Source organism: Oncorhynchus gorbuscha, unplaced genomic scaffold (genome assembly GCF_021184085.1).
Source record: "Oncorhynchus gorbuscha isolate QuinsamMale2020 ecotype Even-year unplaced genomic scaffold, OgorEven_v1.0 Un_scaffold_1292, whole genome shotgun sequence".
In the NCBI taxonomy this organism is placed as follows: Eukaryota; Metazoa; Chordata; class Actinopteri; order Salmoniformes; family Salmonidae; genus Oncorhynchus; species Oncorhynchus gorbuscha.
The window spans coordinates 15534-87622 of NW_025746112.1; the positions used below are offsets into that span (position 1 = coordinate 15534).

General features: G+C 45.0%; 1 protein-coding gene across 2 annotated transcripts; it reads right to left on the minus strand.

The window, feature by feature from the left end:
• Nucleotides 1–26564: 26564 nt before the first annotated feature.
• On the minus strand, nucleotides 26565–51934 carry LOC124022103 (NUAK family SNF1-like kinase 1). 2 transcript variants are annotated; one of them, XM_046337146.1, is made up of 8 exons: nucleotides 51157–51934; nucleotides 42405–42506; nucleotides 42311–42329; nucleotides 38036–38187; nucleotides 35806–35871; nucleotides 35527–35646; nucleotides 30579–30711; nucleotides 26565–29107 (listed from the first exon to the last, which is right to left on the minus strand). In XM_046337146.1, the coding sequence occupies exons 1-8, from the start codon at nucleotides 51463–51465 to the stop codon at nucleotides 27984–27986; spliced, it is 2025 nt and encodes a 674-aa protein (XP_046193102.1). In that variant the 5' UTR covers nucleotides 51466–51934; the 3' UTR covers nucleotides 26565–27983. The 2 variants fall into 2 exon arrangements, with proteins under 2 accessions (XP_046193102.1, XP_046193103.1); XM_046337147.1 differs by lacking the exons at nucleotides 42311–42329; nucleotides 42405–42506; nucleotides 51157–51934 and adding an exon at nucleotides 40903–40954.
• Nucleotides 51935–72089: the final 20155 nt, after the last annotated feature.

Consider the following 72089-nt stretch of genomic DNA (forward strand, 5'->3'; position numbering starts at 1 on the left):
AGAACATCAAGTCTATGATGACGCGGCTCACCACACCACCTTCACTGGATTCCTGATCTCCGCTTAGGAAGCAGAGTAACAGTTGTTAGCAAAAACTAGCATTGGGTTAAATTTCAGCTTTTTTATTCAGTAAAATTGTTAATGAATAGATGTTAACAGTTCCAGAGGTTTTGACAATGTGAAAATAATTTACAAAGTTTTTGATTTGCTACTGAAATACATTGACTGTGGTGTTTTATGCGATGCTTAAGACATTGAGTTGTATGTTTGATTTAAAATAAAATAAGATGCACATTGAAGTTTCTAAGTTTGTAAAAAATATTGAGAGATGTACAGTATGCATGAATATTCTCCAACCGCCCCTCCTTCCAAAAATGTAAGAAATGTTTTTAAATGTAAATTCGATCTGTTTCTGTGTTCATTTTTAAATACATTTTTAAATATTTATTTACACATTTTTGCCAATCTGGGATAGGAGGCTGTCTTTGACAATTGTTTCCTGAAATTCATCATTGTATACAATCAAATCATTTCCTAGCATGATTGATAAGGTGCTATGGAAAATATGACTGCCATAACAATTAGTGTGTTTTGGATGCAGGAAATCAGTGAATGAATTGTTTGACTTTCCATTTCATTTGGTGCCACAGCACCCTGTAAGTTATTTAAAGACAATCTGGACATGCTCTAGTAGGAGTCTACACGATGTCAGGCACACAATACCATTCTGGACAACATATATTAATCAATATCGGACCGTCATTCTGGACAACATATATTAATCAATATCGGACCGTCATTCTGGACAACATATATTAATCAATATCAGACAGTCATTCTGGACAACATATATTAATCAGTATCGGACAGTCATTCTGCACAACATATATTAATCAATATCGGACCGTCATTCTGGACAACATATATTAATCAATATCAGACCGTCATTCTGGACAACATATATTAATCAATATCAGACCGTCATTCTGGACAACATATATTAATCAATATCAGACCGTCATTCTGGACAACATATATTAATCAATATCGGACCGTCATTCTGGACAACATATATTAATCAATATCAGACAGTCATTCTGGACAACATATATTAATCAGTATCGGACAGTCATTCTGCACAACATATATTAATCAATATCGGACCGTCATTCTGGACAACATATATTAATCAGTATCGGACAGTCATTCTGGACAACATATATTAATCAATATCAGACAGTCATTCTGGACAACATATATTAATCAATATCGGACCGTCATTCTGCACAACATATATTAATCAATATCGGACCGTCATTCTGGACAACAGGAATTGAATACATCAACATCCCTCCTTCTGAAACTTTTTTGGTCATGCATACTGAAAATACATGCATATTTAGGTTCTCCAAAATATGTTGTCGCGGCTCACAGACAGATGGTTTGCATCACTGATACAGTATGAGTGTGAATGGACAAGAGGAGTGCTGTATGTGGAATGACAGCAGCCTTGCACTGAGTACTGTTTGACCCTGGTTGAGTTGTTGCCTATTTTTTACATTCTGTAATTTCCTCAACTCTCACGTGGTTCAGTGGTTGACATCATGCATGTATCAACACACACACCATACATGGCTTTATATGGAACACACTGAGGTGAAAGTCATTGGATGTCAGGGAGAGATGGAGGAGGGAAGTAGAGATGGATGGAGAGTTGGAGGGAGGTGGAGAAGGATGGAGAGTCGGAGGGAAGTAGAGAAGGATGGAGAGTCGGAGGGAAGTAGAGATGGATGGAGAGTTGGAGGGAGGTGGAGAAGGATGGAGAGTTGGAGGGAGGTGGAGAAGGATGGAGAGTTGGAGGGAGGTGGAGAAGGATGGAGAGTTGGAGGGAAGTAGAGAAGGATGGAGAGTTGGAGGGAGGTGGAGAAGGATGGAGAGTTGAAGGGAGGTGAAGAATGGAGAGTTGGAGGGAGGTGGAGAAGGATGGAGAGTTTAAGGGAGGTGTAGGATAGAGAGTTGGAGGGAGGTGGAGAAGGATGGAGAGTTGGAGGGAGGTGGAGAAGGATGGAGAGTTGGAGGGAAGTAGAGAAGGATGGAGAGTGGGAGGGAGGTGGAGAAGGATGGAGAGAGAGAGAGAGACACAAACACACAGAGGGACCGAAATGCCATGTTACAAGGTCGTGAGAGCAGACCATTACCAAGTCCCCACATCTTTCCTCTAGTAGATACCAACCCAATTAGATTTCATAACAATCAATCAGAAATATAAGATGTGCTCTGGGCACAACCAGATGTGTGTGTAACATAATATCATCGCTAAACTGGAACATCTTTTAAAGAATACCTCTAAGGTGATATCATTTATTCAGAAGACGCTTCAGTTAAACAATAGCAGATGTGGAAATAGAATTGAGTACACATTGTCAGCATAGCTCACGTAAACATGCACAGCTCCCCTCTCAAATGGCACCCTATTCCCTGCATAGTGCACTAGAACATATGAGGCTCTGGTCAAAAGTAGTGCACTATGTACGGAATAGGGTGCCGTTTGGGAGGTTATGTAAGATAAGATCACAATGTTCTTTTTAGAATACCAAACCTCCTTCACCATGGTGAAATCGGAAAGAACATTTGCCCTAAGAAATGTGGGTTTTATGAAAACAGGATGTCCCTTACATAAACAATAACAGAAACAACAACTGATTCTATTCCAAACAGGTGAAGATAATTATGTTATTTAATCTGGTGCCTTTATGGGTGAATGCTGACACCCACATGTCTGTGCCAGGCCAATAAAACTAGATCCTGTCTGCTAGTACCTGCGTCTGATCAAACCAAATCTTATTTGTCACATGCGCCGAATGCAACAGGTGTAGTAGACCTTACTGTGAAATGCTTACTTACAAGCCCTTAACCAACAATGCAGTTCAAGAAATAGAGTTAAGAAAATATTTACTAAATAAACTAAAGTAAAAAATAGAATAAAGGAACACAATAATACAAGGTCTGGTGATTTTCATCATTATTTTCAATGGGCCTAAACATGCCCTTTTCTACTGTCCTGTAGGTAATATGAAGGTAGTACTGTATTTAGAGGGTCAACAGTTATTAACCTTGGGGCTCCGGAGGGGCACAGCAGTCTAAGGCACTGCATCTCAGTGCTAGAGGCGTCACTACAGTCCCTGGTTCGAATCCAGGCTGTGTCACACGCAGCTGTGATTGGGAGACCCATAGGGCGGCACACAATTGGCCAAGTGTCGTCCGGGTTTGGCCGGGGTAGGCCGTCATTGTAAATTAGAATTTATTCTTAATAGACTTGCCTTTTTAAATATATATATTTTTTTAAATATCTCCAACAACAATAGGAAAGTTATTAACAGTTAAGGTTGCTTCTTTTATCGGAGCATTGGCAACATTACAAGTGATTCATTTCCTGTTGTCTTCCGGCCTGTGTCATTCATTCATTCATTCATTCCTATTTCCGGCCCACATCATCATTCCTCGTCCTGGGGTCCGGTCCCCTAAGTCATAGCACTGAGTGGTCCTGGGGTCCGGTCCCATAAGTCATAACACTGAGTGGTCCTGGGGTCTGGTTCCCTGCAGTCATAGCAGTGAGTGGTCCTGGGGTCTGGTCCCCTACAGTCATAACACTGAGTGGTCCTAGGGTCTGGTTCCCTGCAGTCATAGCACTGAGTGGTCCTGGGGTCTGGTCTGGCCACCTGTAGTCATAGCACTGAGTGGTCCTGGGGTCTGGTTCCCTGCAGTCATAGCACTGAGTGGTCCTGGGGTCTGGTTCCCTGCAGTCATAGCACTGAGTGGTCCTGGGGTCTGGTCTGGCCACCTGTAGTCATAGCACTGAGTGGTCCTGGGGTCTGGTTCCCTGCAGTCATAGCACTGAGTGGTCCTGGGGTCTGGTTCCCTGCAGTCATAGCACTGAGTGGTCCTGGGGTCTGGTCTGGCCACCTGTAGTCATAGCACTGAGTGGTCCTGGGGTCTGGTTCCCTGTAGCCATAGCACTGAGTGGTCCTGGGGTCTGGTCTGGCCACCTGTAGTCATAGCACTGAGTGGTCCTGGGGTCTGGTCTGGCCACCTGTAGTCATAGCACTGAGTGGTCCTGGGGTCTGGTTCCCTGCAGTCATAGCACTGAGTGGTCCTGGGGTCTGGTCTGGCCACCTGTAGTCATAGCACTGAGTGGTCCTGGGGTCTGGTTCCCTGCAGTCATAGCACTGAGTGGTCCTGGGGTCTGGTCTGGCCACCTGTAGTCATAGCACTGAGTGGTCCTGGGGTCTGGTTCCCTGCAGTCATAACAGTGAGTGGTCCCGGTGTCTTGCCACCTGAAGTCATAGCACTGAGTGGTCCTGGGGTCTGGTTCCCTGCAGTCATAGCACTGAGTGGTCCTGGGGTCTGGTCTGGCCACCTGTAGTCATAACATTGAGTGGTCCTGGGGTCCGGTTCCCTGCAGTCATAGCACTGAGTGGTCCTGGGTTCTGGTTCCCTGCAGTCATAACAGTGAGTGGTCCTGGTGTCTTGCCACCTGTAGTTATAACACTGAGTGGTCCTGGGGTCTGGTCTGGCCACCTGCAGTCATAACACTGAGTGGTCCTGGGGTCTGGTCTGGCCACCTGTAGTCATAACATTGAGTGGTCCTGGGGTCTGGTCTGGCCACCTGTAGTCATAACACTGAGTGGTCCTGGGGTCTGGTCTGGCCACCTGTAGTCATAACACTGAGTGGTCCAGGGGTCTGGTCTGGCCACCTGTAGTCATAACACTGAGTGGTCCTGGGGTCTGGTCTGGCCACCTGTAGTCATAACATTGAGTGGTCCTGGGGTCTGGTCTGGCCACCTGCAGTCATAACACTGAGCGGCCCCGGGGTCTGGTCACCTATAGTCAGTCATAACACTGAGTGCATTAGACATCTAAGGGCTCTATTCAATAAATTCCATGCAGCCTTGTTAACCGGTTGGAACACTGGGATGAGAAATGTAATTTACAGTGCCATGCAAAAGTATTCATCCCCCTTGGTGTTTTTCCTATTTTGTTGCATTACAAACTGTAATTTAAATGGATTGTTTGGGGATTTCATGTAATGGACATACACAAAATAGTCCAAATTGATGAAGCGAAATGAAAAAATTACTTGTTTCAAAAAATGATTTTAAAAAATGTATGGAAAAGTCATGCGTGCATAGGTATTCACCCCTTTTGCTATGAAGCCCCTAAATAAGATATGGTGCAACCAATTACCTTCAGAAGTCACATAATTAGTTAAATAAAGTCCACCTCTGTGCAATCTAAGTGTCACATGATCTGTCACATGATCACAGTATATATACACCTGTTCTGAAAGGCCCCAGAGTCTGCAACACAGCTAAGCAAGGGGCACCACCAAGCAAGCAGCACCATGAAGACCAAGGAGCTCTCCAAACAGGTCAGCGACAAAGTTGTGGAGAAGTATTTATCAGGGTTGGGTTATAGGAAAGTATCCGAAACTTTGAACATCCTACAGAGCACCATTAAATTCACTTTTAAAAATGTTTAAGAATATGGCACCACAACAAACCTGCCAGGAGAGGGCCGCGGACCAAAATTCACAGACCAGGCAAGGAGGGCATTAATCAGAGAGGCAACAAAGAGACCAAAGATAACCCTGAAGGAGCTGCAAAGCCCCACAGCGGAGATTGGAGTATTTGTCCATAGGACCACTTTAAGCCGCACACTCCACAGAGCTGGGATTTACTGAAGAGTCGCCAGAAAAAAAGCCATTGCTTAGCCTGTTAAGACTCTAGGGGCAGTATTTCATTTTTGGATAAAAAGACATGCCCGTTTTAAGCGCAATATTTTGTCACGAAAAGATGCTCGACTATGCTTGGAATTGATAGTTTTGGAAAGAAGACACTCTGACGTTTCCAGAACTGTAAAGATTTTCACTGTGAGTGCCATAGAACAGAATCTACAGGCAAAACCAAGATGTTTGAGTGACCAGGAAATCAACAGGATTTCTGGAGGCACGTTTTCCATGATCTCCTTATATGGCTGTGAATGCGACAGGAATGAACGGACACTTCCTATCGTTTCCCCCAGGTGTCTGCAGCATTGTGACGTATTTGTAGGCATATCATTGGAAGATTGACCATAAGAGCCTACAATTACCAAGTGTCCCGCACGGTGTCTGCGTGGAAATTGGTGCGCAAAAGTCAGGTACCAGTATTTTTCCATCCGAATCAGAGAAGAATGCACGCTTCCAGGGAAGGGATTTCAATGAAGAGATATATGACAAAACACCTTGAGGATTGATTCAAACAACGTTTTCCATGTTTCAGTCGATATTATGGAGTTAATTCGGAAAAAAGTTTGACGTTTAGGTGACTGAATTTTCGGTTAGTTTCGGTAGCCAAATGCATAGTAACAAAACGGAACGTTGTGTCCTACACAAGCATCTTTCAGGAAAAACTGGACATCTGCTATGTAACTGAGAGTCTCCTCATTGAAACATCTGAAGTTCTTCAAAGGTAAATTATTTTATTTGATCCCTTTGCTGGTTTTTGTGAATGTTGCGTGCTAAATGCTAACGCTAAATGCTAAGCTAGCTATCACCACTCTTACACAAATTATTGATTTTCTCTGGTTCTAAAGCATATTTTGAAAATCTGAGACGACAGGATTGTTAAGAAAAGGATAAGCTTGAGGATAGGCATATTTATTTCATTTAATTTGCAATTTTCAGAAATCGCTAATTTTGCGTTATGGTAATGAGCTTGAGGTTGTAGTCACGATCCCGGATCCGGGATGGGGCGGACTAAGAGGTTAAAGAAAAAAATAAGCAAATACGTTTGGTGTTCACCAAAAGGCATGTGGGAGACTCACCACATTTACATTTACATTTAAGTCATTTAGCAGACGCTCTTATCCAGAGCGACTTACAAATTGGTGCGTTCACCTTATGACATCCAGTGGAGCAGCCACTTTACAATAGTGCATCTAAATCTTTTAAGGGGGGGGGGGTGAGAAGGATTACTTTATCCTATCCTAGGTATTCCTTAAAGAGGTGGGGTTTCAGGTGTCTCCGGAAGGTGGAGATTGACTCCGCTGTCCTGGCGTCGTGAGGGAGTTTGTCCACCATTGGGGGGGCCAGAGCAGCGAACAGTTTTGACTGGGCTGAGCGGGAACTGTACTTCCTCAGTGGTAGGGAGGCGAGCAGGCCAGAGGTGGATGAACGCAGTGCCCTTGTTTGGGTGTAGGGCCTGATCAGAGCCTGGAGGTACTGAGGTGCCGTTCCCCTCACAGCTCCGTAGGCAAGCACCATGGTCTTGTAGCGGATGCGAGCTTCAACTGGAAGCCAGTGGAGAGAGTGGAGGAGCGGGGTGACGCGAGAGAACTTGGGAAGGTTGAACACCAGACGGGCTGCGGCGTTCTGGATGAGTTGTAGGGGTTTAATGGCACAGGCAGGGAGCCCAGCCAACAGCGAGTTGCAGTAATCCAGACGGGAGATGACAAGTGCCTGGATTAGGACCTGCGCAGCTTCCTGTGTGAGGCAGGGTCGTACTCTGCGGATGTTGTAGAGCATGAACCTACAGGAACGGGCCACCGCCTTGATGTTAGTTGAGAACGACAGGGTGTTGTCCAGGATCACGCCAAGGTTCTTAGCGCTCTGGGAGGAGGACACAATGGAGTTGTCAACCGTGATGGCGAGATCATGGAACGGGCAGTCCTTCCCCGGGAGGAAGAGCAGCTCCGTCTTGCCGAGGTTCAGCTTGAGGTGGTGATCCGTCATCCACACTGATATGTCTGCCAGGCATGCAGAGATGCGATTAGCCACCTGGTCATCAGAAGGGGGAAAGGAGAAGATTAATTGTGTGTCGTCTGCATAGCAATGATAGGAGAGACCATGTGAGGTTATGACAGAGCCAAGTGACTTGGTGTATAGTGAGAATAGGAGAGGGCCTAGAACAGAGCCCTGGGGGACACCAGTGGTGAGAGCGCGTGGTGAGGAGACAGATTCTCGCCACGCCCCCTGGTAGGAGCGACCTGTCAGGTAGGACGCAATCCAAGCGTGGGCCGCGCCGGAGATGCCCAACTCGGAGAGGGTGGAGAGGAGGATCTGATGGTTCACAGTATCGAAGGCAGCCGATAGGTCTAGAAGGATGAGAGCAGAGGAGAGAGAGTTAGCTTTAGCAGTGCGGAGCGCCTCCGTGATACAGAGAAGAGCAGTCTCAGTTGAATGACTAGTCTTGAAACCTGACTGATTTGGATCAAGAAGGTCATTCTGGCAGAGATAGCGGGAGAGCTGGCCAAGGACGGCACGTTCAAGAGTTTTGGAGAGAAAAGAAAGAAGGGATACTGGTCTGTAGTTGTTGACATCGGAGGGATCGAGTGTAGGTTTTTTCAGAAGGGGTGCAACTCTCGCTCTCTTGAAGACGGAAGGGACGTAGCCAGCGGTCAGGGATGAGTTGATGAGCGAGGTGAGGTAAGGGAGAAGGTCTCCGGAAATGGTCTGGAGAAGAGAGGAGGGGATAGGGTCAAGCGGGCAGGTTGTTGGGCGGCCGGCCGTCACAAGACGCGAGAGAGAGGGGAGAAAGAGGTCCGCGCACAGGGTAGGGCAGTGTGAGCAGAACCAGCGGTGTCGTTTGACTTAGCAAACGAGGATCGGATGTCGTCGACCTTCTTTTCAAAATGGTTGACAAAGTCATCTGCAGAGAGGGAGGAGAGGGGGGGAGGGGGAGGAGGATTCAGGAGGGAGGAGAAGGTGGCAAAGAGCTTCCTAGGGTTAGAGGCAGATGCTTGGAATATAGAGTGGTAGAAAGTGGCTTTAGCAGCAGAGACAGAGGAGGAAAATGTAGAGAGGAGGGAGTGGAAGGATGCCAGGTCCGCAGGGAGGCGAGTTTTCCTCTATTTCCGCTCGGCTGCCCAGAGCCCTGTTCTGTGAGCTCGCAATGAGTCGTCGAGCCACGGAGCGGGAGGGGAGGACCGAGCCGGCCTGGAGGATAGGGGACATAGAGAGTCAAAGGATGCAGAAAGGGAGGAGAGGAGGGTTGAGGAGGCAGAATCAGGAGATAGGTTGGAGAAGGTTTGAGCAGAGGGAAGAGATGATAGGATGGAAGAGGAGAGAGTAGCGGGGGAGAGAGAGCGAAGGTTGGGACGGCGCGATACCATCCGAGTAGGGGCAGTGTGGGAAGTGTTGGATGAGAGCGAGAGGGAAAAGGATACAAGGTGGTGGTCGGAGACTTGGAGGGGAGTTGCAATGAGGTTAGTGGAAAAACAGCATCTAGTAAAGATGAGGTCGAGCGTATTGCCTGCCTTGTGAGTAGGGGGGGAAGGTGAGAGGGTGAGGTCAAAAGAGGAGAGGAGTGGAAAGAAGGAGGCAGAGAGGAATGAGTCAAAGGTAGACGTGGGGAGGTTAAAGTCGCCCAGAACTGTGAGAGGTGAGCCGTCCTCAGGAAAGGAGCTTATCAAGGCATCAAGCTCATTGATGAACTCTCCGAGGGAACCTGGAGGGCGATAAATGATAAGGATGTTAAGCTTGAAAGGGCTGGTAACTGTGACAGCATGGAATTCAAAGGAGGCGATAGACAGATGGGTAAGGGGAGAAAGAGAGAATGACCACTTGGGAGAGATGAGGATCCCGGTGCCACCACCCCGCTGACCAGAAGCTCTCGGGGTGTGCGAGAACACGTGGGCGGACGAAGAGAGAGCAGTAGGAGTAGCAGTGTTGTCTGTGGTGATCCATGTTTCCGTCAGTGCCAAGAAGTCGAGGGACTGGAGGGAGGCATAGGCTGAGATGAACTCTGCCTTGTTGGCCGCAGATCGGCAGTTCCAGAGGCTACCGGAGACCTGGAACTCCACGTGGGTCATGCGGGCTGGGACCACCAGATTAGGGTGGCCGCGGCCACGCGGTGTGGAGCGTTTGTATGGTCTGTGCAGAGAGGAGAGAACAGGGATAGACAGACACATAGTTGACAGGCTACAGAAGAGGCTACGCTAATGCAAAAGAGATTGGAATGACAAGTGGACTACACGTCTCGAATGTTCAGAAAGTTAAGCTTACGTAGCAAGAATCTTATTGACTAAAATAATACAGTACTGCTGAAGTAGGCTCGCTGGCAGTGGCTGCGTTGTTGACTTTGTAGGCTAGCTGGCAGTGGCTGCATTGTTGACACTACACTAATCAAGTCGTTCCGTTGAGTGTAATAGTTTCTACAGTGCTGCTATTCGGGGGCTAGCTGGCTAGCTAGCAGTGTTGATTACGTTACGTTGCGTTAAAAGAACGACAATAGCTGGCTAGCTAACCTAGAAAATCGCTCTAGACTACACAATTATCTTTGATACAAAGACGGCTATGTAGCTAGCTATGTAGCTAGCTACGATCAAACAAATCAAACCGTTGTACTGTAATGAAATGAAATGAAAATGTGATACTACCTGTGGAGCGAAGCGGAATGCGACCGGGTTGTTGAGTGCGGAAGTTCTATTCGGTAGACGTTCGCTAGCTGTTGGCTAGCTAGCAGTGTCTCCTACGTTAAGGACGACAAATAACTGGCTAGCTAACCTCTGTAAATTAAGATAATCACTCTAAGACTACACACTCTAAACTACACAATTATCTTGGATACGAAGACAGCAAAGACAGCTATGTAGCTAGCTAACACTACACTAATCAAGTCGTTCAGTTGAGTGTAATAGTTTCTACAGTGCTGCTATTCGGTGGACGTTTGCTAGCTGACTAGCTGCTGGGCAAATAGCAGTGAAGACTACGTTAGAACGACGAAATGCGATAATTATGCAATTATCTTTGATACAAAGACGGCTATGTAGCTAGCTAAGAAGAAATTGCTAAGATTAGACAAATCAAACCGTTGTACTATAATGAAATGTAATGAAATGTGAGCTGGCTAGCTAACATTGCTAGCTGGCTAGCTGCTGGGCAAATAGCAGTGAAGACTACGTTAGGACGACGAAATACGATAATTACGCAATTATCTTTGATACAAAGACGGCTATGTAGCTAGCTAAGAAGAAATTGCTAAGATTAGACAAGTCAAACCGTTGTACTATAATGAAATGTAATGAAAAGTTATACTACCTGCGGAGCGAAGTGCAGATGCGACCGCTCGCTCCACCATATCGAAACTAGGCCAACAAAGGCCTGAACAAAGGCCTGACCAAATGTATGGAAGAAGGTACTCTGGTCAGATGAGACTAAAATGTAGCTTTTTGGCCATCAAGGAAAACGCTATGTTTGGCGCAATCCCAACCCCTCACATCGCCCCGAGAACACCATCCCCACAGTGAAGCATGGTGGAGGCAGCATCATGCTGTGGGGATGTTTTTAACCAGCAGGGACTTTGAAACTAGTCAGACTTGAAATAATGAAGACTGTTTCAGAATTCCAGAGATTTGAGACTGAGATGGAGGTTCACCTTCCAGCAGGTCAATGATCCTAAGCATACTGCTAAAGCAACACAAACGTTTTAATGTCTTGGAATGGCCTAGTCAAAGCCCAGACCTTAATCCAATTGTGAATCTCTGGTATGACTTAAAGTGGTAGGCATTTTGTGTAAATCAAACGATACAACCCCCCCCCCCCCCCCCCATAAAATCAATTTTAATTCCAGGTTGTAAGTCAACAAAATAGTAAAATGCCAAGGGGGGTGAATACTTTTGCAAGCCACTATACACCTCCATTAGGCTGATAGAAATCTTCCTGATTTAGTTTAATGATTAGGCTGATCGTTATTTCTACAAAGCCTACACTTGATTTTCTAATGTGAGTGGGGTGGGTAACAATGACGATAGCAGTTCCACCTCCGACACCACCAAAACATCAGCTATCATCGGTTAAAGCTTGACCTGATTGAATCTAGGCCTCAGACTGGAGGCAGAGGGCTTGGATAGCAGAAACTCCCATCTACCCCTTCAGCCTGCCCTCGACACTATCAGCCCAGTCTGTTGAGTGAAGTAACGAGGATAGGAGCGGAGAGACGTTCTTTTAGAAGATCAAAAGCTCCACACAGGTCAACTCCTTAGAATGCTCAAATAGTCTCTATTGCCGCTGGGAACAGAGTACTGTCAGTGGAGGAATTATCTATTTTCTTCACTTACAGGTTAAAGGTTAATCATCAGTCACTCATCAACCCACCTACCCCTACCTGCATAGATAGATATGTAGATTCTGATGAGTGAAGAGCACTTCTCATCTCTCACAAGTCAATGCCCTAGAATGTGATACCTACCTCTATTCTCATTCACCAGTTTTTTTCTATCTTCATTTTTCAGGTTATATTACATGTATCTAAGATGGTGAAGGACAAAACACACATACCAGTGGTCTGATGCTATGACACTGTTGGACAGGTCAGTTAGTAAATTCCTGTATATCAGCCCGTAGATCTAGATCTACTATTGGATGTTACGTAGCCTTGTTCAAGACAGAATGTGTTAACTCCACTACTGCAGAAATACTGTCGCCTAAAATGTTGTGTATGTTTGCCTTCGCCCTATTGCACCAACTATCTGTGTCATAAATCAAATCACTACAGCTTGAGTCCTGGAATACAACACTGTCTACAATACTACTGTGCAGATCCTTGTAAGAAAAGAAACAAGTGAATACACAATAAAAAATACTGTATAGTACAGCAAGCTCTTTAAAAACATACTGTATAGTACAGCAAGCTCTTTAAAAACATACTGTATAGTACAGCAAGCTCTTTAAAAACATACTGTATAGTACAGCAAGCTCTTTAAAAACATACTGTATAGTACAGCAAGCTCTTTAAAAACATACTGTATAGTACAGCAAGCTCTTTAAAAACATACTGTATAGTTCTTTAAAAACATACTGTATAGTACAGCAAGCTCTTTAAAAACATACTGTATAGTACAGCAAGCTCTTTAAAAACATACTGTATAGTACAGCAAGCTCTTTAAAAACATACTGTATAGAAGCAAGCTCTTTAAAAACATACTGTATAGTACAGCAAGCTCTTTAAAAACATACTGTATAGTACAACAAGCTCTTTTAAAAACATCATGGGCAGACCTGCCATAGCACAGAACATGCATGAGTGATGTGGTAATGATTATTAGTGCCGGCCAGAAGGGGAGATCTGTACTTTACAATCATACGACCGGTGAGGAGGAAGGGAGCCTTACAGATCATGATATTCCTCCGGCACTCCTGTCAAATCGCCAGGTTCCTCCTGAGAAGTGTGAGAGCTTTGCAGAGGGACAGAAGAAACACACCTCCATGGCAGACATCTATAAACTTATTTTACTGATAAGAGTGGTTGGCCAGTGACAGCAGTATGCAGGCATGTCAGAGTGATGGGGAGGAATTAGGACCAGCACTTGGTCAGAATGCAGAGAGAAAAGGGTTGTATGCAATGGTGTAAAGTACTTAAATAAAAATACTTTAAAGTTCAGTAATACTTAAGATTTTTTGGGGTAAAGGTAGTGTCTCTACTATTTATATTTTTGACAACTTTGACTTCACCATCTAAAGAAAATAATGTAGGCTTTTTACTCATACATTTTCACAGACACCCAAAAGTAATGTCACATTTGGAATATTTAGCAGGACAAGAGAACATCCCTGATCATCCCTACTGCCTCTGATCTGGCACTCACTAAACAGAGAAATCCCTGGTCATCCCAGCGTAGATGGAACAAACAGAGAACATCCCTGGTCATCCCTACTGTTCTGCTGGCGGACCTGTAGCCAGGACTCACTAAACAGATGAGCATCCCTGGTCATCCCTACTGGACATGAATAAACAGAGAACATCCCTGGTCACTAACAAAACATCCCAGTCAACTCCTCTGATCTGGCGGACTCACTAAACAGAGAACATCCCTGGTCATCCCGTTACTGCCTCTCCTGTCGGACTCACTAAACAGAGAACATCCCTGGTCATCCCACTGCTGCATGGCGGACTCAGTCTAAACAGAGAACATCCCTGGTCATCCCTACTGCCTCTGATCTGGCGGACTCACTAAACAGAGAACATCCCTGGTCATCCCTTCTGCCTCTCTGGCGGACTCACGGTAAACAGAGAACATCCCTGGTCATCCCTTCTGCCTCTGATCTGGCGGACTCACTAAACAGAGAACATCCCTGGTCATCCCTTCTGCCTCTGATCTGGCGGACTCACTAAACAGAGAACATCCCTGGTCATCCCTTCTGCCTCTGATCTGGCGGACTCAGCAAACAGAGAACATCCCTGGTCATCCCTTATGGACTCTGATTGGCACTATTTCCAAACAGAGAACATCCCTAGGTCATCCCTACTTTTGCCTTAAAACTAACGGTCAAAAATAAAGGAAACATCTCTTTCTTTAAAGTTCTGGATACTTAATTATATAGAGCAAGTTCAGCAAAATCCTTGACAACAAAATCTCAAAAATGATCAATGGAAATCAAATGTATCAACCCATGGAGGTCTGGATTTGGAGTCACACTAAAATGAAAGTGGAAAACCACACTACAGGCTGATCCAACTTTGATGTAATGTCCTTCCGTATAACAAGTCAAAATGAGGCTCAGTAGTGTGTGTGGACGTGCCTGTATGACCTCCCTACAATGCCTGGGCATGCTCCTGATGAGGTGGCGGATGGTCTCCTGAGGATCTCTCCCAGACCTGGACTAAAGCATCTGCCAACTCCTGGACAGTCTGTGGTGCAACGTGGCGTTGGCGGATGGAGCGAGACATGTTGTCCCAGATGTCCAATTGGATTCAGGTCTGGGAAACTGGGCGGGCCAGGCATTGCCTTCCTCTTGCAGGAACTGCTGACACACTCCAGCCACATGAGGTCGAGCATTGCTCTTGGATTCGAGGCAGTTAGCGTCTGAAGGGGCTGGGTCCATTCCTAATGCAGTCAGGTTCCTTCTGTCATGCAGGTGAAAGAGGACCCCACTTAACAGAAACAGAGTTTATTCAAGTCCAAACAGGGAATAACTGAAATCCTCTAGTCACAGAGGAATACCAATGGCAGTCAGGCCACAGACTGCAGGGCTGTGCGCCCCCACAAAGAAATGTCACCCCACACCTGTAACTGACCCAGACGCCAAACCGGCTCATGCAGCATCTTGAAGGCAAAACGTTCTCCACGGCAGGACAGACGATACACAATGTCACATGTGCACGTGTGAACCTAAACAAGGTGAAGAGACAGGGCGGAACACAAAGGAATAAATGCCAATCTTGGCAAATTATCTAGCTAAGTCCCAGGTCATGGTAACAGGTATAAGAGCTAAGTCCCAGGTTGATAACATGGTAACAGGTATAAGAGCTAAGTCCCAGGTCATGGTAACAGGTATAAGAGCTAAGTCCCAGGTCATGGTAACAGGTATAAGAGCTAAGTCCCAGAAATGGTAACAGGTATAACAGCTAAGTCCCAGGTCATGATAACATGGTAACAGGTATGGAGCTAAGTCCCAGGGCATGGTAACAGGTATAAGAAATGAGGTCATGTAACAGGTATAATGGCAGTCCCAGGCTGGTAACAGGTATAGCACATGGAGGGCTGGTAACAGGCCCCCAAAGAAATGTCACCCCACACCATAACTGACCCAGAGCTAAGTCCCAGGTCATGGTAACAGGATGTTGCAGGTCAGTAACAGAACGTTCCCAGGTCATGGTAACAGGTATAACAGCTAAGTCCCAGGTCATGATAACATGGTAACAGGTATAACAGCTAAGTCCCAGGTCATGGTAACAGGTATAAGAGCTAAGTCCCAGGCCATGGTAACTTGGTATAACAGCTAAGTCCCAGGTCATGGTAACAGGTATAAGAGCTAAGTCCCAGGTCATCATAACATGGTAACAGGTATAAGAGCTAAGTCAGGTCATGGTAACAGGTATAAGAGCTAAGTCCCAGGTCATGGTAACAGGTATAACAGCTAAGTCCAGGTCATGATAACATGGTAACAGGTATAACAGCTAAGTCCCAGGTCATGATAACATGTATAACAGCTAAGTCCCAGGTCATGATAAAATGGTAACAGGTATAACAGCTAAGTCCCAGGATCATGGTAACAGGTATAAGAGCTAAGTCCCAGGTCATGATAACATGGTAACAGGTATAAGAGCTAAGTCCCAGGGCATGGTAACAGGTATAAGAGCTAAGTCCCAGGGCATGGTAACAGGTATAAGAGCTAAGTCCCAGGTCATGATAACATGGTATAACAGCTAAGTCCCAGGTCATGATAACATGGTAACAGGTATAACAGCTAAGTCCCAGGTCATGGTAACAGGTATAACAGCTAAGTCCCAGGTCATGGTAACAGGTATAACAGCTAAGTCCCAGGTCATGATAACATGGTAACAGGTATAAGAGCTAAGTCCCAGGTCATGGTAACAGGTATAAGAGCTAAGTCCCAGGTCATGGTAACAGGTATAACAGCTAAGTCCCAGGTCATGGTAACAGGTATAACAGCTAAGTCCCAGGTCATGGTAACAGGTATAACAGCTAAGTCCCAGGTCATGGTAACAGGTATAACAGCTAAGTCCCAGGTCATGATAACATGGTAACAGGTATAACAGCTAAGTCCCAGGTCATGGTAACAAGTATAATAGCTAAGTCCCATGTCATGGTAACAAGTATAACAGCTAAGTCCCAGGTCATGGTAACAGGTATAACAGCTAAGTCCCAGGTCATGGTAACAGGTATAACAGCTAAGTCCCAGGTCATGATAACAGGTATAACAGCTAAGTCCCAGGTCATGGTAACAGGTATAACAGCTAAGTCCCAGGTCATGGTAACAGGTATAGCAGCTAAGTCCCAGGTCATGATAACATGGTAACATGTATAACAGCTAAGTCCCAGGTCATGGTAACAGGTATAACAGCTAAGTCCCAGGTCATGATAACATGGTAACAGGTATAACAGCTAAGTCCCAGGTCATGGTAACAAGTATAATAGCTAAGTCCCATGTCATGGTAACAAGTATAACAGCTAAGTCCCAGGTCATGGTAACAGGTATAACAGCTAAGTCCCAGGTCATGGTAACAGGTATAACAGCTAAGTCCCAGGTCATGGTAACAGGTATAACAGCTAAGTCCCAGGTCATGGTAACAGGTATAGCAGCTAAGTCCCAGGTCATGATAACATGGTAACATGTATAACAGCTAAGTCCCAGGTCATGGTAACAAGTATAACAGCTAAGTCCCAGGTCATGGTAACAAGTATAACAGCTAAGTCCCAGGTCATGGTAACAGGTATAACAGCTAAGTCCCAGGTCATGGTAACAGGTATAACAGCTAAGTCCCAGGTCATGGTAACAGGTATAACAGCTAAGTCCCAGGTCATGGTAACAGGTATAACAGCTAAGTCCCAGGTCATGGTAACAGGTATAACAGCTAAGTCCCAGGTCATGGTAACAGGTATAATAGTTAAGTCCCAGGTCATGGTAACAGGTATAACAGCTAAGTCCCAGGTCATGGTAACAGGTATAACAGCTAAGTCCCAGGTCATGGTAACAGGTATAACAGGGTAGATGTGTGTGTGAGTAATGGGTGAGGATGCTTTAGGTCAAAGGGGAGAAGTATTTTTCTCCTAGACCATTTAATGAAACCATACCTAACAGTGTAGATGGTGTAGGATGACCAGAATGACCTGTTTGGGTTCTCTACGCATGTGATTCCACAGTCACGGGTCACCTCTCCGCGTCAGTGGAGGGTCTTTAAGGGGCCACATTGAAAGAACACCTCTGTTTGTAGGAAAGGAGGATTACCAACTGATACTGAGTAACTATCCTGAGAGCTCAGACAGACGGACAACACCCCACAGACACATAGAATCAGGCATGAACGCAGCCACACGCACGCACGCACGCACGCACACACATACACCTCTCTCTCTCTCTGCCCAACACTCACATGGCCCATGGTCTATATCTTCATTCCTCTACCCCTGTCTTGGTCGCTGATTGGCCAGTTAGAGTGAACAACCAAACAGCCTATTGATTCCTGTTGGAATGTTTGGAATGTTAGATCGCTATCGGAGTTCCTGAACATCTGAGGTCAGTTCTCCCGTAACCTGGGGCAACTTAGGAACTCTTGGAATTTCCATTCCTTAGTGACGAGGCCAGGTCAGGAACCCAATGTCCTCCTTAACCTGGATGTGTCTCAAATGGCACCCTATTCCCTACATAGTGCACTACGTTTTGAGTCCAATGGGCCCTGGTCAAAAATAGTGCACCCTATAGGGAACAGGATGCAGTTTTGGACACCTCTGTTGTTAGTTGGTGACTGCTGAGATTCCATATATGGACAGGTTGAACCTGGATGTAATATGAATAGGGTCAATCTCTAACTCATGTCAGTGACAGAGAATGTGTGTGGTTGTTGACTTTGGCAGGACCTTTGTGGATGTATGCACCAGCTATTTATGTACAGTATCAGCCAAGCTGTGTATGAAGTAGGGCAAAGACTGACAGTCAGACAGCACCAGCATCTCATTACTGATCTGGAGTCAGTTTTGGGTTCAACACCATATTTCACTAATTACTCCCATTCTGAGTGGCATCACCCTCCTCCCTTCAAAAACACTAGGCTAAACAGGATGAACTTCTGGTAACTGTTTTTCTGCCTAATAGGTGAAATGGTCTGTGTGTGTTGCATTGTGTCCTGTCTTGTGAAAATATTCTGCATTTATGGTGAAACAGACAGTTGGTGGGTGTTTTGATGAGGCCCATGTTCTTCCTTTAAATCATGTGATCCTTAGAGCCAGGAAATACATGTTCTGACATTCAGTATAACGTTGTGTGTGTGTGTGTGTGTGTGTGTGTGTGTGTGTGTGTGTGTGTGTGTGTGTGTGTGTGTGTGTGTGTGTGTGTGTGTGTGTGTGTGTGTGTGTGTGTGTGTGTGTGTGTGTGTGTGTGTGTGCTTGTGAAAAAGACATTGAAAGAGGAGATGCAAGGGAACCTCACAACATAATGTTTCAGCCCAATCCTACGCCGATCGGATGAGCGTTCCCTGTGGTGATGGAGAGAGGTTTAGTTGTGCCTATAAAACTGGGTTGGGAGAGAAAGATCTGTCCTATTTGGGCTTTATCTGGGTGGATGAGAACAAACACACTGAAATCACTAAAATATCTCTCTCCCTCATCACAACACCCTAACCTCTCTCCTCACGTCTTTAATAGTGTTGTCATCACTCACTATACATATATAAATATCTCCCTCCCTCATCACAACACCCTAACCTCCCTCCTCACTTCTTTAGACGTTCTTTAATAGTGTGGTCATCACTCACTATATATATATGACCTTTTGCCAGCATTCTCAACCTCCCACCACTCTTCTCTTCTCTCCCCCTCTCTCTCTCTCTGTCTCTCCTCTCCTCTTCTCTCTCCCTCTTTCCCCCTCTCTCACTTTCTCTCTCTCATCCCCTCTCCTCTCTCTCTCTCTCTCTCTCTCTCTCTCTCTCTCTCTCTCTCTCTCTCTCTCTCTCTCTCTCTCCTCTCTCTTCTCCTCTCTCTCTCTCTTCTCTCTCTCTCTCCCTCCTCTCTCTCTCTCTCTCTCTCTCTCTCTCTCTCTCTCTCTCTCTCTCTCTCTCTCTCTCTCTCTCTCTCTCTCTCTCTCTCTCTCTCATCCTCCTCTCTCTCTCTCTCTCTCTCTCTCTCTCTCTCTCTCTCTCTCTCTCTCTCTCTCTCTCTCTCTCTCTCTCTCTCTCTCTCTCTCTCTCTCTCTCTCTCTCTCCTCCTCTCCCTCCCTCCCTCCCCCCTCTCTCTCCTCCCTCCTCTCCTCTCTCTCTCTCATCCTCTCTCTCTCTCTCTCTCTCTCTCTCTCTCTCTCTCTCTCTCTCTCTCTCTCTCTCTCCCTCTCCCTCTCTCTCCTCCCCCCCTCTTTGTAGTGGTTCTTGATCATATGCCAGACATTCCAAATGGTGTAGTAGTCCAGACAACCGGAGACAACCCATTCAGCCAGTCAGAACCAAATACCTCAATTCCCGAACATGGCCATCATAGAAGCAGCCAAAAATAGAAAGATCACCACAGAAACGTGTTTGACGTTCATAGAGAAATGCTTAATGGTGTGGTCACTGGTTCCAGGGTTTTGGGGTTAGCTTGGGTTGGGCTGGGTTGGAGGAGGGGTGATAAATTGAGCTCCAGATTCCGTCCCTGCTACTAGATTGAGAGCTCTACAGTAGCCTGGGCCCACATCTGTTTGTGCTGTGTTGCCAACTCTTATGGTCATTCTGATGTTTGGTGTATATGACAATAGAAGTTGGCTACACAGCACAAACAGACCTGGGACCAGGCTATCTCTACAGCACTCAGTCAGTGGTAGAAAGAGACCAGTCTTCTCAGAGATGTTCGAAGAAGCCAACCCATGCTAGGAGCTTTAAACCGGCCCTTTAAACCGGCCCTCTAAACCGGCCCTTTAAACCGGCCCTTTAAACCGGCCCTTTAAACCGGCCCTTTAAACCGGCCCTTTAAACCGGCCTTTTCAACTGGCTCTTTCAACCGGCCCTTTAAACCGGCCCTCTAAAACAACCATTGTCACACACCTACACACACACTTACACACTCCACTGTACTGTTGCTACTGGCCCTGGGCCTGCTTGGGTTCCTGGTGTGTGTGTGTTCCTGTGTTTACTTTACTTACTCTGTTTTCACCACCAGACCCAGCCCTGCATGTGGAATGTCCTGCTAGCCTACAGTGCCTGTTCCTCCAGACAGGAGCATGTCCTGCTAGCCTACAGTGCCTGTTCCTCCAGACAGGAGCATGTCCTGCTAGCCTACAGTGCCTGTTTCTCTAGACAGGAGCATGTCCTGCTAGCCTACAGTGCCTGTTCCTCCAGACAGGAGCATGTCCTGCTAGCCTACAGTGCCTGTTTCTCTAGACAGGAGCATGTCCTGCTAGCCTACAGTGCCTGTTTCTCTAGACAGGAGCATGTCTTGCTAGCCTACAGTGCCTGTTTCTCTAGACAGGAGCATGTCCTGCTAGTTTACAGTGCATGTTTCTCTAGACAGGAGCATGTCCTGCTAGCCTACAGTGCCTGTTTCTCTAGACAGGAGCATGTCCTGCTAGCAGACAGTGCCTGTTTCTCTAGACAGGAGCATGTCCTGCTAGCCTACAGTGCCTGTTTCTCTAGACAGGAGCATGTCCTGCTAGCCTACAGTGCCTGTTTCTCTAGACAGGAGCATGTCCTGCTAGCAGACAGTGCCTGTTTCTCTAGACAGGAGCATGTCCTGCTAGCAGACAGTGCCTGTTTCTCTAGACAGGAGCATGTCTTGCTAGCCTACAGTGCCTGTTTCTCTAGACAGGAGCATGTCCTGCTAGTTTACAGTGCATGTTTCTCTAGACAGGAGCATGTCCTGCTAGCCTACAGTGCCTGTTTCTCTAGACAGGAGCATGTCTTGCTAGCCTACAGTGCCTGTTTCTCTAGACAGGAGCATGTCCTGCTAGTTTACAGTGCATGTTTCTCTAGACAGGAGCATGTCCTGCTAGCCTACAGTGCCTGTTTCTCTAGACAGGAGCATGTCCTGCTAGCAGACAGTGCCTTTTTCTCTAGACAGGAGCATGTCCTGCTAGCCTACAGTGCCTGTTTCTCTAGACAGGAGCATGTCCTGCTAGCAGACAGTGCCTGTTTCTCTAGACAGGAGCATGTCCTGCTAGCCTACAGTGCCTGTTTCTCTAGACAGGAGCATGTCCTGCTAGCCTACAGTGCCTGTTTCTCAGACAGGAGCAGCAGACAGTGCCTGTTTCTCTAGACAGGAGCATGTCCTGCTAGCCTACAGTGCCTGTTTCTCTAGACAGGAGCATGTCCTGCTAGCCTACAGTGCCTGTTTCTCTAGACAGGAGCATGAGTGACTACCTTCAGACTTGGCCCTTTTCACTCCTCTGTTGGTGTTCAGTCCAAGGGAAAACACGAGTCCACTAGAGTTTATACAAGTTCCCACTCTGTCTTAAAGTGCATCCCAAATGGCACTCTATTCCCTATGTAGTGCACTACAGAGCTCTGGTCAAAACTGGTCCAAAGTAGTGCTTCCAAGTGGCTCCCGAGTGGTGCAGTGGTCTAAGGCACTGCATTTCAGTGCTAGAGGCATCACTACAGACACTCAATTCCAGGCCGTTTCAGAACCGGCCGTGATTGGGAGTCCCATAGGGCAGGCGCTCAATTGGCCCAGCGTCGTCCGGGTTTGGCCGGGGTTGGCCATCATTGTAAATAAGAATTTGTTCTTAAAAACTTGCCTGGTTAAATAAAACAAATTAAAAATATATATAAAGAGAATAGGGTGCCATTTGGGACACTCTTCTGTCTTGGACTGTAGTTCACTAAGTCCTGATAACAGAACATATCCATTCTCTCTCTACTCCTGTTACATACTGTAGTCTACACCTATTCCTCCTGTGTTAAATTACATACTGTAGTCTACACCTATCCCCTCCTGTGTTAAATTACATACTGTAGTCTCCACCTATCCCCTCCTGTGTTAAATTACATACTGTAGTCTCCACCTATTCCTCCTGTGTTAAATTACATACTGTAGTCTACACCTATCCCCTCCTGTGTTAAATTACATACTGTAGTCTACACCTATCCCCTCCTGTGTTAAATTACATACTGTAGTCTACACCTATCCCCTCCTGTGTTAAATTACATACTGTAGTCTACACCCCTCCTGTGTTAAATTACATACTGTAGTCTCCACCTATCCCCTCCTGTGTTAAATTACATACTGTAGTCTCCACCTATCCCCTCCTGTGTTAAATTACATACTGTAGTCTACACCTATTCCTCCTGTGTTAAATTACATACTGTAGTCTACACCTATCCCCTCCTGTGTTAAATTACATACTGTAGTCTACACCTATTCCCTCTGGTGTTAAATTACATACTGTAGTCTCCACCTATCCCCTCCTGTGTTAAATTACATACTGTAGTCTCCACCTATTCCCTCCTGTGTTAAATTACATACTGTAGTCTCCACCTATTCCTCCTGTGTTAAATTACATACTGTAGTCTCCACCTATTCCCTACTGTGTTAAATTACATACTGTAGTCTACACCTATTCCTCCTGTGTTAAATTACATACTGTAGTCTACACCTATTCCCTACTGTGTTAAATTACATACTGTAGTCTACACCTATTCATCCTGTGTTAAATGACATACTGTAGTCTACACCTATTACTCCTGTGTTAAATTACATACTGTAGTCTACACCTAACCCCTCCTGTGTTAAATTACATACTGTAGTCTACACCTATTCCCTCTGGTGTTAAATTACATACTGTAGTCTCCACCTATTCCATACTGTGTTAAATTACATACTGTAGTCTACACCTATTCCTCCTGTGTTAAATTACATACTGTAGTCTACACCTATTCCTCCTGTGTTAAATTACATTCTGTAGTCTACACCTATCCCATCCTGTGTTAAATTACATACTGTAGTCTACACCTATTCCTCCTGTGTTAAATTACATACTGTAGTCTCCACCTATCCCCTACTGTGTTAAATACCCCTCCTTCTCCTTTATCTTCTCAACAACCTCAGTGAGAAATATGGCCTGGTCTGGTCTGTGACATGTCTTCTTCCTGCTGGCTGTCAGAGAAAACAAAGCCTGCAGCTATAATACGGTTGTTTTTGACAACTAGGTAGTGTAAGAGGAACATGGAGAACAAGGGACATGGAGTACTTATTTTCCTTTGCTGAGGGAGACTTTTACTAGAGTCAGCATGGGAAGACTTTAATAGACGCACGCAAGAACACACACCAGAGACGACAAGAGACTGAAATGGAGCTGTTTATTTGAGATGATTCAGAAAGAAGATATTGTGAGAATCTGTGGTTTCCTCACTCTCCTGACTACATACATGATTTACACTGTAATACGTAGTAGAGAACAACGCTATTACACAATCTGAAACAGTGTTTTATAAAAACCAGAACAGCACATCTGATGGTGACAAAGAAAAGCACGATCCAGGTTGAACCATCTATAACCAGATAGTAACTATAGTAACAGTAATAACTTCACTATCAATAGACAGCAGCTTAAATAACATTATAATACTTCATCATAAGATACTATCTAGTTGTCCTATAGTTATATGACATATTGTAACAAACACATGTAGGCTAACATCTGTTTAGTCTAGTTAGGCAGAGGGCAGCTTGGGGGCTCTTAGACCTGTTGAGACTTGATGCCACCCCTTTCTTTTCCATTACATTCTACATAGCTGTGTGCGTGTGCGTGTGTGTGTGTGTGTGTGTGTGTGTGTGTGTGTGTGTGTGTGTGTGTGTGTGTGTGTGTGTGTGTGTGTGTGTGTGTGTGTGTGTGCGCGCGCAGGCACGTGCATATGTGTGTTTTCAGTCTTATGACTCCCAGAGAATCACTTGTGTTTACAACTTGTTCTTTACTGTTGTTGAACTTTAACCTCTTCAGTCCCTTATACACACACATACCGCTAACCCTGTTTTCATAGGAGGCAGGTCCCCTTCCAGTTATTAAGGCAGACCTGGTACACATCCTCTGCCCATAAAATAAAACCATACAATGTTTCTATATTTTGGAAAAATCAAAAACAGAAGCATGATTCAAAACAAATCCTATGAAAATACTAACATAGTATCATTTTTCAGCGCTTTAGAATCCAGTTACAAAATACAATTTCAGTCCATACAATACTTAACAAGACTGTTGGTTGTTATGGTAACACCCTGGGCCCTGAGCCATAAAGACCCCTGACCTTTCAGAATCATTCATTGGCTGATTTTGATTTATTTTGATGAGCTATCCGTTGGCATATGTGACATTTCCACAGTGGGGCTCCATTGATTTCTCAACACTAATATGTTTCAGTCTGTTTGGGTTTTGTCGGACACCGCCCGATTGTTTAAATGTCTGGGTCTGTGTCCCAAATGGCACCCTATTCCCTATGTAGTGCACTCCTTTTCACAAAGGGCCCATAGAACTGGGTTCAAAAGTAACCAATAGGGTGCCATTTGGGGCACAAACCCAGACATTTAAACAATCGTGTGGTGTTTGAGAAACCCAAACACACTGAAACATATAATTGCCTGGGTTATTTCTGTTCTAGAGTGGTACTGAAGGTTATGCCCTCTCACCAAGCCACGCTTCATAGAGCACATATAACTGGTCCAGCAGCACACAGGCTGTAGAGAGAGAAGGCCATCTATATGTAACACTCACAGTGAGCTAACACACTGCTGTTCAACCAAGGATGTATAGTACCAGCTTCAGTGACTGTAATGACTTTCAGCTACAGTGACTGTAATGACTTTCAGCTACAGTGACTGTAATGACTTTCAGCTACAGTGACTGTAATGGCTTTCAGCTACAGTGACTGTAATGACTTTCAGCTACAGTGACTGTAATGACTTTCAGCTACAGTGACTGTAATGGCTTTCAGCTACAGTGACTGTAATGACTTTCAGCTACAGTGACTGTAATGGCTTTCAGCTACAGTGACTGTAATGGCTTTCAGCTACAGTGACTGTAATGATTTTCAGCTACAGTGACTGTAATGACTTTCAGCTACAGTGACTGTAATGGCTTTCAGCTACAGTGACTGTAATGATTTTCAGCTACAGTGACTGTAATGATTTTCAGCTACAGTGACTGTAATGGCTTTCAGCTACAGTGACTGTAATGACTTTTAGCTGAAATGTGTTGAACTGTGTATCTTCCCAACTTAAAGCTGAACTTATTTGGTCAGCTGAAACATAATTCCCTTCACCCTTCCAAACATTCTTTCCATTTTACCTTTTTCACTCAACCTTTCTCTCTCTCTACTCCCCCTTTCTTTTCCCAGCTACACTAAGCTACTATCGCTCTGTCTGTCTATCATCTCCCCCTCTCTCTCTCTCTCTCAGCTCTCTCTCTCTCTCAGCCCTCTCTCTCTCTCTCTCTTTCTCTCTCAGCCCTCTCTCTCTCTCTCTCTCTCTCTCTCTCTCTCTCTCTCTCTCTCTCTCTCAGCTCTCTCTCTCTCTCTCTCTCTCTCTCAGCCCCTCTCTCTCTCTCTCTCTCTCTCTCTCTCTCAGCTCTCTCTCTCTCTCTCTCCCTCTCTCTCTCTCTCTCAGCTCTCTCTCTCTCAGCCCCTCTCTCTCTCAGCCCTCTCTCTCTCTCAGCTCTCTCTCAGCCCTCTCTCTCTCAGCTCTCTCTCTCTCTCTCTCTCTCTCTCAGCCCTCTCTCTCTCTCTCTCAGCCCTCTCTCTCTCTCTCTCTCTCTCAGCCCTCTCTCTCTCTCAGCCCTCTCTCTCTCTCTCAGCCCTCTCTCTCTCTCAGCCTCTCTCTCTCTCTCAGCCCTCTCTCTCTCTCAGCCCTCTCTCTCTCTCTCTCTCTCTCTCTCAGCCCTCTCTCTCTCTCTCTCTCTCTCTCTCAGCCCTCTCTCTCTCTCAGCCTCTCTCTCTCTCAGCCTCTCTCTCTCTCAGCCTCTCTCTCTCTCTCAGCCCTCTCTCTCTCTCTCTCTCTCTCAGCTCTCTCTCTCTCTCTCTCAGCCCTCTCTCTCTCAGCCCTCTCTCTCAGCTCTCTCTCTCTCAGCCTCTCTCTCAGCCCCTCTCTCTCTCTCCCTCTCTCTCTCTCAGCTCTCTCTCTCTCTCAGCCCTCTCTCTCTCTCAGCCCTCTCTCTCTCTCAGCCCTCTCTCTCTCTCTCTCAGCCCTCTCTCTCAACCCCTCTTTTCTCTCTACACTCTGAGTCTTCAGTCTGGGGAGGAAGAGGTGTAACAGCCCTAGCCAGCACCCAACTTCCCTCCACAAACAAGACCTCTACAACCAACCCATTAACCCCTCCCACTGACTCACGTCTATCGACTTGTTTTTTCACTATTTCTCTTTCTAAAACAACGACAGTTCATTTACATATGTCCTACACATGAGCTAGTCCTGTAGACTGGAGGGCTTGTAGCCACAACTCTGTGAATAGACTTAAGTTTTGACTCCACGTCTCTACCCACCCTTCTTCTGTTCTTTCAGTCGTTCTGTCTTTCAGTCCCCTTTCTAAAACAAGGACAGTTCTACTGTGAAACCAAATGGTTACGAACATGAACAAGTCCTAGTTGTTTCGCCTCGGGAGACTGCGTGGTCACAGCTCTGTGAATCGCCTCCCTATAGTTGTGTCTCGTGGTGAGTTTGGTTGGTTATCTATCTGTTCCTCCATAAACCTTCAGGAAATACAGTCCGTGATAACATAGCACTAATAAAGGCACTTCCTGTGGACGGCCCATACAGTAGACTTATATCAATACACACGGTTTGCTCTTCAACCTTCCCACTGTGATACTGAACAATAGATGTCCTGCTGGATTAGGACATTCATGTCAATTCAATCAAGCAATACTATTATACAGTACCATTCCTTGAAGGGTACATACACCTCAGTACGTCTTGTAATGACCCAAACACACAGGCAATATATGTCTGTTTCAACAATATAAATAGATAACACATGGTTATCATTAGGTTGAGATGACATGAACAGTAGTCCTAACTGTCCATTACATTGAGATAACATGAACAGTAGTCCTAACTGTCCATTACATTGAGATAACATGAACAGTAGTCCTAACTGTCTATTACATTGAGATAACATGAACAGTAGTCCTAACTGTCTATTACATTGAGATAACATGAACAGTAGTCCTAACTGTCCATTACATTGAGATAACATGAACAGTAGTCCTAACTGTCTATTACATTGAGATAACATGAACAGTAGTCCTAACTGTCTATTACATTGAGATAACATGAACAGTAGCCCTAACTGTCTATTACATTGAGCTTCACCACAGCATGGTTTGTGACTCTGAGTGACATACAACACAATATTTATTTAGCTCTATTGACCATATAGCAGATTTACAGCAGCACTGTCTCTGAGAGGGTAGATTCAGTACATTAAGGTGGCTGGGGTGCCCAGTTCACAACACACCTGGCCAGTCCTAACCCAGAAATGAAGGTTCAAGTGTGTGTCTGTCCTTCCCATGTCCCTTCCCTTCCAAACTCCCCCTCCTCTAGGTCAGATTGCTGCTGATGTCCAGGGTGTGTTGATAGACCTGGGTCATATCATCCATGTCCCCTAGCAGAGAGAAGCTGCCGTCGTCACCAGGAGACCCTGGTGTCCCTCGGGTCCCCACCTTCCCCCCATGGAGCCCCCCTGCAGCCGTCTGGAGGCCCCGTCTGAAGCCTGCCAGCTGGAGTAGATCCTCAGCCGACATACAGGCCCTGACGTGTGGCTGCGGGGACGAGGGAGACCAATCCATTCCCATTAAGGGGGGAACACTGGAGAGACCCATCTCCTCACAGACAATACTGGAGGGTTTACTCTGGCTGCGAGAGAGGCCCGAGTCCCCCGGAGTCTCTCCGTGGTAGCTCATATTGGACAAGCCACTGTGGAAGGAAGTGGAGTTGCCATACTTCCCATTACGCTTCAATATGCCCTTTCTCCCCATGGACCTCTTTGTTGGTGAGCTGACGGGTGGGGTCATGGAGGTGCTGCCCCCTAGCAGTTCAGAGGACTCACTGCGCTCCGGGGAGGAGTAGTAGCCAGACTCCCGCTGCTGGTTGTTCTTCAGGATGCCCTTCTTGGGGAGGATGGGCACCATCTTGGCCGGCGAGACCCCCAGGCGATCCTGATCATCGTCCTCCTCCTCATCCCTCTCGGGGCTGGAGAGCAGCTCCCTTCCCTCGTGGAAGTGCAGGGAGCGACTCAGCTCGATCTCCCCCAGGCTGTGGGACCTCTGCTCAGACACATGCATCTTCAGGATCCCCTTGGGTCTCTTCAGTCCTGGTTTGTCTTTGTCTTCCCACGCGGTGTGATGGTGGAGTGCTCCGCTATCATTCTCCTTCCTGGACTTCCTTAGGCGCTGGCGGCCAGCGTGGGGGGGTGCGGCGGGGTGTTCCAAGCGGGGAGGCTTGACCAGCGCCACCCTGGGTGACTCTGTGGTGCGGTTCTGCCAGTCGATAAAGCGTGCTAGCGTTGGAGAAGAGATGCAGCCACTGTTGTCCTTCTGGATGTCACAGTCACACACACTGGTCTTCCAGCCCCAATTGACCCACCAGTGGTTGGCGATGTCTTCCACCGTGGCTCGACGCTCCGGGTTAACCATCAACATCCAGCGGATCAGACCACGAGCATCTGGGAGAGAGTGAAGGTGAGGCAGACAGAGACTTTAGCAGCAATCTATGGCATTATTTAACAGACAGAGAGGAGACAGTTACAGAGAGAGAGAGGGGAGACAGCTAAAGAGAGAGAGGGGAGACAGCTAAAGAGAGAGAGAGGAGACAGCTAAAGAGAGAGAGAGGAGACAGCTACAGAGAGAGAGAGAGGAGACAGCTACAGAGAGAGAGAAGGGAGACAGCTACAGCGAGAGAGAGAGGAGACAGCTACAGCGAGAGAGAGAGGAGACAGCTACAGCGAGAGAGAGAGGAGACAGCTACAGAGAGAGAGAGAGGAGACAGCTACAGAGAGAGAGAGGAGACAGCTACAGAGAGAGAGAGAGGAGACAGCTAAGAGAGAGAGAGGAGACAGCTACAGAGAGAGAGGGAGACAGCTACAGAGAGAGAGGGGAGACAGCTACAGAGAGAGAGAGAGGGAGACAGCTACAGAGAGAGAGGGAGACAGCTAGAGAGAGAGAGGGAGACAGCTAGAGAGAGAGAGAGAGAGAGAGAGAGAGAGAGAGAGAGAGAGAGAGAGAGAGAGAGAGAGAGAGAGAGAGAGAGAGAGAGAGAGAAGAGAGAGAGAGAGAGAGAGAGAAAGAAAGAGGAGAGCTACAGAGAGAGAAAGAAAGAGGAGACAGCTACAGAGAGAGGGAAAGAAAGAGGAGACAGCTACAGAGAGAGAAAGAAAGAGGAGACAGAGAGAGAGAGAGAGGAGACAGCTACAGAGAGCGAAAGAAAGAGGAGACGGCTACAGAGAGAGGGAAAGAAAGAGGAGACGGCTACAGAGAGAGGGAAAGAAAGAGGAGACGGCTACAGAAAGAGAGAGGAGACAGCTACAGAGAGAGAGAGAGAGAGAGAGAGGAGACGGCTACAGAGAGAGAGAGAGAGAGAGAGAGAGGAGACGGCTACAGAGAGAGAAAGAAAGAGGAGACGGCTACAGAGAGAGAAAGAAAGAGGAGACGGCTACAGAGAGAGAAAGAAAGAGGAGACGGCTACAGAGAGAGAAAGAAAGAGGAGACGGCTACAGAGAGAGAGAGGGGAGACATCTACAGAGAGCGAGAGAGAGAGAGAGACAGCTACAGAGAGCGAGAGAGTGAGGAGACAGCTACAGAGAGCGAGAGAGAGAGGAGACAGCTACAGAGAGAGAGGGAAAGAGGAGACATCTACACAGAGAGAGAGGGGAGACGGATACAGAGAGAGAGAGAGAGAGAGAGAGAGAGAGAGAGAGAGAGAGAGAGAGAGAGGAGATAGCTACAGAGAGAGAGAGGAGACAGCTACAGAGAGAGAGAAAGAGGAGACAGCTACAGAGAGAGAAAGAAAGAGGAGACAGCTACAGAGAGAGAGAGAGGAGACAGCTACAGAAAGAGAGAGGAGACAGCTACAGAGCGAGAGAAGACAGCTACAGCGCGAGAAAGAAAGAGGACACTGCAACAGAGTTAAACTAGTACCTGAGGACTGTGTAGGTTCCCTGTACTCTCCGTTGGTGATCTGGCGGATGAGTTTATTGTGGTCTTCCCCATCAAAGGGCATGGTCCCATAGACCAGGGTGTAGAGAAGCACTCCTAGGGCCCAACTGTCTACCTGGAAACACAACACACTGGTAGTTACAATACTGTCTACCTGGAAACAATACTGTCTACGTGGAAACACAACACACTGGTAGTTACAATACTGTCAACCTGGAAACAATACTGTCTACGTGGAAACACAACACACTGGTAGTTACAATACTGTCAACCTGGAAACAATACTGTCTACCTGGAAACACTACACACTGGTAGTTACAATACTGTCTACCCGGAAACACTACTGTCTACCTGGAAACAATACTGTCTACCTGGAAACACAACACACTGGTAGTTACTATACTGTCTACCTGGAAACACAACACGCTGGTAGTTACAATACTGTCTACCTGGAAACACTACTGTCTACCTAGAAACACAACACGCTGGTAGTTACAATACTGTCTACCTAGAAACACTACACACTGGTAGTTACAATACTGTCTACCTAGAAACACAACACACTGGTAGTTACTATACTGTCTACCTGGAAACACAACACACTGGTAGTTACAATACTGTCTACCTGGAAACACAACACACTGGTAGTTACTATACTGTCTACCTGGAAACACTACTGTCTACCTAGAAACACTACACACTGGTAGTTACTATACTGTCTACCTGGAAACACAACACACTGGTAGTTACAATACTGTCTACCTAGAAACACAACACACTGGTAGTTACTATACTGTCTACCTGGAAACACAACACACTGGTAGTTACAATACTGTCTACCTGGAAACACAACACACTGGTAGTTACTATACTGTCTACCTGGAAACACTACTGTCTACCTAGAAACACTACACACTGGTAGTTACTATACTGTCTACCTGGAAACACAACACACTGGTAGTTACAATACTGTCTACCTGGAAACACAACACACTGGTAGTTACATTACTGTCTACCTGGAAACACTTGTCTACCTGGAAACACTATTGTCTACCTGGAAACACTACTGTCTACCTGGAAACACTACTGTCTACCTGGAAACACAGCACACTGGTAGTTACAACACTGTCTACCTGGAAACACTACACACTGGTAGTTACTATACTGTCTACCTGGAAACACAACACACTGGTAGTTACAATACTGTCTACCTGGAAACACAACACACTGGTAGTTACTATACTGTCTACCTGGAAACACAACACACTGGTAGTTACAATACTGTCTACCTGGAAACAGTTGTCTACCTGGAAACACTATTGTCTACCTGGAAACACTACTGTCTACCTGGAAACACTACTGTCTACCTGGAAACACTACTGTCTACCTGGAAACACAGCACACTGGTAGTTACAATACTGTCTACCTGGAAACACAACACACTGGTAGTTACCATACTGTCTACCTGGAAACACAACACACTGGTAGTTACTATACTGTCTACCTGGAAACACTACTGTCTACCTAGAAACACTACACACTGGTAGTTACTATACTGTCTACCTGGAAACACAACACACTGGTAGTTACTATACTGTCTACCTGGAAACACTACTGTCTACCTAGAAACACTACACACTGGTAGTTACTATACTGTCTACCTGGAAACACTACTGTCTACCTGGAAACACTACTGTCTACCTGGAAACACAACACGCTGGTAGTTACAATACTTACTACCTGGAAACACTACTGTGTACCTGGAAACACAACACGCTGGTAGTTACGATACTGTCTACCTGGAAACACTACTGTCTACCTGGAAACACAACACGCTGGTAGTTACTATACTGTCTACCTGGAAACACTACTGTCTACCTGGAAACACTACTGTCTACCTGGAAACACTACTGTCTACCTGGAAACACTACTGTCTACCTGGAAACACAACACGCTGGTAGTTACTATACTGTCTACCTGGAAACACTACTGTCTACCTGGAAACACAACATGCTGGTAGTTACTATACTGTCTACCTGGAAACACTACTGTCTACCTGGAAACACTACTGTCTACCTGGAAACACAACACGCTGGTAGTTACAATACTGTCTACCTAGAAACACAACACACTGGTAGTTACTATACTGTCTACCTGGAAACACTACTGTCTACCTGGAAACACAACACACTGGTAGTTACAATACTGTCTACCTGGAAACACTACTGTCTACCTGGAAACACTACTGTCTACCTGGAAACACTACTGTCTACCTGGAAACACAACACGCTGGTAGTTACAATACTAGTTACTACCTGGAAACACTACTGTGTACCTAGAAACACAACACACTGGTAGTTACTATACTGTCTACCTGGAAACACTACTGTCTACCTGGAAACACAACACGCACTAGTTACTATACTGTCTACCTGGAAACACTACTGTCTACCTGGAAACACTACTGTCTACCTGGAAACACTACTGTCTACCTGGAAACACTACTGTCTACCTGGAAACACAACACGCTGGTAGTTACTATACTGTCTACCTGGAAACACTACTGTCTACCTGGAAACACAACATGCTGGTAGTTACAATACTGTCTACCTGGAAACACTACTGTCTACCTGGAAACACTACTGTCTACCTGGAAACACAACACCTGGAAACACTACTGTCTACCTGGAAACACAACACACTGGTAGTTACTATACTGTCTACCTGGAAACACAACACACTGGTAGTTACAATACTGTCTACCTGGAAACACTACTGTCTACCTGGAAACACTACTGTCTACCTGGAAACACTACTGTCTACCTGGAAACACTACTGTCTACCTGGAAACACAACACACTGGTAGTTACTATACTGTCTACCTGGAAACACAACACACTGGTAGTTACTATACTGTCTACCTGGAAACACAACACGCTGGTAGTTACTATACTGTCTACCTGGAAACACAACACACTGGTAGTTACAATACTGTCTACCTGGAAACACAACACACTGGTAGTTACTATACTGTCTACCTGGAAACACAACACACTGGTAGTTACTATACTGTCTACCTGGAAACACAACACACTGGTAGTTACTATACTGTCTACCTGGAAACACAACACACTGGTAGTTACTATACTGTCTACCTGGAAACACAACACACTGGTAGTTACTATACTGTCTACCTGGAAACACTACTGTCTACCTGGAAACACAACACACTGGTAGTTACTATACTGTCTACCTGGAAACACTACTGTCTACCTGGAAACACAACACACTGGTAGTTACTATACTGTCTACCTGGAAACACTACTGTCTACCTGGAAACACAACACACTGGTAGTTACTATACTGTCTACCTGGAAACACAACACACTGGTAGTTACTATACTGTCTACCTGGAAACACAACACACTGGTAGTTACTATACTGTCTACCTGGAAACACAACACACTGGTAGTTCCAATACTGTCCATAGCGTTCTTGTATGGTGGTCTCAGTAGCACACAGACCTCAAGGCTGCTGATTTACTACTGTTGGTTTGTCATGGTTATACTTCCTACTGTTTTCACACCCGTCTGCTGGCTAAGATAATGTTTTTTAACAGAAAGAATAACAAGATTCTGTATCTTCTCCAAACACTCCGTTCTTTGCACACTGATTGCTGTTGTAAAAGCCATGTCAAGGTCTGTGACTTAAGTGATTGGGTTCTGTTCTGATGAGGTTGCCTTTGGCTCGGCTCTGAGGTATAGACCTTAGGCTTCGGCCCAAATGACAGCCTATTCCCTATGTAGTGACCAGGGCTCATAGAGAATATGGTTTAATTTGGGACACAGGCCGTATTCTCTGATTAGCTGAGATAATCTCCAGGAATCACAGTGTTCTGTAAACCACAGCGAGCTGGGAAACAATGGACGATTAGTCTCTGTGGAAGTCTACTCCCCTGACTCCATAACCTCAGTGCGTGTGTGCGTGTGTGCGTGCGAGCGTGCGTGACTATAGAGCTGTGATTGTTGGCTAGGACTCTGTCGGTCTCGGCCTCTATGACCAGCTGTGTCAAACCGAGGAAGGGCTTTTCTCAGGAAGCTAAAGGAGATGGGAGTAGAGGAGGGGTGACAGGGTCAGCTGGTGTAGGGGTCATTATGTCAGATTTACTGTAGGGTGGGAGAGGGGCGGCTCCTAATGTCTCATGAAGTGATGGGACTCAGTGAAATCCTGGAGTCATAGTTATTCTGGGTCTATGTTTGGTAACATGTTGAGACTCCTTTCAGATGAGTGAGCTGACCTGGGCTGGCTGTTGGGGAAGTGGCTGTGAAGCCTGGCTGGCCGGGCCTGACAGGATGTGTGTGTGTGTGTGTGTGTGTGTGTGTGTGTGTGTGTGTGTGTGTGTGTGTGTGTGTGTGTGTGTGTGTGTGTGTGTGTGTGTGTGTGTGTGTGTGTGTGTGTGTGTGTGTGTGTGTGTGTGTGTGTGTGTGTGTGTCAGAAGTGTGTGTGTGTCAGAAGTGTGTGTGTGAGTAAACTTCCTCCAAGACAGGAACGGGTGTTCACTACCTTCACTTGTCAGCTTAAGGACAAACCCAGAAGACCCAGGGAGCAAGAGCACTTTTTGGGATGGGGGTTCCCTTCAGTGTTTCCCTTATCCAACTGTTAAAGGGAATTTGTTCTGGGGATTTTCCACTGGTGAGAACCCGGGAGTTTAGATTTGTGTCTTATTTCCATGATGTACAGTAGGATCAGTCCAGCAGGTCTGAAATAAGACTCTCTGGGTTTCACAATGACACAGATGTGAAGAGAAGGATTTCCCTTGTTCCCTTCCATGTGGGCTATTCGTGTCTTACTTGTGTGTGTGTGTGTGTGTGTGTGTGTGTGTGTGTGTGTGTGTGTGTGTGTGTGTGTGTGTGTGTGTGTGTGTGTGTACCTCTGGACCATGGTAGGGCCTGCTGTTGACGATCTCTGGTGAGGCGTACAGAGGGCTGCCACAGAACGTCTGAAGGAGCTCGTCTTTGTGGTAAAGGTTGGACAGACCGAAGTCAGCAATCTGGAGGAGAGAAGAGCATGACAATCAACGTTAAATGACCCTTGGATAAGACTCCTGATTGCACCTGTAAAGAGACTGTTCCTATCGCTAAGATTCTGTGTTGAAATACAGCATATGAAAGACAAGAGATGGACATCTCTACGGGGTCAAAGGTCTTACCTTGATATTACAGTTTTCATCCAGCAGCACGTTTTCCAGTTTTAAATCTCTGTGCACAACTCCGTTCTACAAAGACAAAACAGGAGTACAAAACAAGTCTAATTAAACTGTGACCCATTTACACACACACACACACACACACACACACACACACACACACACACACACACACACACACACACACACACACACACACACACACACACACACACACACACACACACACACACACACACACACACACACACACACACACACACACACACACCACACACACACGCCCACGTACACACACACACACCCACGTACACACACACACCCACATACACACACATATGCCCACGTACACACACACCTACACGCACACACACACACCCACACCCACGTAAACACACACCTGTGCGCACACACACGGCCCACGTACACACACACACGCCCACGTACACACATACACACACACCTACACGCACACACACACACACACCCACGTACACACACACCGGCGCGCACACATACACACGCCCACGTACACACACACACCTGTGCGCACACGTACACACGCCCACGTACACACACACCTGCGCACCTTTCTTTTGTCTACTATGTTTGGTGAGCTCATCCGCAATAGTTATTTTCAAGTGGCACATGTTCTATATAAATGTAGCATCTTTAATTCATCTCAATGACAGAAAGTACATCTCTCATGTTGTTGGGTGACACACTAAACAGCTGTTAAACATGTGGGACACAGGCACCGCATCTCAAACGCCACCCTATTCCCTACATAGTGCACTACTTCGGGCCAGAGCCCCATGGGACCAGGTCGTAATGAGTGCAGTAGTCAGTGCATGTAGGGATCAGGGTGCCATTTGGAATTCAGTCAGTGACAGGAAGTGTGGTCATGGTTCAATAGGAACCCGAAGAACCACGTGAACAGTTTGACCATGCTCTGTGTGTTGATAATTCACTTAACCATGGAAGGAAGATGTGCTCAGAGAAAGATGTGGCCGACCTCTATCTCTCTCTCTCTCTCTTTTCTTTCTTTCTTTCTTTCTTTCTTTCTTTCTTTCTTTCTTTCTCTCTCTCTTTCTTTCTTTCTTTCTCTCTCTCTCTCTCTCTCTCTCTCTCTCTCTCTCTCTCTCTCTCTCTCTCTCTCTCTCTCTCTCTCTCTCTCTCTCTCTCTCTCTCTCTCTCTGTAGGGAGGAAGCAGGGGAAGTCTATACTCTGCAACACTTCCTTCAGTCTGTCACAGCAGCGCTGCCCTGTCCTAACCTACTGTATCTCTATGTCCGGCTCCTCCCTCCTCACCATGTCACGGTTGCCCCCGACAACTCCCTCACCAGGATGTCACCAGCAGCTGTAGCCAGCCCTATCCGCCAGTCATCCTCTCCCAGCTGGCACCCTATTCCCTTTGCAGTGCACACTTTTTTTTATCCAGGGCCCATAGTAGTGCACTATATTTGGGATGCGCCCTCAGTCTCTCCCAGCTGGGAATATGACATCACTCCACCAGGACCTACAGTAATGACATCAGTCATAGCCACCAGCTGTAGGGACTGTGGAGGACAAAGGGCCAACACTCTCTCTGTCTCCCCAGGGAACAGCACTCAACCTGGAGGTGGAGAGGGCCTGAGGGAAGGGGAGGGTGGGGGATGGGCTGCTACATGGGCACAGAAGGGCAATTATGTGTCTTATTGTGTGAGCTAACTCTGGTCTGCTGTAGGGTACTGTACTCTGGTCTGCTGTACTCTGGTCTGCTGTAGGGTAATGTACTCTGGTCTGCTGTACTCTGGTCTGCTGAAGGGTAATGTACTCTGGTCTGCTGTAGGGTAATGTACTCTGGTCTGCTGTAGGGTAATGTACTCTGGTCTGCTGTAGGGTAATGTACTCTGGTCTGCTGTAGGGTAATGTACTCTGGTCTGCTGTAGGGTACTGTACTCTGGTCTGCTGTAGGGTACTGTACTCTGGTCTGCTGTACTCTGGTCTGCTGTAGGGTAATGTACTCTGGTCTGCTGTAGGGTAATGTACTCTGGTCTGCTGTAGGGTAATGTACCATTTAACTCTGGTTTCCAACTACAGAATGGATGTGTGTGGGTTGGGACAGCTGCATAGCTTTTCCTTGTAGAAATGTCCATTGGCTTAGGCCACCGACCTAGGATCGCTGATCCAGGTCCTAGCCTTTACCATACAGAAGAGAGTAAAACTGACCTCAGATCAGCGCATCTCTTACCTTGTGACAGTGGTGCACGGCGGAAACAATCTGCCTGAAGAAGTGTCGTGTCTCTCTCTCGCTCAGCCGCCGTCGCTCGCTGATGTAATCATACAGCTCTCCCTTACTGGCGTATTCCATCACCATCACTATCTTGTCCTTGTTCTCAAACACTGGACACAAGGACATACACAGAGGACAACGTCAGGATGGGAGGAGTTTGAAATCAGCAAACCCATCTCAGGTTGCATCCCAAATAGCCCTCTATTTCCAGATATAGTGAACACTACTTTTGACCGGGGCCCACCGGGTCCACAGTTTCAACAATGGGGCCCTTTGGAGTAAATCCAGAATACAGAGAGAGATACTGTCGCCAATTTAGCACGACTGGGGATTTTGCTTCTGTGCTTCAACGGAGAGGTCTCTGATACTGTTCACATTGTTGTGTTATACTGCTGTTAACTGTTTAGAATAGGGACACTGTTCTACCCTGATATAGTTGAGGAACACTGTGATATCTGAGTCATGTCCTCACCCAGGACAGTAGAAGTCATGTTGGTAGAACTTCTGGTGAGAAGAGTAGGAGGATAGTGTGTGTGTGTGTGTGTGTTGGTTCTTCCATCCTGTGTGCGTACGGCAAGTGTCAGTATTATGTAAGATCACTAAAAGAGAGAGTGGTCAGTGTATCACACACCTCTAACCCTGTTAATAGACCCTGTATGTCACTCTCACCTCTTCTCTCTCTCTCTCTCTCTCTCTCTCTCTCTCTCTCTCTCTCTCTCTCTCTCTCTGTCTCTCTCTATCTCTCTCTCTCTCTCTGTCTCTCTGTCTCTCTGTCTCTCTGTCTCTCTGTCTCTCTGTCTCTCTCTCTCTCTCTCTCTGTCTCTCTGTCTCTCTGTCTCTCTGTCTCTCTCTCTCTCTCTCTCTCTCTCTCTGTCTCTCTCTCTCTCTCTCTCTATCTCTCTCTCTGTCTCTCTCTCTATCTCTCTCCCCCCTCTCTCCTCTCCCAGATCCTGAACTCTTTCCATTGTGCCTGACCTGGAGCTAAGCGACAGTAGCCTGTCAGTCGATAGTAGGCTGTCAGAGGACCTGTCTATTCTCCTTCTACACTACATGGCTCTGCACAATAACAACACTGACTCAGGTCCAGAGCTCCTGGAAAATCCCCACGGACCGACCACTGTAGACCATTTTTATGATAAAATAAAGGGTATTTATATTGGTCAGGTGACAACTTTACTCGTCATTTATTATGTTTTTGTTAGACAGTATTGTGACATCTAAGGAAGGATCCCTACAGTGCTGGTTGTGGGCTGGCTAGTCAGGACTGAACCTGAACTTTCTCTGACTCCTGGCAACTTAATCTGCTGCTGTTGCTGTGAAACCAGAAAACTACAGGGGGCTGGTTCCACTGTGTGTGTGTGTGTGTGTGTGTGTGTGTGTGTGTGTGTGTGTGTGTGTGTGTGTGTGTGTGTGTGTGTGTGTGTGTGTGTGTGTGTGTGTGTGTGTGTGTGTGTGTGTGTGTGTGTGTGTGTGTGTGTGTGTGTGTGTGTGTGTGGCCTTCAGTCTGTCTGCTAGCTGCGACCTATGGCAGTTCTCTCCAGTCACTCCTCAGTGTAATTACCTAGCTAGTTCAGTTCATCCCTATTAAATACAGGCTAGTGGACTCTGAGAGGTGGGCCCTCTCCCTTCTAGTCTAAACATAGAGACTAATGAATGAGACCGGTCAGGCCCCAAAATACTGGGGGTCCAAAGACATCCTTTCTCTCTCTCTCTCCTCCTCCTCTCTCTCCGTCCTCTCTCTCTCTCTCTCTCTCTCTCTCTCTCTCTCTCTCTCTCTATCTATCTCTCCTCCTCTCTCTCTCCCTTCTCTTCTCTCTCTCTCACTCTTTCCCCCTCCTCTCTCTCTCCCTCCTCTCTTTGTCCTCTCTCTCCCTTCTCTTCTCTCTCTCTCTCCTTCCCCCTCCTCTCTCTCTCCCTCCTCTCTTTGTCCTCTCTCTCCCTTCTCTTCTCTCTCTCTCTCTCTTTCCCCCTCCTCTCTCTCTCCCTCCTCCTCTTTCCCCCCTCCTCTCTTTGTCCTCTCTCTCCCTTCTCTTCTCTCTCTCTCTCTCTCTCTCTCTATCCCTCCTCTCTCTCTCCCTTCTCTTTTCTCTCTTTCTCTCTCCCTCCTCCTGCTCTCTCTCTTATTTGGGTGACACTGGGGCGAGGCTGTATAAACTTTATAAAGTGTGTGTCTATAGGTTTCTAGGGCTTTCTGGGCTCGGTCCAAACCACAACAATAAACACATGTAGTAATCATCCTTTAAAGACTCTGTTGTATAGTTGATGACAGATACTGTACAGAACACAGAGATGGTACTGCTGGCTGCCCTCACAGAACCTTTGTGGTTTCACAATGAGAGACGCACACCAGCAAGGCAACAAGACACTGACAGCCTTCACACCCAAATATACTCAAATGTTCAAATTATCCAGACAGATGTACTTAAAATACAAAGAAGTTATTACATAATGTGTTGCTATTTGTTATGTTATTTGTGTTATTTGTGTTTGTTTTGGGTTACACTTGGTCTCTCAGTCATGTGTGTTCTCTGTTCCTACGTAAGCAGCCAACATCATAGTAAACATCCACAGATGTTGGACTTGGCGATAGTGGAGACAGAGGGATGAGGAATCTTCAGTGGAATCTGCCCAATGTTCCCTTCTGATTCGCTGTACAGTGCAGTATGTGCAAAGGCAAACAAATGAACACACTCACTGCTCGCGCTCCCTCTCTCTCTCTCTCTCTCTCTCTCTCTCTCTCTCTCTCTCTCTCTCTCTCTGTCTCTCTCTGTCTCTGTCTGTCTCTCTCTCCCCCCCCCATCTCTCCCCATCTCTCTCAGACCTACCTTCGTAGATGGAGATGATGTGAGGGTGTTTGAGGGAGGACATGATCTCGATCTCTCTGTCACTCTCTCTCTCTCTCTCTCTCTCTCTCTCTCTCTCTCTCTCTCTCTCAGACCTACCTCTCTCTCAGACCTCGTAGATGGAGATGATGTGAGGGTGTTTGAGGAGGACATGATCTCGATCTCTCTGTCACTCTCTCTCTCAGACCTACCTTCGTAGATGGAGATGATGTGAGGGTGTTTGAGGGAGGACATGATCTCGATCTCTCTCAGACCTACCTTCGTAGATGGAGATGATGTGAGGGTGTTTGAGGGAGGACATGATCTCGATCTCTCTGTCTCTCTCTCTCTCTCTCTCTCTCTCTCTCTCTCTCTCTCTCTCTCTCTCTCTCTCTCTCTCTCAGACCTACCTTCGTAGATGGAGATGATGTGAGGGTGTTTGAGGGAGGACATGATCTCCATCTCTCTCTCTCCCCCCATCTCTCTCAGACCTACCTTCGTAGATGGAGATGATGTGAGGGTGTTTGAGGGAGGACATGATCTCTCTCTCTCTCAGACCTACCTTCGTAGATGGAGATGATGTGAGGGTGTTTGAGGGAGGACATGATCTCTCTCTCTCTCAGACCTACCTTCGTAGATGGAGATGATGTGAGGGTGTTTGAGGGAGGACATGATCTCTCTCTCTCTCTCTCTCTCTCTCTCTCTCTCTCTCTCTCTCTCTCTCAGACCTACCTTCGTAGATGGATATGATGTCAGACCTACCTTCGTAGATGGAGATGATGTGAGGGTGTTTGAGGGAGGACATGATCTCTCTCTCTCTGTCTCTCTCTCAGACCTACCTTCGTAGATGGAGATGATGTGAGGGTGTTTGAGGGAGGACATGATCTCTCTCTCTCTCTCTCTCTCTCTCTCTCTCTCTCTCTCTCTCTCTCTCTCTCTCTCTCTCTCTCTCTCAGACCTACCTTCGTAGATGGAGATGATGTGAGGGTGTTTGAGGGAGGACATGATCTCTCTCTCTCTCTCTCTCTCTCTCTCTCTCTCTCTCTCTCTCTCTCTCTCTCTCTCTCTCTCTCTCTCTCTCTCTCTCTCTCTCAGACCTACCTTCGTAGATGGAGATGATGTGAGGGTGTTTCAGACCTACCTTCGTAGATGGAGATGATGTGAGGGTGTTTGAGGGAGGACATGATCTCTCTCTCTCTCTCTCTCTCTCTCTCTCTCTCTCTCTCTCTCTCTCTCTCTCTCTCTCTCTCTCTCTCTCTCTCTCAGACCTACCTTCGTAGATGGAGATGATGTGAGGGTGTTTGAGGGAGGACTCTCTCTCTCTCTCTCTCTCTCTCTCTCTCTCTCTCTCTCTCTCTCTCTCTCTCTCTCTCTCTCTCTCTCTCTCTCTCTCTCTCTCTCTCAGACCTACCTTCGTAGATGGAGATGATGTGAGGGTGTTTGAGGGAGGACATGATCTCTCTCTCTCTGTCTCTCTCTCAGACCTACCTTGAGATGGAGATGATGTGAGGGTGTTTGAGGGAGGACATGATCTCGATCTCTCTGCGGATGTGAACCATGTCCTGATCATCCTTGATCTTCTCCTTCCTGATGGACTTAATGGCCACCTGGCAGAAGAGAGAGAGAGAACATCACATCATCACACACTGACGGCAGATCACACACAGGTCACACAACAGAACAGGCGTTTATAATACTCTGTTGAAGACCTGAGACCCGCACCATGCTGCCCCTCTGACCTCACTGACACAGGGGTTTATAAAACTCTGTTGAAGACCTGAGACATGCACCATGCTGCCCCTCTGACCTCTGACCTCACTGACACAGGCGTTTATAATACTCTGTTGAAGACCTGAGACCTGCACCATGCTGCCCCTCTGACCTCTGACCTTACTGACACAGGGCAGGATAAGCCAGAGACAGTTCTACTAAACGCTGAGCTGTTGTATTGATCCAGTATTGATCATCTGTTTGTCTCCCGTGACAGACGATAACATTTAAACGTCTGTGAATGTCATCAGGTCCAGTCAAAATACAAGGGTCACTCCAATACAACATGTTCACAGTGGACTCAGATAACTGTGTGTGTGAAGTCATCTGCAGTCACGCTCTAATCAGTGATCACTGACTGCAGATGACTTCACACACACAGTTATCTGAGTCCACTGTGAACATGTTGTATTGGAGTGACCCTTGTATTTTGACTGGACCTGATGACATTCACAGACGTTTAAATGTTATCGTCTGTCACGGGAGACAAACAGATGATCAATACTGGATCAATACAACAGCTCAGCGTTTAGTAGAACTGTCTCTGACTTATCCTGCCCTGTGTCAGTAAGGTCAGAGGTCGGAGGGGCAGCATGGTGCAGGTCTCAACAGAGTATTATAAACCCCTGTGTCAGTGAGGTCAGAGGTCAGAGGGGCAGCATGGTGCAGGTCTCAGGTATTCAACAGAGTATTATTCTCCATTACCAGTCTCATGGCTCTCCACTGATACAGCGGCTGTAGGAAGAGATGAATTGTTTATCTGTGTGGTCATCTCACTTTTATACTTATGTTTATAGTTTCAGGTCTTGTAATAGTCGTAAAACTTGTCCAGTCCCTTGCGAGAGGAAAGAAATGCTATTTTGCTCATATGTGCTCATAAACTTTTGATTGTTCTAGTTCTCACAATAAAGCTCATAAGCAGTGACCCGTCCTCTGGTAGTGTAAAATAACCTGGCTGTGTCTCTAACTGGGCCAAGACCCTCAAGAATATCTCTCTCTCTCAGAGGAGGAGGAGGAGAGGATGGATGGTGAAGTTTTACCACAACCTTGGAGAAACTAGGTTTATGGAAGGACACGCAGCCAGCCCACTGGAGACAACAGATGCTTAATGAGGTTAGATACAAATAGATGTTCCATTTTTACACAGCTCAGTGTGTGTGTGTGTGTGTGTGTGTGTGTGTGTGTGTGTGTGTGTGTGTGTGTGTGTGTGTGTGTGTGTGTGTGTGTGTGTGTGTGTGTGTGTGTGTGTGTGTGTGTGTGTGTGTGTGTGTGTGTGTGTGTGTGTGTGTGTGTGTGTGCCCTCAATGAGGAATCAGGTATTTTGTTGTGTACTGTTGAGGGTACTGGAGGACTGGACTTGGGAACCTCTGCTCTACAGTATCTCAGACAGACCATGCTGGTTCCACACGGCAAACTCATAATGAACACAGTGGGATGACATTAGCCTTGCTAAATGGGACAGGAAATATCCCCAGCACAGTGGTTATGTAGACCCTGTCTCTGTGACTGCTTTAAGGTCATTTGCGGGGTTCACCATAGCAGTGGGCTCAATTGTGTGTGTGTGTGTGTGTGTGTGTGTGTGTGTGTGTGTGTGTGTGTGTGTGTGTGTGTGTGTGTGTGTGTGTGTGTGTGTGTGTGTGTGTGTGTGTGTGTGTGTGTGTGTGTGTGTGCGCTCAATGAGGAATCAGGTGTTTTTTGTCCGGACCTACAACAGAAACTGTTGAGGGTACTGGAGGACTGGAGTTGGGAACCTCTCCTCTACAGTGTCTCAGACAGACCATGCTGGTTCCAGACAGACCATGGGGGGGGGGGGGGTTAAGACTTAATAGGGAAAATAGAAAGGATTAGGAATACAGGAAGTGGGTTGTGAGTCAGCCGACAGGGACAGGAAGTTCCAGTGAGATGTACTTCCTTATTCCCTGCGTCACTCATGGCACCATATCCTCCTTCACTCCTTTTTAGGGAGAAGAGTTTAATCACACCTTTGACAAAATATGTGTCACAAATGGCACCCTATTCCCTATTTAGTGCACTACTTTATACCAGAGCTAGTCAAACGTAGTACACTATATAGGGAATAGGGTGCCATATGGGATGCAGCCAAGTGAAGTGAAATATTCCCCCCTTTCCAGAAGACATAGTGGCAGGCTGGCAGAAGCAGTATCAGAACATTATGTTACACGTCTGATAAGACTCTATTACATCATATGATATTAGTATTGGCAATGTCCTGTATGTGGTACCTTGGATTTACACTTTCCTAACAGAGTGACGTCTGCCTCTAGACTCAACATGGTTTAAAAACAATGGTGCCTTGGATGTATACAAATCATGTGTTATAGTTACAAATCATGTGTTATAGTTACAAATCATGTGTTATAGTTACAAATCATGTGTTATAGTTACAAATCATGTGTTATAGTTACAAATCATGTGTTATAGTTACAAATCATGTGTTATGGGTTACAAATCATGTGTTTTATGGTTAAGTGTCCAACTTAAATATTATTAGTGTTTTAAATGGGTTATGAACGGAGTGTAGAATGTGGGTATAGTTGAATATTATTAGTGTTTTAAATGGGTTATGAACGGAGTGTAGAATGTGGGTATAGTTGAATATTATTAGTGTTTTAAATGGGTTATGAACGGAGTGTAGAATGTGGGTATAGTTGAATATTATTAGTGTTTTAAATGGGTTATGAACGGAGTGTAGAATGTGGGTACAGTTGAATATTATTAGTGTTTTAAATGGGTTATGAACGGAGTGTAGAATGTGGGTATAGTTGAATATTATTAGTGTTTTAAATGGGTTATGAACGGAGCTGTAGAATGTGGGTACAGTTGAATATTATTAGTGTTTTAAATGGGTTATGAACGGAGTGTAGAATGTGGGTACAGTTGAATATTATTAGTGTTTTAAATGGGTTATGAACGGAGCTTAGAAGTGTAGAATGTGGGTATAGTTGAATATTATTAGTGTTTTAAATGGGTTATGAACGGAGTGTAGAATGTGGGTATAGTTGAATATTATTAGTGTTTTAAATGGGTTTGAACGGAGTAGAATGTGGGTATAGTTGAATATTATTAGTGTTTTTAAATGGGTTATGAACGGAGTGTAGAATGTGGGTACAGTTGAATATTATTAGTGTTTTAAATGGGTTATGAACGGAGTGTAGAATGTGGGTATAGTTGAATATTATTAGTGTTTTAAATGGGTTATGAACGGAGTGTAGAATGTGGGTACAGTTGAATATTATTAGTGTTTTAAATGGGTTTTGTAGAAATGGGTACAGTTGAATATTATTAGTGTTTTTAATGGGTTATGAACGGAGCTTAGAATGTGGGGGTAGAATCAGTTGAATATTATTAGTGTTTTAAATGGGTTATGAACGGAGTGTAGAATGTGGGTATAGTTGAATATTATTAGTGTTTTTAATGGGTTATGAACGGAGTGTAGAATGTGGGTACAGTTGAATATTATTAGTGTTTTAAATGGGTTAGAGAACAGAACTTAGAATGGTTCTAAGTATTCTTAATGAATAAATTAGTGTTTTTAATGGCACCCTATTCCCTACAAGTGGAGTGGAAAGAATTTGGGTACAGTTGAATATTATTAGTGGTTTTAGTGAATGGGATTATGAACTGTAGAATGATGGGTATAGTTGAATATTACCCCTAGCCCAGGTTTTAAATGTTAGTACAACCACCATTTGGGCCTTACAACAGCTGTGACTGGGTATAGTTGAATATTATTGTGTTTTTGATGGGTTATGAACGGCAGCGTAGAATGTGGGTACAGTTGAATATTATTAGTGTTTTAAATGGGTTATGAAAGGAGTCACAGTAGAATGTGGGTATAGTTGAATATTATTAGTGTTTTAAATGGGTTTGATGAATGAAGAAATTAGGGAAAGGCTATGCCCTGCATCAGTGGAGTGGAAAGGAGGCTCACCATAGCAGGTGCTGAGCATGTCATTAGAATGTAAACACAGGGTTGATAGTTGAATATGTATTACCAGTTTTAACCCAGCTGGAGATGCTACTGGGGGTTTTATTGTGATGTACACACCAGACTAACCCTGCTGGAGAGATGCTACTGGGGGTTTTATTGTGATGTAGAACCAGACTAACCCAGCTGAAGATGCTACTGGTGTTTTAAATGGGTTATGAACAGAGCACCAGACTAACCCAGCTGGAGATGCTCTGGGGTTTATTGTTGAATAGCTATTAGTGTTTGATGTACACCAGACTAACCCAGCTGGAGAAGATGCTACAGTTGAATATTATTGTGATTTAAACCAGACTAACCCAGCTGGAGAGGAGAGATGCTACTGGGGGTTATTGTGATGTACACACCAGACTAACCCAGCTGGGAGAGATGCTACTGGAACTTTATTGTGATGTACACACCAGACTAACCCAGCTGGAAGATGCTACTGGGGGTTTATTGTGATGTACACACCAGATTCCCTAGCTGGAGAGATGCACTACTTTGGGGGGTGCCATTTGATGGACACCAGATCTGAACTCATGTACACACCAGACTAACCCAATAGTCTACTGGGGTTTTATTGTGGTGATAGTGAGAGATGCTACTGGGGGTTTATTGTAATGTGATCCCAGACTAACCCAGCTGGAGAGATGCTAGGGGGGTTTATTGTGATGTACACACCAGACTCCAGCCCAGGGTTATGGATGTGAGTCACAACCACCATTTGGGTTTATTGTGATGTACAACACCAGACTAACCCAAGTGGGGGGCTACTGGGGGTTTATTGTGATGTACACACCAGACTAACCCAGCTGGAGTGTGACTGGGGGTGTGCGTGTTTGTGATGTGACCAGTGTGCGTGTTCTTGCGGAGAGATGCTACTGTGAGGGGGTGGTTTATTGTGATGTACACACCAGACTAACCGTTCTGGAGAGATGCTACTGGGGGTTTATTGTGATGACCAGAAGAAGAGCTGTCATTGTGAGATACAGACCAGGTTTTATTGTGATGTACACACCAGGAACCCCAGATGTGTTTATTGTGGTTTACAAGCAGGCTGTTTGATGTACACAAGACTAACCCTTCTGGGAGAGGCTACTGCCCTGTTTATTGTGATGGACACACCAGACTAACCCTTCTGGAGGTGATGCTACACAGGTGGGGTCATTAGAGATAATGGTAAACACAGGGTTGATGAGAATGATGAGAGGAGAGATGCTACTGGGGGTTTATTGTGATGTACACACCAGACTAACCCAGCTGGAGAGATGCTACTGGGGTTTTATTGTGATGTACACACCAGACTAACCCTGCTGGAGAGGAGAGATGCTACTGGGGGTTTTATTGTGATGTACACACCAGACTAACCCAGCTGAGAGGAGAGATGCTACTGGTGGTTTTATTGTGATGTACACACCAGACTAACCCAGCTGGAGAGGAGAGATGCTACTGGGGGTTTTATTGTGATGTACACACCAGACTAACCCAGCTGGAGAGGAGAGATGCTACTGGTGGTTTTATTGTGATGTACACACCAGACTAACCCTTCTGGAGAGGAGAGATGCTACTGGGGGGTTATTGTGATGTACACACCAGACTAACCCTTCTGGAGAGATGCTACTGGTGGTTTTATTGTGATGTACACACCAGACTAACCCAGCTGGGAGAGATGCTACTGGTGGTTTTATTGTGATGTACACACCAGACTAACCCTTCTGGAGAGGAGAGATGCTACTGGTGGGTTTATTGTGATGTACACACCAGACTAACCCAGCTGGAGAGGAGAGATGCTACTGGGGGTTTTATTGTGATGTACACACCAGACTAACCCAGCTGGAGAGATGCTACTGGTGGTTTTATTGTGAAGTATACACCAGACTAGCCCAGCTGGTACAACCCCCCCCCCCTTATCTCTGTCTCTCTCTCCTTAGACCTGTCTCTGAAATACCTATCTATCCAGAGAAGCTGGCGCAGAACACAGGCACTAACACACACTCACACAGAGTGCCCTGACAGGTCAACATAGAAGTGTTCCCTTCCTGCTGCTTGGCTGACCCTATCAACCTGCTCCTCTCACTGCTTTCATAACATTACCAGACCAGACCAGGCCAGGGAAAGCTGCATAATTACATAACATTCAATCTAAAGGCTCTCTCAACCCTCCACCATATGACTGTGTCTTATGTCTCTACTGGGGAAAAGGGATCAAGGTCGGTACACAAATGTTCACTCAGACACAACAGATTAGACACACGGCGACTCAACCGTGTGCATCATAATTGACTGACTCAAAGTCCCACTGAATGTTCTTGTACGGTAGCAGCCAGGAGACTGAATGTTCTTGTACGGTAGCAGCCAGGAGACTGAATGCTCTTGTATGGTAGCAGCCAGGAGACTGAATGCTCTTGTATGGTAGCAGCCAGGAGACTGAATGCTCTTGTACAGTAGCAGCCAGGAGACTGAATGCTCTTGTATGGTAGCAGCCAGGAGACTGAATGTTCTTGTATGGTAGCAGCCAGGAGACTGAATGCTCTTGTATGGTAGCAGCCAGGAGACTGAATGCTCTTGTACGGTAGCAGACAGGAGACTGAATGTTCTTGTACGGTAGCAGCCAGGAGACTGAATACTCTTGTACGGTAGCAGCCAGGAGACTGAATGCTCTTGTATGGTAGCAGCCAGGAGACTGAATGCTCTTGTATGGTAGCAGCCAGGAGACTGAATGCTCTTGTATGGTAGCAGCCAGGAGACTGAATGCTCTTGTATGGTAGCAGCCAGGAGACTGAATGTTATTTTACGGTAGCAGACAGGAGACTGAATGTTCTTGTACGGTAGCAGCCAGGAGACTGAATGTTATTTTACGGTAGCAGCCAGGAGACTGAATACTCTTGTACGGTAGCAGCCAGGAGACTGAATGTTATTTTACTGTAGCAGCCAGGAGACTGAATGTTATTTTACGGTAGCAGCCAGGAGACTGAATACTCTTGTATGGTAGCAGCCAGGAGACTGAATGCTCTTGTATGGTAGCAGACAGGAGACTGAATGTTCTTGTATGGTAGCAGCCAGGAGACTGAATGCTCTTGTATGGTAGCAGCCAGGAGACTGAATACTCTTGTATGGTAGCAGCCAGGAGACTGAATACTCTTGTATGGTAGCAGCCAGGAGACTGTACTCAGGAGACTGGTGGTTTTATAGCAGCTAATCTCAATGAGTCACCCCGGCCTAAAAATCCCATCCAGACTTCTGTTTGTATTGTCTGTGTGAGTGTGTGTTCAGTCACTGGCTCATCCTCTCTCTCCCTGTCTAGTAAGCAGGGTGTCCTGAAGCAAGCATGTCTCCAGACCTCTGAGACATGGACAGGGAGGCATTTCTATGCCTGACAGAGCCCCCACACAGACAGGTAATGTTTAGGAGGCTCTGTGGTGACTTCTCTTCCTGGCTATACAGGATAACCAGTGAGAATGTAGCCCCCCCCTCCCCCCATCTCTCTCTCTCTCCACTGTTCATACAGTTTGAAGTCATTAGGTACCTCATCAATACAGCGACCAAGTGAGAAGCTCTCGTCGTGAATGTATGTATATATATGTGGGCTTGTGTTTTGTGTGTGTGTGTGCACCCCACACGTAACCCCTCCAAGAGCCTCTGCTTCCTTCACACCTCGGTGTTAGTCAGAACGAGGAGACCAACACAGCAGACTGTCTACTTTCCTCCTGCATACCTCACACTTGGAAAGTTCTAGTTGCCCAGCCAGGGGGTGACCAGAGGTCAAACAATACCCTCAGTATCTCCCTCCCCTCCCACTGTCTCTTCACACAGTACAGAGGTTGAGTAACCCACTAGACCTATTTTAGTACTAGTCAACAAAATACCTGAAATATCCCTATAATATAATTCACATGTCATGGCTACAGGGAAGGTGGTTCAAGGTGCATTATTAAATGGATTTGTCAGTTCACATTCAGTGGGACAAAACTTTAATTTTTACTCGTGCATCTCAGCTCATCAAAACTCACAAGTTAAAGTCAACAGAATTAGACAAGAGACTCATTCTTCTGAGGTCTGGTAACACTGAAAACACATGTTATAGATGGGCCTTTAAAATGGACTAAATATGTACTTTTAAACTGACCTTTGACTCATCTTATATAAGCAGTGTGACCTCTGAGACAATACAACTGATTTTGTCTCATGTGTGTAATTATGGCCATAAAACAACATTAAATGGGCTCATTGCTTAATTTAAATTGGAAAGCTGAAATCCCACGTGGTCTCATCTATAATTCAAGGGATTTCTGATTGCCGCGCTATGAACATGAGTGTTTATGAATATTTATCAAAGAAACAACAACATATCACACTATATTTAGTTGCCAGACGCTGCTTTCTGATGTTCTTACATCACGACCTTCATTATAATCGTGTTATTCACTTGTTGTAACACACCAAGTTCCAACTGTCACACACGTTTCATTGGCGGTTAGTCGTTGTCTAAAACTCACCACTTTGCCGGATTGTCTCTCGATGGCTTTCTTCACTTTGCCGTATGTCCCTTTCCCCAGTGTCTCCAGCAGTTCGTAGCGGTGCTTCAGGTTGTGTTTGTGGTGATGTTTCTTCACGCTAGAGTTAGACCATCTCCCGTCATCCAGGATCGAGATGTCACCAAGGTAGTCGACAGGTAAAGGTCTGTCCCCCCAAATCTGCACATCGCTCTGTCCTACCTCAGTCCCTGCGCTGGACGTGGACACATTGGACACGTTAGATGCCGTTGACACATTGGATAGCCGACGAGCTTTTGAAGCAGTTTCCATCAGGATAACTAATAAAGTGTCAATATGCTCAAATCCAAGTGGACCTAAAGACGGCTAACCGCGCTTTAATTTATGTGTCCTTGGAAATACACCTCTAAATACATACAGATATTTGTGTTTTGATGAAAAGTAAATGATTCAATTATTGGAGCAAAATCTCTTATTCCTCAATTGTAAAGACGTTGTTGCTACTGTGCTCCGTTCTCGTCGCTCCCTTATGGTAATCCAGTTGATGCTCTAATGGTAGCAAAATGAGATCAACCGGGCGTTTTGGAATTGTTGGATACAGCTTCTCATTCATTCTCTATCGGAACCTTGCGTAATTGCTCTCTCCGATGTTGCGCTTGTCTTGAGAGCGACGATCCGCGCCTAGGTCATAGCTGTGGATGCGATGTATTCGAGTGTGACACACAAAGCTGTTCGGGTTTGTACCATTCTCATCGGCTCTCTTTCATACGCCCTCTCTCCCTTTCGCTGTTTCTTTTTGTCAGAGAGAGGTGTAAGGAGCTGGAGCCAGTAGCGGCAGGCGGGGTGGGTGGGGTCTAGAGCCCTACTGTCCGCTTTCCATGATTGCCTTTTGTGTGTGTTATTAGAGAAAGACATGGGCTAAAAGCAAGTATTGTTCACTGCGCTGCTTGGGCTGTTGAAAGAACAAGCAAACTTGGAGCAAAAGACAATTTTAGAAAAGTATGAATGTCTTACTAGACATGCTCTTGCTTTGATAAAGGGGTATATTAGTCAATTCTCTGTAGATTTCTCGAGTAAATGTATTCCAACCTTGAGATGAGGCGACCTTGGTTTGTTCTATAGCTCTGTAGCAGGCGATGTGTGTAATTACTTAACATTGTGACACTCCTCTTGAACATGGTGTGCCTATGAGTGCTCAGACTACCTAATGGTAAACCAGGACCTCCTGTAGTCCCTAGGGAAATGATTTACACCAGCCCACTGATAGGATCCATGTTAGTGTGTTAGATCCACTTGACTGGCCTGCTAGCCTTAGCCAATGTAATGTTGTTATAGTAAGATGTCATACAGACATCTCTTCAGCAGAGGGACACTGATGCACAAACATGGGTTTAGCTTTATTTATTCATTAGTATAGTAGCCTGTATGTATAGAATGATATGTCCTCCTTTGGAGAGCATTTAAAGGACTAATGCAGACATTTTTATCTTAATATCAAATCATTTCTGGGTTACAATTCAGTACCTTACTGTGATGTTGACCATTTTAACTGAAAACAAATAAGTAACAACAGCATTTGCTTACCAAACAGTATGTGTTTCACACTGCTGTATTTACACATTTGCAAGTCAAACTGACAGCCACAACCAACCATAGATATAGACTCCATAGATGGTAGTTCCTATTCAAGTCAAACTGCCAGCCACAACCAACCATAGATATAGAATCCATAGATGGTAGTTCCTATGCAAGTCAAACTGACAGCCACAACCAACCATAGATATAGAATCCATAGATGGTAGTTCCTATTCAAGTCAAACTGCCAGCCACAACCAACCATAGATATAGAATCCATAGATGGTAGTTCCTATGCAAGTCAAACTGACAGCCACAACCAACCATAGATATAGAATCCATAGATGGTAGTTCCTATTCAAGTCAAACTGACAGCCACAACCAACCATAGATATAGAATCCATAGATGGTAGTTCCTATTCAAGTCAATCTGACAGCCACAACCAACCATAGATATAGAATCCATAGATGGTAGTTCCTATTCAAGTCAATCTGACAGCCACAACCAACCATAGATATAGAATCCATAGATGGTAGTTCCTATTCAAGTCAATCTGACAGCCACAACCAACCATAGATATAGAATCCATAGATGGTAGTTCCTATTCAAGTCAATCTGACAGCCACAACCAACCATAGATATAGAATCCATAGATGGTAGTTCCTATTCAAGTCAAACTGCCAGCCACAACCAACCATAGATATAGAATCCATAGATGGTAGTTCCTATGCAAGTCAAACTGACAGCCACAACCAACCATAGATATAGAATCCATAGATGGTAGTTCCTATTCAAGTCAATCTGACAGCCACAACCAACCATAGATATAGAATCCATAGATGGTAGTTCCTATTCAAGTCAATCTGACAGCCACAACCAACCATAGATATAGAATCCATAGATGGTAGTTCCTATTCAAGTCAATCTGACAGCCACAACCAACCATAGATATAGAATCCATAGATGGTAGTTCCTATTCAAGTCAATCTGACAGCCACAACCAACCATAGATATAGAATCCATAGATGGTAGTTCCTATTCAAGTCAATCTGACAGCCACAACCAACCATAGATGGTAGTTCCTATTCAAGTCAAACTGCCAGCCACAACCAACCATAGATATAGAATCCATAGATGGTAGTTCCTATTCAAGTCAAACTGCCAGCCACAACCAACCATAGATATAGAATCCATAGATGGTAGTTCCTATTCAAGTCAAACTGCCAGCCACAACCAACCATAGATATAGAATCCATAGATGGTAGTTCCTATTCAAGTCAAACTGTCAGCCACAACCAACCATAGAATCCATAGATGGTAGTTCCTATTCAAGTCAAACTGCCAGCCACAACCAACCATAGATATAGAATCCATAGATGGTAGTCCCTATTCAAGTCAAACTGCCAGCCATTGCTAGTGTACCCATGAGTTGGGGCGGCAGGGTAGCCTAGTGGTTAGAGCGTTGGACTAGTTACCGAAAGGTTGCAAGTTCGAATCCCCGAGCTGACAAGGTACAAATCTGTCGTTCTGCCCCTGAACAGGCAGTTAACGCACTGTTCCTAGGCCGTCATTGAAAATAAGAATTTGTTCTTAACTGACTGGCTATTTAAATAAAGGTCAAATAAAAAAAATAAAAAATAAGTCAAATTGACAGGGTCAGAGGTCACAAAACCCTTCTATGGATGATGTCTATGGCCACAACACAACAAGCTGTTTCACACATAGAATAAGGAGCGATAAGCAAACCAAAGACGGCAGTAATGATAAGTAGTCAAATAAAGACAGCACTTCTAAAAGCCTATTTCACACCAGTCTGCTGAATCTGTAACATCAATTTTCTTTCATTTTGAAATCTTCACAAATGAAAATGTGGCACTGACTCGCACACGGGTTGATTTTTCAGCACTGTCTCAATGAAGAGTTTGGCGTTCGACGAACCACGTGAACCACGTGTGACGTGGAAGCGCAGCTACAAGCCTGCTAGAGAGCGGCAGGCGGACAAGCAATGTCCACTGTCATGGTACGGATGAAGCCTGAGCTGGAATGTCCACTGTCATGGTACGGATGAAGCCTGAGCTGGAATGTCCACTGTCATGGTACGGATGAAGCCTGAGCTGGAATGTCCACTGTCATGGTACGGATGAAGCCTGAGCTGGAATGTCCACTGTCATGGTACGGATGAAGCCTGAGCTGGAATGTCCACTGTCATGGTACGGATGAAGCCTGAGCTGGAATGTCCACTGTCATGGTACGGATGAAGCCTGAGCTGGAATGTCCACTGTCATGGTACGGATGAAGCCTGAGCTGGAATGGGAAGCGAACTGAAGCTGGTTAGCTTTAGAAAACCCTGAGTTGATTTAGCTTACTTCGTAGTATACCACTCAGATGTTAACCTAATCCTGATTTACAGTCACCTTTGGCCCCACAGTACACACCATCTACTCTATGACATCCCCTTATGGTCAGTCATGTCTGGTTCAGTTTAGCATGGTCATGTTTAGCTGTAATACAGTGTGTGTCTGTTTCAATGTGTTTGGTAATGGGTAACAGTGTTGATTCATTTAACATTATACCCTCATAGGTCTGTGAAGAATGTTTTCAAATGACTAACACGTTTTTACATACAACAGAGATGGTGTGATGCGATCATATCTCAAACAGTGCCATCTAGTGGGGAGAAAGGAGAAGTGTCATCACTGAGTTAATTAGCAGTGCCATTGTCAGAGAAGGCACTTGTGACATGACCTGAAAAGTTAATCTTTTCCTCTAAAAAGCCTTGGAGAGTGTTGAGACTAGAAACCTCATTCTGTGACCTCTATTTCTCCCTCCAGACATATGTAAAGAAGCTAGGCCCTCCATGTAGACCAGAGAGTAGCAGAGAGCACTGTGGAGAGAAACAGCAGGTTACCAAAAGAATAGATCAGAGACCAGAGGAACTTTAATCCTGAAGCATGGAGAGCAGGTCCCTAGGAGAGGTATCATCGTATTGTCATCCACCAACCAATAGATGTGAGTCTATGAGCGTGTACTCAGAGTATTGTCCACATCCTGCCTTTTTATTCTCATCTTGTGACTAAATAGATCTTTGTACTAATTTTCTGTTTTCATCCTGTTTTCCACATGGATCAGTAAGTTAGACTTTCGAGTGATGCTTTCTCCGCACACATCACAGCTTACTTATTTCTCTCCTGTGTGAGTCCGTATATGCGCCGTTAGGGTCCCCTTCTGGCTGAAGCTTTTCCCACAGTCTACACAGCTAAAGGGTTTCTCTCCTGTGTCAGTCAGTATGTGCCTACTAAGGTTACCCTTCTGGGAGAAGCTTTTCCCACAGTTACCACAGCTAAATGATTTCTCTCCTGTGTGAGTCATGTCATGCTTCTTTAGGATCCCCTTTAAATGGAAGCTTTTCCCACATTCATCACAGCTAAATAATTTATCTCCTGTGTGAGTTCGTATATGCTTAATTAGGGCCCCCTTCTGAATGAAGCTTTTCCCACAGTCTCCACAGTTAAATGATTTCTCTCCTGTGTGAGTATGTTTCCTAAGTTTCCCCTTCAAATTGAAGCTTTTCCCGCAGTCAGCACAGTTAAATGGGTTTTCTCCTGTGTGAATCTGTATATGTGCGGCTAGGGTCCACTTGCGATTAAAACTCTTCCCACAGTCGCCACAACAATAAAGTTTCTCCCCTGTGTGAATCCTCATGTGCTTGGACAGATCTACTTTGAGTTTGAAGGTCTTGCCACAAACAGGGCAGGTGTTGGGTTTCCCACTGTGACAGAGTCGGATATGGGCCTTTAGTTTACAGGTGGAGTTGTAATGTTTTTTGCAGAAGCGACATTCACTGAGTCTCTTCTTGATGAGAGTCACATGCCTCTGCAAGTCAGTTCTCTCTGCAAACGTTTTTCCAGACGTGGTGCTGGGTTTGAAACAGTGTTCCACCACTGATGGGTTTGAAACAGTGTTCCACCACTGATGGGTTTGAAACAGTGTTCCACCACTGATGGGTTTGAAACAGTGTTCCACCACTGATGGGTTTGAAACAGTGTTCCACCACTGATGGGTTTGAAACAGTGTTCCACCACTGATGGGTTTGAAACAGTGTTCCACCACTGATGGGTTTGAAACAGTGTTCCACCACTGATGGGTTTGAAACAGTGTTCCACCACTGATGGGTTTGAAACAGTGTTCCACCACTGATGGGTTTGAAACAGTGTTCCACCACTGATGGGTTTGAAACAGTGTTCCAACATGGGTTTGAAACAGTGTTCCACCACTGATGGGTTTGAAACAGTGTTCCACCACTGATGGGTTTGAAACAGTGTTCCACCACTGATGGGTTTGAAACAGTGTTCCACCACTGATGGGTTTGAAACAGTGTTCCACCACTGATGGGTTTGAAACAGTGTTCCACAGTGGGTTTGAAACAGTGTTCCACCCACTGATGGGTTTGAAACAGTGTTCCACCACTGATGGGTTTGAAAAGTGTTCCACTGATGGGTTTGAAACAGTGTTCCACCACTGATGGGTTTGAAACAGTGTTCCACCACAGTGTTCCACCACTGATGGGTTTGAAACAGTGTTGTTCCACCACTGGTTTGAAACAGGTTTTGTTTGAAACAGTGTTCCACCACTGATGGGTTTGAAACAGTGTTCCACCACTGATGGGTTTGAAACAGTGTTCCACCACTGATGGGTTTGAAACAGTGTTCCACCACTGATGGGTTTGAAACAGTGTTCCACCACTGATGGGTTTGAAACAGTGTTCCACCACTGATGGGTTTGAAACAGTGTTCCACCACTGATGGGTTTGAAACAGTGTTCCACCACTGATGGGTTTGAAACAGTGTTCCACCACTGATGGGTTTGAAACAGTGTTCCACCACTGATGGGTTTGAAACAGTGTTCCACCACTGATGGGTTTGAAACAGTGTTCCACCACTGGTGGGTTTGAAACAGTGTTCCACCACTGGTGGGTTTGAAACAGTGTTCCACCACTGGTGGGTTTGAAACAGTGTTCCACCACTGGTGGGTTTGAAACAGTGTTCCACCACTGATGGGTTTGAAACAGTGTTCCACCACTGATGGGTTTGGATCCAACGATGGGCTGCAGTCAAGTCCTACTGGGTCGCTACTTACAGCTGAGATGTGTCTGGAGGGATTGTTCTGATTATCTGGAGGGTCACAGGGAATGTAGAGACCCTTAAGGTGGGTCACATTAACAAAAGTTGTGAGTTCCACTTGTTTAGGGTCACTCTCTCTGTTCTCCACAGTCTGGGTTTGGGGAGAAGTGAAGGGCTGAAGTGGGTCCTCCTGATCACATTCACTTTTCACACAGGAAGGAGTGAATTTGATATCAGCCTCCAGCCCTTGAAGCTGCTCTTGCTCCTGACTGGTCCTGAGTTCCTCCTGTTCCTCTTTAATCTGTGGAAGCACTGGGTTCTCCTGCCCCAGACTGGGGCTCCACTCCTGCTCACAGTGCTGTTGATCAGGGAGAACCTCCTCCTCAGAGACAGCGAGAGAGAGCTGCAGGGAGTCTGGAGGAAAGGAGAGATGAGCAGAGGTTCTCTATAGAGCCTTTAGACAGTCGTCACTAGCTGGCACAGCCACAGTCATAAACCCTGCCTATTTCTAAAATGTCTCTTCTTGAAGCAGAACTGAACTTGAGAACCAACTTCTCTCGTTGAAAATGACATACTTGATATCAATATAAGTCAGGGACATTTATGCCAGTGTCAAAATTGACTAAAAAGTGCAAGTAGGTTAACTTTGGTCATAAAGTCAGTCTCTTCCAAAACTGAGTTGTGAGATTGCAGTGCAAGTGTTCATCATGACTTGAGGGTTGGGTTTGATTTCCACAATGCCCACTAACATGGGAAAACAGCTGTGGTGACTTAACTCTATCGAATCGTACAGCAGAACACAGTGAGAAAGACCTGCCCAGCAGTTGGTTTACATAGTAAAAAAAGTGTTGTCCTTCAAAAGTACTGCACCAAACACCTTAGCTAGATGAAATAATGGCACTGGAGGGGATGGCTGCCGCTTTACGGGCTCCCAACCAACTGTGCTATTTTGTTTGTTTTTCGCATTGTTTGTCATTTATTTTGTACATATTGTTGCTGTTACCGTCTCTTATGACCAAACAGAGCTTCTGGCTATCAGAACAGCGATTATTCACCTCGAACCGGACAAAGATTATATGTTTAATGAGTCCGACGTGAAGGATATACTGCTTCCCCGAGACCAGGCCCAAATCCTCGTCATTCGCGTGAAGAAAAAACTGAGAAACAGGGGGCAGAGGTCAGGGAGCCTTGTGAGAATTCATCGGCGAGTGGGTAGACCGCCACTACTATCCATCCTATTGGCCAACGTGCAATCACTGGAAAATAAACTGGATGATCTATGATTAAGACTATCCTACCAACGGGATGTTAAAAACTGTAATATCTTATGTTTCACCGAGTCGTGGCTGAACGATGACACAGATAATATAGAGCTGGCTGGGTTTTCCGTGCATTGGCAGGACAGAGCAGCTATGTCTGGTAAGACGAGGAGCGGGGATGTGTGTCAATAACAGCTGGTGTGCGATGTCTAATATTAAAGAAGTCTGGAGGTATTGCTCGCCTGAGGGAGAGTATCTCATGATAAGCTGTAAACCACCAAGAGTTTTCACCTCTATTTACCACCACAAACTGATGCTGGCACTAAGACTGCACTCAATGAGCTGTATACCGCCGTAAGCAAATAAGAAAATTCTCAGCTAGAAGCGGCGCTCCTAGTGGCCGGGGACCTTAATGCAGGCAAATTTAAATCTGTTTTACCTCATTTCTACCAGCATGTCACGTGTAACCAGAGGGAAAAAACTCTTGACCACCTTTACTCTGCACAAAGAGACACATACAAAGCTCTCCCTCACCCTCCATTTGGAAAATCTGATCATAATTGTATCTTCCCGATTCCTGCTTACATGCAAAAACTGAAGCAGGAAGTACCAGCAACTCGCTCAATATAGAAGTGGACAGATGACGCGGATGCTACCCTACAGGACTGTTTTGCTGGCACAGACAGAAACATGTTCCGGGATTCATCCAGTGGCATTGAGGAGTATACCACCTCAGTCACCGGCTTCATCAGTAAGTGCATCAACGACGTTGTCCCCTCAGTGACCATACATATCCCAACAAGAAGCCATGGATTACAGGAAACATCGGCACTGAGCTAAAGGCTAGAGCTGCTACTTTCAAGGAGCAGGATACTAATCTGGATGCTTATAAGAAACCCTGCTATGCCCTCAGACGAACCATCAAACAGGCAAAGCATCAATACAGGACTAAGATTTTATCCTACTACAATGGCTCCGATGCTCGTCGGATGTGGCAGGGCTTGCAAACTATTATGAATTACAAAGAAAAACCCAACCGCGAGCGGCGCAGTGACAAGAGCCTACCAGACGAGCTAAATGCCTTTTATGCTTGCTTCGAGGCAAGCAACATTGAAGCATGCATGAGAACACCAGCTGTTCTAGACGGTGTGAGCAAGACCTTTAAACAAGTCAACATCCATGGGGCCAGACGGATTACCAGAATGTTAACTCAGAGCATGAGCAGACCAACTGGCAAGTGTCTTCGCTGACATTTTCAACCTCTCCCTGACCGAGTCTGTAATACCTACACTACCAGTCAAAAGTTTTAGAACACCTACTCATTCAAGGGTTTTTCTTTATTTCTACTATATTCTACATTGTGGAATAATAGTGAAGACATCAAAACTATGAAATAACACATATGGAATCATGTAGTAACCAAAAGAGTGTTATACAAATCTAAATAGCCATCCTTTGCCTTGATGACAGCTTTGCACACTCTTGGCATTCTCTCAACCAGCTTCACCTGGAATGATTTTCCAACAGTCTTGAAGGGCCCCGATGTGGATGGTGTTATACTACAAGCTCCATACAAATTATAACGTAAAAATATTATATCATTGTTTTCCCACATGTTAAGTATTAGGCTGATCTAGGATGATCATTCCTTGCATGAACTGAATTAAAAGACAACACATTGGTAATAGGCTGATCTAGGATGATCATTCCTTGCATGAACTGAATTAAAAGACAACACATTGTAACATGTGACTAAGGGCAGCGGCTTGGGACTGATGGGACAGCAAGCACTGAACCAGAGAAGGCAGTTATGAACAGCAATTATAAAGAATGTTATTGAAATGTGACTGAAAAAACAATAATGCATTTAAAACAGTTTACACACACAGAAAGAGGGCAAGAGAGACTACATTCCCAATCATCTGGCCCTCATACCATCTCCACCACCTAATCATCCCCAGCTTCCACTTGGCTCATTCACCCACCCTCCCCTCCCACGGTCATCACAGCTAAATGATTTCTCTCCTGTGTGAGTCAGTTTATGCTTCCTTAGGGTCCCTTTCTGACTGAAGCTTTTCCCACAGTCTCCACAGCTAAATGGTTTCTCTCCTGTGTGAGTCAGTTTATGCTTCCTTAGGGTCCCTTTCTGACTGAAGCCTTTCCCACAGTCATCACAGAGAAATGGTTTCTCTCCTGTGTGAGTCAGTTTATGCTTCCTAAGGTTCCCTTTCAAATTGAAGCTTTTCCCACAATCACCACAGATAAACAATTTCTCTCCTGTGTGAGTCCGTATATGCCTACTTAAGTCCCCCTTCTGATAGAAACTTTTCCCACAGTCTCCACAGCTAAATGGTTTCTCTCCCACTCCTGTGTGAATCCTCATGTGCTTGGACAGATTCCCTTTGAGTTTGAAGGTCTTGCCACAAACAGGGCAGGTGTTGGGTTTCCCACTGTGACAGAGGCGGATATGGGCCTTTAGTTTACAGGTGGAGTTGTAGTTTCTTTTGCAGAAGCGACATTCACTGGGCCTCTTCTTAAAGAGAGTTACATGCCTCTGCAGGTCAGCTTTCATTGCAAACATTTCGCCACAGTCATGGCAGCGGTGAGTTGTTCTAGACATGGTGCTGGGTTTGAAACAGTGTTCCACCATTGACTGGTTTGGATCCAATGATGGGCTTGGATCCAATGACAGACTGGAATCTAATGGTGGGTTGGGATCCAACGATGGGCTGCTGTCAAGTGCCACTGGGTCACTGCTTAAGGTTGAGCTTTGGCTGGAGGTATTGTTTTGATTATCTTGAGGGTCACAGGGAATGTAGAGACCCTGTAGGTGGGTCACAGTAACAAAAGGTGTGAGTTCCACTTGTTTAGGGTCACGCTCTCTGTACTCCACATTCTGGGTTTGGGGAAGAGTCAAGGACTGAAGGGGTCCTCCTTATTACATTCACTTTTCACACAGGAAGGAATGAATTTGAACTCTATGATATCAGCCTCCAGACTGGTCCTGAGTTCCTCCTGTTCCTCTTTAATCTGTGGATGTTCTGGGTTCTCCTGCCCCAGAGTGGGGCTCCACTCCTGCTCACAGTGCTGCTGCTCAGGGAGGACCTCCTCCTCACAGTGCTGCTGCTCAGGGAGGACCTCCTCCTCAGAGACAGAGAGTTGCAGGGAGTCTGAAGGAAAGGAGAGGAGCAGAGGTTCTCTATACAGCTTTTAGACATCAGGGTTGGGGTCAATTAGAAGTTAAAACTAGAATCCTTAGTTAATACATTAAATGTTTTGATGGTTCAGACCTTGCAGCCATAGCTCAGTCTGTTGAGAGTGGTTTCATTTCTCCAGGCTCATCATCACCTTTTTACCAAAACAGAGGCAGGGTAACCCCGCTTCATTATTGTTTCAATTAAGGACTCTAGCTTTAAGTAGATTCATGAAATAAACAAATATTCCAATTCAATAATTGAACAACTAGAATCTACTGTCAATTACTTCTCAATAAACTGATGATATGCTATTTATTTCAAAAGTTGTTTGTAAAAAACAAATTTACAAATTCAAATCACTTCCTGGTTTTCGTGAGAATGTTTGTATCCATGTACGGTATTAGCAAAGATGGTTTGGTATAAAGAGATGTAGAAACCGCTTCTTAAAAATAAATCCCCGATCACGCATGTAGGCGATGTCATGGGGACGTTAGCTAGCTAAACGCATGTGCAGACACACGTCATTGGGTCTAACCAGGGCCACGTTCAGTACATAAAAACGTAATAGACCGTCCAATTGAACAAAAACGTCGCTGTACTGAGCGACCAGTTAAAAAACGGGGATGGGTTGGGTTGTGGGTTCAAAATGTACCGCTGCCCTATAAGTACATCACTCATTGCTTCAAGATACACCGTGGCACACCCACCAAACGGAAGAAACGTATCCCAAAGTCTGTCAAGGACGTAAAATAACGTTTTGGGAAAACTTGTCGTTTAGTACAAACCGTTCCGCAACGTAGCAAACGAACTGAACGCACCCCAGGGGAGAGTTCAAGGCCAACCACCGTACTGCAGGCATTGTTATCAGAACAGGATTCCCCATTATAGTGAATAGACAAATGGCGATCTTCATGGTCAATCTTTCTGTAAAAACATTTTTTATTTAAGTCAATCATTGTGCCAATAATTGATTTTAATACACCAGATGTGTGTCCTTGAACCAATTATTTTTAAATCGCACACAAAATAAGTTGAGTAGCCTGCAGTACCTATTTACTTAATGAGAGGCAGCACTGAACTAGCCTGCAACGTCACTGGAGTAGCTCAAACTGCTCATGTTGTCTCCATGAGACTAAATCTTAAACTACTTAATTTGGCTTCTTATGCACTGTTATGCATCTACAAAATTGCTTCCAACACTCTTCTCAGCAAACTGGATGCAGTTTATAACAGTGCCATCCGGTTTGTCACTAAAGCACCTTATACTACCCACCACTGCGACTTGTATGCTCTAGTCGGCTGGCCCTCGCTACATATTCGTCGCCAGACTCACTGGCTCCAGGTCATCTACAAGGCCATGCTAGGCAAAGCTCCGCCTTATCTCAGCTCACTGGTCACGATGGCAACACCCATCCGTAGCACGCGCTCCAGCAGGTGTATCTCATTGATCATCCCTAAAGCCAACACCTCATTCGGCCGCCTTTCGTTCCAGTCTGCTGCCTGTGACTGGAACGAATTGCAAAAATCGCTGAAGTTGGAGACTTTTATCTTCCTCACCAACTTCAAACATCAGCTATCTGAGCAGCTAACCGATCGCTGCAGCTGTACATAATCTATTGGTAAATAGCCCACCCATTTTCACCTACCTCATCCCCACAGTTTTTATTTATTTACTTTTCTGCTCTTTTGCACACCAATATCTATACCTGGACATGATCATCTGATCATTTATCACTCCAGTGTTAATCTGCAATATTGTAATTATTCGCCTACCTCCTCATGCCTTTTGCACACATTGTATATAGACTCCCCTTTTTTTTCTCTACTGTGTTATTGACTTGTTAATTGTTTACTACATGTGTAACTCTGTGTTGTCTGTTCACACTGCTATGCTTCATCTTGGCCAGGTCGCAGTTGCAAATGAGAACCTGTTCTCAACTAGCCTACCTGGTTAAATAAAGGTGAAATAAAAAAAACTGTTGTGTCTTCACATAGGAATTAATGGTGTCACGTGATCAATGGTTTTGTCCATTCATATATAGATGGGTTGGCTGACAACATCACGAAAAGATGTGCGTGCATCGATGTGGCCGGAAGCCGTGCTTTGTCAAGATTCTGAGCAGTCAGATAGCTAGCAAAAAAATACAAGAAGCTGCTATGTGAGGAATCATAGTTGGATTGTTTCAGCTAGTTGTATCTTGTTCCTGATACCAGGTATTGTTTTGAGGTGTTTTAATTTATGTAATGTCAAGGATAATATGACTAAAATGATCAAGCTAGCTGACCAACAACTGTAACGATGTACACTGAACACCAACATCATGTAAAGTGTTGGTCCCATGTTTCATGAGCTGAAATAAAAGATCCCAGAAATGTTCCATACGGACAAAAAGCTTTTCTCTCAAATTATGATTATTTCTCCTTTGCCAAGAATCCATCCATCTGGCAGGTGTGGCATATCAAGAAGCTGATTCAAAAACACCATTACACAGGTGCACCTTGTGCTGGGGACAATAAAAGGCCACTCTAAAATGTGCAGTTTTGTCACAACACAAAGCCACAGATGACAACAAAAAGCATTTCACTGTAAGGTCTACTACACCTGTTGTATTCAGCATTTCACTGTAAGGTCTACTACACCTGTTGTATTCAGCATTTCACTGTAAGGTCTACTACACCTGTTGTATTCAGCATTTCACTGTAAGGTCTACTACACCTGTTGTATTCAGCATTTCACTGTAAGGTCTACTACACCTGTTGTATTCAGCATTTCACTGTAAGGTCTACTACACCTGTTGTATTCAGCATTTCACTGTAAGGTCTACACGTGTTGTATTCAGCATTTCACTGTAAGGTCTACTACACCTGTTGTATTCAGCATTTCACTGTCTAACGTGTTGTATTCATTTCACTAAGGTCACCTGTTGTATTCAGCATTTCACTGTAAGGTCTACACCTGTTGTATTCAGCATTTCACTGTAAGGTCTACTATACCTGTTGTATTTGGCGCATGTGTCAAATAACATTTGATTTGAATTGACATGCTGACTGCAGGAATGTCCACCAGAGCTATTGCCAGATAATTGAACATTCAATTCCCTACCATAAACTGTCTGCAAAGGTGTTTTAGAGAATTTGGCACTACATCCAACAAGACTAAAAACCGCAGACCACATGTAACCCTGCCAGCCCAGGACCTCCACATCCGGTTTCCTCACCAGCGGGGGATTGTCTGAGACCAGCCACCCAGATCTCTGATGAAACTGAGGAGTGTTTCGGTCTGTAATAAAGCCCTTTTGTGGGGAGAAACTAATTCTGATTGATTGGCGGTGCTTCCACCCACGGCTGCAGGGCGGTCCTAAGCCCTCCCAGGCCCACCCACGGCTGCTCAGTGGGTGGTCCTAAGCCCTCCCACGGCTGCTCAGTGGGTGGTCCTAAGCCCTCCCACGGCTGCTCAGTGGGTGGTCCTAAGCCCTCCCAGGCCCATCCACAGCTGCACAGCTGCTCAGTGGGTGGTCCTAAGCCCTCCCAGGCCCACCCACAGCTGCACAGCTGCTCAGTGGGTGGTCCTAAGCCCTCCCACGGCTGCTCAGTGGGTGGTCCTAAGCCCTCCCAGGCCCACCCACAGCTGCTCAGTGGGTGGTCCTAAGCCCTCCCACGGCTCCCCAATGGGTGGTCCTAAGCCCTCCCAGCCCCACCCATGGCTGCACCCCTGCCCAGTCATGAAATCCATAGATTAGGGCCTAATTAATTTATTTAAATTGACGGATTTCCTTATATGAACTGAAACTCAGTAAAATCTTAGAAATTGCTGCATGTTGCATTTATATTTTTGTTCAGTATATAGTTGAAGTCGGAAGTTTACATACATCTTAGCCAAATACAATTAAACTCATTTTTCCACAATTCCTGACATTTAATCCTAGTAAAAATTCCCTGTTTTAGGTCAGTTAGGATCACCACTTCATTTAAGAATGTGAAATGTCAGAATAATAGTCAAATATTTCAGATTTGATTTCTTTCATCACATTCCCAGTGGGTCAGAAGTTTACATACACTCAATTAGTATTTGGTAGCATTGCCTTTAAATTGTTTAACTTGGATCAAACTTTTCTTGTAGCCTTCCACAAGCTTCCCTTAATAAATTGGGTGAATTTTGGCCCATTCCTCCTGACAGAGCTGGTGTAACTGAGTCCGGTTTGTAGGCCTCCTTGCTCGCAAACACTTTTTCAGTTCTGCCCACAAAGTTTCTATAGGATTGAGGTCAGGGCTTTGTGATGGCCACTCCAATACCTCGACTTTGTTGTCCTTAAGTCATGTTGCCACGACTTTGGAAGTATGCTTGGGGTCATTGTCCATTTGGAAGACCCATTTGCGACCAAGCTTTAACCTCCTGACTGATATCTTGAGATGTTGCTTCAATATATCCACATAATTGTCCTTCCTCATGATGCCATCTATTTGTGAAGTGCACCAGTCCATGATGCTGCCACCATCATGCAAACAAAAATCTGCTTCATTTAAGGTTAGTTTTAAAATAGGATTTTTAGAAATGGGCAGGGTTTATGACTTTGTGGCAACGAGTGAAGACACTGGGGCCTCATTTAAAAACATGGCAACGCACAAAATCTGCCACAAAAAGTGTGTGCCAGTTCACAGAAAAGTTGTCATTTATAAAACTGAACTTGACATGAGAATGTGCTTATCTTCCCACAAATTTAAGAACATGCGTTTCTAGTGGTTTAAGTATTTCATTACCACCTAGTGGTGGTGGTGTTGGAGAACCAGTATGAGGCACTGTTTCCTCTGGTATTTTTTTTTATCCCAGAGCAGTGATTAAGGACATTGTCCTGTGTTGGGTTCAGTCTTTCAGCTGGGATGTTAAATAGGTGTCCTGACTCTTTGGTCACTAGAGATCCCATGACACTTATCATAGAGTATGGGTGTCAATTCTTGGCTAAAAGCCCAATCTGGCAACCTAATCATCTACAGCTTCCCATTGGCTCATTCATCTCCTCTGTAACTATTCCCCAGGTTGTTGCTGTAAATGAGAATTGTGTTTTCAGTTAACTTACCTGGTGGTGGCACTCTTATTCAAAATAATAACAAGATTCTGTTAGTGGAGATCCATTTGTTTCTTCATCTTTCCATTGTAAAGTGTATTTTCTATTCATTTAACCTTTATTTAACTAGGCAAGTCAGTTAAGAACAAATTCTTATTTACAATGATGGCCTATACCCGGGCCAAACCCGGACCAATTATGCGCCGCCCTATGGGTCTCCCAATTACGGCCGGATGTGATACATCCTGGAAATAAATTAGGCATCTATTTACCATTTTATTTCCATGATCATTGCAGAATACATTTCTTTCTTTTTTGGACTGTGATGGTTTCATACTCGCGAAGTAGCCTATAGGCCTACAAACGTCCCATCCTTAATTTCATTGGAACCACTTTACAGTAGTAAATAGATCAACTATTTGAAGAATTTTGCTCTATGTGATCTGAAGCGCATTAATGGTAAAAACAGAAGGGTCATCGTTCCAATTTTAGTTTATTTTGTCTCAAGAAAACAATATTTAATTCATAAACATAATATATATTTTCATAATCATTGCAGAATATATCCTACGCCACTTTTTCTGGCCATGATGCGTTCATATTCCCGAAGAAGCTTTAGTTTACAGCGAATGACCACGCCCGTCTCATTTAAATTGTATCTAATAGAGTAAAATACTTGAAAAATAGCCTGTATCCAAGGGAGGGATTTAACCGATGAACAGAGTTTATATTTTACTTTGACGTGTGTAGGTTATAGGGCCTTCCACTGTAACTAGGCATAGGCTTATTGTATAGTTTTACATTGTCAAGTCTGTCCACTCAAAAATAATGTTTCAGAATTCGCGGGCAGTGCAGAATATTTACGTTCGGGGAAAAGTAATCGCAAATCATTAGGCTATTGAATTCAATCTGTTTACAGGTCCACGACCATGTTCAATTGTAGTTCTTTCAGAAATGGTCAAAATATAGCAAATGTCACTGTAAAAGTTTTAAACAGTCTGCCAACACCTCCAGAGACATTTGATCAAGTTCCGCCGTTGCTATATTTCCTTTAAACGGCCTTGGCCTAATTCCAATTATTCCAAATTATACAGCAAATGAGCGCGTTATAAAACGATGAATGATGGGCGTTTTTCAGGCAGAGTTTTAATGCTCATTCACGCGCGCAGTTTCAGGACTGGGCTGATTTATAATGGCAAACAGGCGTACGCCAAGTTTATAAATCTTACTATTTGTGTAATTGCGCAGATATGTAATGTGTAACGTTAGCGACTGTTATGAGTCCCCTGGTCTGCCGAACCTGCGTTTGGAAGTCTCGCGATGTTGGGCCTCTGGTTTTAGAACGGGTAATAGTTTTTTTAAAAACATATTGAAATGGTGATCACTGAAACAGTTTATTTATTGACCAGAACTGCTAGTGATCTACATACGAACCTACGTTACATCGTTTTATAATCGGTGTGATCCGCAGCAGTCTACGTAGCCGATCATTCTCCTCCTGGTACTCCGCTACTGTTTCTTCAACTGCCCCGAAAATCTCCACAGCTGCCGCTGTTAAACGCTCATTTAAAAACACACGAAACGACTGTAGTTTCGACATATTGCAGTGGACTGAGAGTTGGGTATTCAACTAGTATGGCTTCGTCCACGAGGAAAGAATGGTGTTCACAAACAAAACAAACCCGCTCCCAGTTTTACTTCCGCATTATTGTTCTGTTTTTATCAGCGGGTGGCGATCCCATGTGGGTGGGGGGTTTTACTACACACCAATGATAATGGAAATAGATAAGTACATGTGGGGAAACAGTTACATTAAATAATAGGGTGGTCTATGATGATCCTTTATTATTACACGAACTGAATTGAAAGACCTGCCACGGCTTGGAACAGCGTGCACTAAACCGGAGACGGAGAATGCCGTTATCAAGAGCAACTATAAAGACATGATGTTGAAATGGGGCTGGAAAACAAAAAGAGTTTAAAACAGAGTTTGCATGTGTATAAAATTTTCACGACAGTGCCCCCTCAGCATTCTGTTGTACCCTCTCCTATATATCCTAGTAGACCTGTCAAGTGAGATGGACGTCTGTGTCCTGGTAACTTCCTCCACTGTCCCTATCTCCATACTGGGCTTGAACCACTGATCTTCTGATCAAACACACGTGACTGCCATACTTGACAACATACCAACCGTTTGAGCTATGGATAAAGACTAAACTAACTGAGGAGTGAGTTTAAGGTATGTTTTTAACTCCATTACACACCGAGATAAATACAGTTTCAAGTTGGATATTCAACAAATATTCCGCTTTCAAACCTCAATAGCTTTCAAACCACTTGAGCCACAGACTCCAAATAAGTGTCATGGTGTTGGAAAAATTGCGCACAACATTGCACAGGTCTTATTTTCACGAGTTGGACATGAATTTCAACAGCTCCTTGGTCCACTGACTACCCTTCTACATTGCACAGGTCTTATTTTCACGAGTTGGACATGAATTTCAACAGCTCCTTGGTCCACTGACTACCCTTCTACATTGCACAGGTCTTATTTTATTTTTTCAGCTCCTTGGTCCACTGACTACCCTTCTACATTGCACAGGTCTTATTTTCAGGATTTGACATGAATTCAACAGCTCCTTGGTCCACTGACTACCCTTCTATATTGCACACCTTTTATTTTCTCCATTTTAATCTCACATGTTTTTACATGCATTTTTCAAAGTGTAAAAGTTCAATAGCTCTTTGGTCATGTGACCTAATGACCTCAAATGAGGTTCAGAATGTCCACTGACTATGCCTTCATATCACACACTCTAATATTTTGTCTACTTCCATGCTATTAGACTTAAATCTGTAAGCTTTACAGGCCATCTACAACAAAAAATAAAATATAGTTTTTTATTATTATTATTCATTATTGAAAATATAACACTATGTCCACCCAGTCTTTTCCATGGCAGGATCTTCTCATTTTGAAGTACTCTCTTTTTTTATGTAAACATAATGGAATTCTGATTAGTTATAGGCAAATGAATACACAGGCCAAATGTGTATGCTGTTTTCCTTATCACTATAATCTAGTAGTAATTTAGCAGTAGAGATCATTTCCTTTATTCCCCGTTCTCCACACAGTCTAAATTATAGGTACTGAACCATTTACAGGACAATAATAAAAGTAGCATAGAGGACCCAACCCTGTCAGAGTGAATACATGTAGAGTGTTTATAGACTAAGAAAACATATGAAGTGACAGTGTCATCAGTACGTGCTTAAAGGAAGTCATATCACAAAGATCCCAGATGACAGTGATCACCAAGTCTATGACATTAGAGAATGAATTGTAAGCACCAAAGTGTGTTTGTCAAAATAATATCTGAAAATGTCAGTTGTTGAACATAATACTTCTATTTGCAATAGCAATTTATGATATATGCAGTTGAGGAATATTCCATGTACCAACACTACATGTAGGACGGACATAAGACATTCCCATATATAGTATATCTTTTTTAAATGTATTTTTTATTTGACCTTTATTTAACCAGGTAGGCCAGTTGACAACGAGTTCTCATTTACAACTGCAACCTGGCCAAGATAAAGCAAAGCAGTGTGACACAAAGAACAACACAAAGTTACACATGGAATAAACAAACGTACAGTAAATAACACAATAGAAAAGTGTATATACAGTGTATGCAAATGAAGTAAGATTAGGGAGGTAAGGCAATAAATAGGCCGTAGTGGGGAAATAATTACAATTTCGCAAATAAACACTGGAGTGATATATGTGCAGAATATTAATGTGCAAGTAGAGATACTGGGGTGCAAAGAAAATTTAAAATATAAATAACAATATGGGGATGAGGTAGTTGGATGGGCTATTTTACAGATGGGCTATGTACAGGTGCAATGATCTGTAAGCTGCTCTGATAGCTGATGCTTAATGATAGTGAGGAAGATATGAGTCTCCAGCTTTTGCCATCCGTTCCAGTCATTGGCAGCAGAGAACTGGTGGCCAAAGGAGGAATTGGCTTTGGGGGTGACCCGTGAAATATACCTGCTGGAGCATGTGCTACGGTTGGGTGCAGCTATGGTGACCAGTGAGCTGAGATAAGGCAGGGCTTTACCTAGCAAGGACTTATAGATGACCTGGAGCCAGTAGGATTGGCGACGAGTATGAAGCGAGGGCCAGCCAACGAGAGCATACAGGTCGCAGTGGTGGGTAGTATATGGGGCTTTGGTGATGAAACAGATGGCACTGTGATAGACAGCATCCAATTTGCTGAGTAGAGCGTTGGAGGCTATTTTGTAAATGACATCGCCGAAGTCAAGGATCGGTAGGATAGTCCGTTTTACGTGGGCATGTTTGGCAGCATGAGTGAAGGATGTTTTGTTACGAAATAGGAAGCCGATTCTAGATTTAATTTTGGATTGGAGATGCTTAATGTGAGTCTGGGAGGAGAGTTTACAGTCTAACCAGACACCTAGGTATTTGTAGTTGTCCACATATTCTAAGTGAGAACCGTCCAGAGTAGTGATGCTGGACGTGCGAACAGGTGCGAGCAGCGATTGGTTGAAGAGCAAGCATTTAGTTTTACTTGCATTTAAGAGCAGTTAGAGGCCACGGAAGGAGAGTTGTATGGCATTGATGCTCGCCTGGAGGTTAGTTAACACAGTCTCCAAAGAAGGGCCAGAAATATACAGAATGGTGTCGTCTG

Bases quoted from the DNA above. Each gene is read 5' to 3' on its own strand.
- LOC124022103 (XM_046337146.1), bottom strand. From the start codon at position 51,465: ATGGAAACTGCTTCAAAAGCTCGTCGGCTATCCAATGTGTCAACGGCA. The intron at 42,507-51,156 runs GTGAGTTTTAGA...CTCTTCTGCCAG, and splicing joins AGAGACAATCCGGCAAAGTG to GTGGCCATTAAGTCCATCAG. The intron at 30,712-35,526 runs GTACACACACAC...TTGTGTTTCCAG, and splicing joins GGCCCTACCATGGTCCAGAG to GTAGACAGTTGGGCCCTAGG.